This window comes from Lepidothrix coronata, unplaced genomic scaffold, assembly GCF_001604755.1.
Source record: "Lepidothrix coronata isolate B3197 unplaced genomic scaffold, Lepidothrix_coronata-1.0 Scaffold2, whole genome shotgun sequence".
Lineage (NCBI taxonomy): Eukaryota > Metazoa > Chordata > Aves > Passeriformes > Pipridae > Lepidothrix > Lepidothrix coronata.
Window position 1 is genome coordinate 14,722,550 of NW_016690182.1, and position 60,948 is coordinate 14,783,497.

General features: G+C 49.7%; 3 protein-coding genes across 4 annotated transcripts in view; 1 reads left to right on the top strand and 2 right to left on the bottom strand.

The window, feature by feature from the left end:
* The window catches only part of LOC108499412 (wiskott-Aldrich syndrome protein family member 3-like), a 24,117-nt gene extending 16,880 nt beyond the window's left edge, over positions 1 to 7,237 (top strand). The window contains exon 9 of the mRNA XM_017819209.1: positions 1 to 7,237. This exon is cut by the window's left edge and continues 465 nt beyond it. The gene's annotated coding sequence lies outside the window, so the exon portion shown is untranslated.
* An 8,238-nt stretch (positions 7,238 to 15,475) lies between these two features.
* Positions 15,476 to 16,706, bottom strand: LOC108497041 (G-protein coupled receptor 12-like). The gene has a single exon (XM_017814364.1). It carries the CDS (start codon positions 16,704 to 16,706, stop codon positions 15,687 to 15,689), a length of 1,020 nt encoding a protein of 339 aa, XP_017669853.1. The 3' UTR covers positions 15,476 to 15,686.
* Positions 16,707 to 34,158: 17,452 nt separating this feature from the next.
* Positions 34,159 to 60,469, bottom strand: LOC108499227 (ubiquitin carboxyl-terminal hydrolase 12-like). 2 transcript variants are annotated; one of them, XR_001875470.1, is made up of 10 exons: positions 60,362 to 60,469; positions 50,285 to 50,365; positions 46,278 to 46,491; positions 45,169 to 45,395; positions 43,904 to 43,980; positions 43,038 to 43,121; positions 42,201 to 42,398; positions 40,211 to 40,289; positions 35,361 to 36,461; positions 34,159 to 35,239 (listed from the first exon to the last, which is right to left on the bottom strand). XR_001875470.1 is itself a non-coding variant. In XM_017818839.1 (9 exons), exons 1-9 carry the CDS (start codon positions 60,407 to 60,409, stop codon positions 36,360 to 36,362), a joined length of 1,110 nt encoding a protein of 369 aa, XP_017674328.1. In that variant the 5' UTR covers positions 60,410 to 60,469; the 3' UTR covers positions 34,159 to 36,359. The 2 variants fall into 2 exon arrangements, 1 of the variants encoding a protein (XP_017674328.1); XM_017818839.1 differs by having other exon boundaries at positions 34,159 to 36,461.
* Positions 60,470 to 60,948: the final 479 nt, after the last annotated feature.

Below are 60,948 nucleotides of genomic sequence, written 5' to 3' on the forward strand. Positions count from 1 at the left end.
TTGCGCGAGGAGGGAGCCCCAGGGGCAGCAGTGCTTTTCCAGCTGGACGGTAACTGTGGTAACGAGAAGCTCCTGGAGAAGAAGCCTGTTTGCACGGCTGGTGCCACCATGGGAGCTCGGGGATGGCCCTGCATGGGCCTGGGGACCCTCTGCTGTCAGAGTTTTTGGGGTCAGGCAGCTCCAAAGGCTGCCCATGAGCAGGAGCCTCCTTCCCCTGGGCGTGATGCACCATGTTTAGCAGCAGCTCCGTAGGGATGGTTCCCATCGTACTATCACTCCCTGGAGAATCACAGAATGGTTGGGATTGGAAGAGACCTTTAAAGCCTGTTGAGTCCAATCCCTTGCAATGAACTGGGACCCCTTCCACTAGACCAGGCTGCATGAGAAGACCAAGGTGTTGGTGACCTGAGCCCGTTTCTGTCCTTAGAACTGGTTTTCTGGGAGAAAAGGGTGAAGGCAAGGCTTGTGTGGCTGACAGGGGCACGCAGCCTTGTCTTTGCCAGTGAAGGATTAAGGTGTCCAGGGAGCTTCCCCAGACCCAGCTCTCCTTGGTCTTAATGTGACACCATTTCAGTGTTATTTGAAAAAGAAAAAGAAGTTAATTAGACAATCTGCTGCTTTTAGGTAAACTCTCAACTTGCCCTTTGCAGCCCCACATACTGTGCCTGTACAACTGAGACCAACTCAGAGCCAGGCACTGGTTCCCCCGCCCTGATCCTGCCCCATTCCCTATCCCACAGGAGGGTGCTAATGGGGGAGCTGGAGAGCCAGGCCCCTGCCACAGCACTGAAAATACCTGTGCTCACATCAAAATAGAGTGATTCACCCAAGACTTTTCTCCTCCCTTCACGGAGGGAGGAGGCACAGGAAGGCAGAGAGAAGGGGTAGGGAATACTGAAAATATCACAGTCAGGTGCAAAAACCTGCAGAGAGCTGAGAGACATTCCCCACGAGTGGAAAATGGGCCAGGACCAGCCATGGACTTGCCAGAGTGGTGTCCCCAGGCCCTCTCTTGTGTTCCCTTATACCACAAGGCTCTGAATGGGGGAAAACTGAGGCCCCATGTTGCAGCTCTTCTGGGGAAAGCCTGGGCTCTGTGCCTGCCTCTCTGCCTCTCCCAGTAGCCATGTAGGTGATGGCTACAACAGTAGGATTTTGACTCTCCAGAAGCAAACAGGCCAGTAAAGGAGGTGGGAGGGTACGGCTGGGACCCAAAGGCTCATCCTTAAATTCATAGAATCCTAGAGTGCTTTGGGTTGGAAGGGACCTTACATCTCATCTCATTCCAGTCCCATGCCATGGGCAGGGACACTTTCCTCTAGACCGGGTTGCTGGTTCCTCACCCTGAGAAGTGCTGGTGTTGAACAACACCCCAAACATCTGCTCATTTCTCCCCAGTGAGAAACTTTTCATGGCCAGATGTGGTGAATCCTCTGCCCAGCTGCTGAGAAATGCCCCCAGGAGCTCTCCTTTCTCTTGGCTGCCACAAAATGGTCTCTTGTCCCTTGGGAGTGACACCTCCCACATCTCCACTCCTGGACTGTGAGCTGTGGTGCCGAGTGGGCTTGAGCAGAGGGGCAGCATGGATGTGGGAGAGGGCAAGGCAAGAAGCAGAAGTGCAATAGGATGCATGGAATAGCTCATCTACAAAACCCAAGGAAGCAGGGCTGACCAAAGGAGGCAGGGAGACACAGTGCACCAGGAGGTCAGGAAATTCCTGATGCTTGGTGCTCGCCAAGAGCTCTCGTTTCTGATGTAGACCCTCTGAAACACAGGGAACTGGCTGCAAAAGCTTTTGGCCAAAGCCTGGCCAAGACAGAGAGCCCCTGTGATGGGCCTTCCTTGGGAAAGCAGCTGGGATTTGACCTGGAACATGTTCAGAAGGAAGTGTTGTAAAAATTCAGAGCAACATTTCAGCAGATTCCTGGTGGTATTTATTGTGGAGCGTTATTAACGTAGACACAATCGTAATCCTGTTTGTGTGTGAAGAGAAAGTGGATTTATTTGGATAATTTAGAAAAAGTAATAAATTTTATGAGGAGAGAGAATAGCAGGGGCTGGGGGAGCTGCTCTTACCTGTTATAGGGGTCGAAGGGCTGCAGAGACATTGGGGGGAACCAAGTAGGGGCTCAGGGACACATGGAACTGGCTTGTCCCTTGGATCTCTGACTGGCCCAATTCTGCAAAGCCGAGCCAGTCCTGGTGAGAACTGGAGAGTGGTCGAGTGCCCCTGGAAGATCAAGCCCCTTCTTTTCGTGCACCAGTTGCTTTGTGTGTGTCACATTGGAACTGTGGTCATTCTGGCAGGACTCTGGTGTGTGGCAGGTCAGGACTGTCCCTGTAGCCTCTCACTGCCCTGTCACCTCCCCACAGCTGTGCTGCACTTGGGATTGGCAGCTGTCAGTCAACCCATGCCAGTGTCAGGGTTGATGCTGTTCCATGGCAAAACCCTTGACAGTCAGAATGGCTTGGGTTGGAAGGGACCTTGAAGGTCATCTAGTTCCCTCAATCCTTGCCTGCCCTGTGCACAGGCCACATCTGCAGAGTGGGTGTACAGCTGGGAGCCTCGGGAGGGCAGGTAGCAATGCTCCCCTGCCCACTCTTCCTCACTCCTTACACCATCCTCTCCCCTTTGGACATCCCAGCACATCCTCACCATTCATATTCTGCTTACAATCTCCAGCCCTTGATAACACAAACACGTTTCATGTGCTCAAGTCCAAAGCAAGTCAGCAGGACCATAACCTCCCAGCATTGCCCATTGCTTGAAAACATCATGATCCTCCTCTTCCAGGGATCTGAATTGCCATGGCAGCCCTTAAGCTGTCCTGATAGCAGGGATGGGGCTGATCCCCCGCCCCATCCTCATCCCAGCGAGATCTGCAGCAGAGCTCGTTGCTCAGCTTTCTGCTGTAGCTGGTGGAGAGGTGACCTGTGTAGTCAGGGTGGGCTGTAGAACCCATTTCTGGTCTGGTCACAGTGATGCTCTTCCCAACTCTCCCAACAGCACCACAAGGCAGGCAAGCACCCGGAATTGCTGAGGTTGGAAAAGACCTCTAAGATCATCAAATCAGACCATTAATACCACATGGTGGCACTGAGAGCCCCGATCTCATGACACAGCCACTGCATCCTCAGAATCTTCACCCGACAGTTCAGCCACGCTGGAGCGTGACCAGCTTTGTTTTAGGCACATTCATCTGCTTTTTGCCCAGGTGACCTATGAAATCCAACAGAAGCAACACCAGTTCCTGGGCTGGCACTGCTGGAGTTGGTTGTGCCCCACTCGTTAACACTGTCTGTCTGACCCACATGCTGCACACTCCATATTTTGTACATATGTGCCTATTCCCGGATATTCTTCCCAAAGTAGGCCATGCTGTGTTACACAACCTGAAATGCTCAAATCCTCATGTGGGCTGATATAAAAGTGAATATTTAAATATTTTATCTAGCTTGGCAGACATTAAAAAATACAATCCAGGTCACAGATGATTGAATTTCTCCTCTCTCAAGAGTGCCAGAATTGGGTTGAGGAGATTCTCCTGTATATTAAGGTATCATGTTCCATGTTAAAATATAGCAGTGGCATTTCTTTGCCAGTGGATAATCACGGAGTGCCAAACATTTAATGAGCCCAACTGATCTCCTGAGAGCTCCTCTTTCCATTTTATCTGCTTTCCCCTACTTGCCAATTTATGGGCATAGATTAAAAATAATAAATATGACTGCCAGCGGGGGGAAGAACACCCTGAGTGCATACAGATGGATTGGGCTGGAGTCAGTGGAACAGTAAATAAGCCAGTTTTGTTCTGCTTGGAGATATTAATGGAAGGCTGTGGTCCTTGAGCTCCATCAGGAGCCTCTTGGACATCTCTGGTTCATCTAAAAACGGACACTGTAGGGACCAGCATGTCCATGGCACATCTGTGAACCTACACCAAGTGTGAAGTCTAGTCTTGCTCAAGTTTCTGAAGGCTGGTGGAAGTCTAGCAGTGTTCATGCCTGCCCTTGCACTCAGCGTCTCCTTGGGTTAGAGGGACCATTGGAGCTGGCTCTGGATGCTGGTTAGAGGTGTCCTGAAGGAGGAATGGATTGGGTAGTTTCTAACTTTGCACCCTGGGAAGAAACCTAGAGAGGAGCAAGCATCACATCCCATGACAGCTCCTACTTCTGCTGATGTTTTTTCTGGGGAAGGTCTTGCTCTTGGTGCAAACATGAGGCTGAACTTGGCTTCTCCAGAGAACTCCCTCAAATTTCCTCCCAGCAACTTTTTCATCTCTGTTTCCCTTTCAAGACACCCAACAGCCTGAACAGAAGCTTTGCAGACTCCCTTGGGGACAGAGCCTGAATTTACACCTCAGCTTTAATGATAAATGGAAGTTTTGCTTGGAGGGAGGCAGGTTGTAGCACCGGAGGTGGTGTTTTGGAGGGTGCATTCCAGAGGTCCATGGCTGGCAGGAACACAGTGCCATTTCCTCGTGGATGGACCATGTTTGGCCATGGGAAGCACTCCCCATCATGGGATGCTGGCAAGGGGAGCACAGGCAGTTCCTTTCACCAAGATTCCTGTTTTCCTGTAGTAGTAGTTATTTAGGGATAAGGTTTTCTCAGCTGGAATGTTACTTTACAGATTAAAAACCCAAAACAATAAGGGCAAGGAGTCTGTCCGGAGGAGTTTACAGTCTACAGCAAAGACCATATAACCTGCACTGCACTTTAGGAGCCTCAAATGCTCACTCACCCATGAATTTACTCTCCACTGGGTAGCAGCACCTCAAGGACTGTTGTCCCTTCCTTGGGTGACCCCACGAGCAGCCCCATGACCACATCCCCCCGCTGATGTCACAGTGGGGCTCTCCTGCCCCTCCACTACTGCCCTGCAAAAGTGCCTGAGCAAAGTCCAGGAGTGCCAAGCCATGCTGGGTTTGTCCCTGTGCCCTCAGGGTGGGCCTTTCCCAGTCCCCACACAGCTCTGCTCTCTGGGATGGCCATGGATGTGATGGGAAACATGCCTGGATGCACCACTGCCTGCCAAGACTTAGAGCTGCCCATCAATTCACATGGTAGCCTCTGAGCTCATGCAAAATGTCCTCCTTCAGACACTTAGAAGCCAAACCTAGACTTTGACGTATTTTGATCTGTTTGAGAGTCAAAGGATGCGGGGGGGTTGTGAATCTGGTCTTCCTTGAACAAACTCCAGGTTTTCTAGGATTGTTGTCTCAAGCTCTGCTTTCTCACAGTAAAAATTGAGCCTGGATTTTGCTGGGGAAAGGAACGAAAAAAACCCAAACAAAACTCCCAGTCAGGAACTTGAGTGAGGTTTGCCCCAAAGCCTTCAGAACGTGCCCACAGGCAGGGTGGGGGCAGGACACCACCCTGGTGCTGTCACGGCTGAGGCAGAGCCTGCAGCAAGGGATGGGCTCTCGGTGAGGGAAATCCCCAGGCAAGATCTGGATGGAACATGCTTGGCCACAGAGTCCCCAAAGGCAGTGCTGATGTGACTTTATCCATATTAATGTCTGGATTACAGACTGGCAGGACCCTGAGGCCGTGGGCTCCTCCACAGTGCTGCGTGATAGCAGAGCAGGGATGGGCACCCTAATGGGCATCTCCTAATAGGGATCTTTCCAGAGGTGCCTTTGTAGTCTCTTGTTCCTCTCAGGAACAGGTTCAAACCTGTTAAACAATGACCTGCCGGTGTTGTGAGCCCAAGTGTGTGGGAAGTGAGCCTTCCCCTGCACACCTTTCCCGTGGTGGCAATGCCAAGGCCCTGGGCTGGCCCTGGGGGACTTTCAGCCCAATGGCAGCTCCAGCACTTAGTTCTGCATAAAGTATTAAGAGTGCAAAGAGGAGGAAAAAGACAGAAATAAAATAATCCAGCATTTTAGGTTGGTTTTTCTCCCACTGCTCTGTACAGGGAAAACCTCAGATGGGTAAAACCCCCTGAAAAGCCACAAAGGGCATGGAAAAAATAACTCTGTTCTCCATGTCAGTGAGGGACTCAAGTGCACGGCACTGGAGGAGTGAGTTGTGGCAGAAGGGAGCTGAGTCAGATCTTGGGGAAGGCTTTGCCATGGTAAGGGATGGAGAAACTGAAGCAGGCCACAAAGGTTCTGCCTTAGGAGGGCTTTGAGAAGCAGGTGGGCAAATGCCAGAAAGGAGCACTGCCCATGACCTTGTTGTGGGCCAGGGAGTGGTGGAGGTGCCCACAGGGCATCTCTTCAAAATGTGTTTGTAGTTCTGCCTCATCCCCTCCTTTGGGTGTCCCAACCCCAAAGCATCTCCCACCAGCCAGGGCAGCTGCTGGAGCTCTCTCTTGGTTTTGGTGTTGACCCTTAAATGCAATAAAGATAAAACACCTGAGAGGGAAGGATGTGAACTGAGTAGAAAACCAGGGCATGCAGATGTTACTGCTGTATTTCCCTAGTCAGAAGGCAGCAGCTCCAGCAACTTGCTCCTCAGGACCCTTCTTCGCCTGCAGCTGCAGTGGGTAAACCATGCTGGTAAATTAAGGTGGAGATTTTAAAAGTTACCCTTTGATTTGGGCTAGCTCAGATGAGAAATACAAAAATAAAACACAAACCCCTCCCCCACAAAACTAAAAAGCAAACAAACAACTTACATGTGATTTCCAGAAGGACAATTTGTTCTGTTCCCTTCCCCTGGACCTCGAGGGAAGGTCAAACCCAGCAACACTTCCCAGCTATCACCAACAAAATGAAGCAGGTCTCACCACTTCCAAAAAAATCACATCCTGAGAAAACAGTATTTAAGAAAAAGCAGTAAGAACCTCATCACAGTGCAGCAAGGAGAGGGGTCTCTTATCACCCCAGGAGGTGCTTTTGACAGTGAAGGCCCTTCCCCAGCCCAAGTGTTTGAAGTCCTGTTGATTTTCACCTCTCACCAGTGCTGGTCCATGCCTGACACCTCAGCTGGGAACACTTACACCATAGCAAGTCATTTCTTACCATGGAAAAGGTAACCATAAAAGTCTTGTCTTTGAGCCTGGTGATGTTCCTGTGACACCCATGGAGGAGAGGGTGATTTCCTGATGGCAGCAGGAACAGCTTTGACACAGTCCTGCCAGGTCTTCAAAAATCAAACTGTTATGAGCCTCAACACCCCCTCACTGCCCCTCCCCCCCCAATTTAATTTTATACTGAGATGTTTCAGGTCTACCTTTAGTTCTGTCCAGTTTTTATCAAACGGGACCATTCTTGGTGGTGCTTTTCATCTCAGATCAGAGCAGACCAGAAAAAGAAAGAAAATCACAGAATCTCAGAAGGGTTTGCTTTGGAAGAGACCTTAAAGCCCATCCAATCCTACCCCTGCCATGGGTAGGGGCACCTACCACTAGACCAGGTTGCTCCAAGCCCTGTCCAAGCCACTTAAGTCCCCACCCAAAAAAATCCTCAAACAAACCCCTTTTCCTTGAAATGCATTTTTAGGAGATTTTTGGGTGATGGCTCCTTACCTGAATAGACTTCCTTAATTGTGGGGCTGCTTGACCTGGGAGGGATCTGAAGCAGGGTGTCCCCAGCACGAGTTTGGGTTGATGCTGAGCCGTGCTGGCACTTCCCTCCCCTTGCTGTGGGATGTGCCCTGTCACACCAGGGCTCATTCCCACTGGGAATGCAATGGGGTCACAGTGGTGTGGCAGCTCCTTACTGACACAAGTGCCTTTCCTGGAGGTCCCCACAGGCTTCCTGGGGTGAGTGGTCTCACTGTGCTGGGAAAGGGCAGCGCTCACCTGGGGTGGAAACCTGGACCTGCCCAGACTCCAAGGTCTGGGAGTCCTCCTTCCTGCACAGGGGGTAGTTTGGGGAGCTGGTTTTGGCCAACCCAAGAAACCTACTCTGGCAAACGCACATCTGGGTGCACATGCCAGGGACAGGGACAGTCCCCGAGAGAACACGTGAGGAGCGCAGGGAGGGGACAAACCCTGTCCCCACTTTGTTGTGGGATGTGCCCCTGTTGGTGGGTTTGCTCCAGGGTAGATGCATTGCTGCTGCCATGGACAAGGCTTCAGGCTGGAGAGCCTTCCTCCTCCTCCTGCTCCTCCTCCTGTCCCTCCCAGGGCTGTGGGCCAGAGCCAGCTGCTGCAGCAGGACAGGAACCATCTCGCTGCCAGGTTTCCATCCCCTTTGTAGTGAGGCCAGGTGCTGTAGGAGAGTCATTTTGGGGGACACTGAAGACAGGTGAGGATCATTTCCTGTGCCCTGCACCCAGCAGGCTGGGGAGCAAGACACCTCAGGTGCCCCAAACCTCCTCAGCACTACCCAAACTCAGCAGCTCTGAGCCAGGGAGACCTCCTGGAGCTCCCGATCCTGCTGAAATAGAGCATCCACCTCAAGCTGGACATGTTAAAAGCAGTTTTCTCCCCTTTTGGTACTGACTGATCATACAAACAGCCTGGAATCAGAGCTCAGGCCAGTCTTTGTGGAGGTTGGCTCCAGCTCTGCAGGGGTGGCACAGTGGGGTCAGGGAGGTGCCAGCCTGCATTGGCTTCCCAGGTGCATCCTCAGCATCCGTGGGGCTGCCCCGATCCTCCTGCAAAAGGCCCATTTTTTTATAACAGCAGAAGTATTGCCCGTATCTCCTGTGATTTGCCATTGGATAGAAGGAGCAGATGGGAGACAGGCATCTCTCCCAAGGGAGGGTCACCTGTTCCAGGCCATAATTGATTTCCTTAATTCCATAGCTGAGATTAAAGAAGGAGATGTTCACTGTCTGTTGGGGTCTTTAACCATGTGCACTTAGTCAATAGGTGAGTAGATGTTGCTGCCTGTATCTATCTACCCTACCCAGTTGCTACGTGTGAACAAGTGTATATCTCCCCAGTGTTGTGGGTTCTGCCTGTGGTGACACGATGAGGGAAGGTGGGGACTCCTGCAGCTTCCTTCTGTACAGTGTAGAGAGGAAACCTGGAACAACCCCAGGCACCGCTTGTAACTACATTTATTCAAGAAATGTCATCTTAATCCCACACTGTTGACACTTTATGCATGTGCTAATGAAATTTAAAAAGAAAAAAGAAAGAATTAATAAAGATTTTAAGAGGTTACAGTAGATTTGGGTTTGGCTTTTTGTCATCTTGCCCTCGTTGGGTCCTATGGCTGTGAGTTATCAGCCCTGTGATATTCCCTCCTCTTTCAGAGTCTGGGACACAGAAGAAGCAGCAGAAAGCTGTGATCTCTTTATAACCCTTCATTTGGAGAATCAAGCCCTCAAAGATCAACTAATTCCCATGGATGTTTAATTCCCCAGCTCCCTAATCAGAGGGCAGAGAATGGCTTGCTGATGGAAAAACGTCCATCCTCATGCTTGGAGGCTCTGAGCAGCAGGAGCTGCTCCTTCCCAATCCCTCAATGTCTCGAGTGGTTCCTTTTCTCATCCAGCTCATCCTGATCCAAGTCCCAGGTGAGGGAAAGCAGAGCCCTGTTCTAGACTTGCCTGGGCTGAAATAAAAACACTGGCACACACACAGTATGGCACATACCTGGGACAGGAGCCCAGATCTTCAAATGTTTTAATTTTAACCCCCTTCCCCCTATTTTTGGATATCCTCTTGACAAATCACTTTAACAGTTTTATTTACAGTAATAAAAATAAATTACTCTTACAGATGAATGTATAATATTATACACAATAGAGATACAGTGCAATAACAGCATTGATTTGTTTTCACTCGTTCATAAAGTGCATCAACGGGGCTTGATTTAATCATAGGTGAATGACAACTGTACATTTTTCTTTGAGATCAACTTTCCCAGTCAAGTTAAAAGGCTCATGAAAACACTGACAGCAAGACAAGTTGCTGCCCTGATTGCTGAGGAATGACCTGGTTCCTGGGGAATCAGCTGGGACGGGAGGCAGGGGACAGGGTGATGGGTTCCCAGTCTGTCCGTCTGTGCTGTGACAGTGGCTCTGACGGACACGGAAGCCTGGCCAGCCTGACCTGGGGCTCAGAGCCCCGGGGGGTGACTGGAGAGCAGGACTGGGCTCCAGGTGAGTCTCCAGCTGGGCTTTGCCACCAGAAACTCATCCCTCCCTCCAAGCTGGAGGATTCACTTTGCAGGGAGGAAGCTCTGTGTGCTGGGGGCTGATGTATTTTGTCCTGCTCACACGGGACATCAGGAACAAGCCCAGTCCTCTGTGTGTGATGTAGAAAGGCCAGGCAGAGCCTAGAGGCCTGGCTAGAAGGACAAGCAGCCAGCACTGCCTCATCCTCAGCCAGGTACTGCCCAGCTGGAGAAGAGCTTTCCCTGGGACCAGCCTGCTGTTTTCCAGTTCCCAGATCCTGCAATAAGGCCATAAACCTGTGCTTGTGGTTTCAGTGCCCAGTGACACAACATGCTGTCAGACATCCAGCATCCTGCCCATGGCAGCATCCTCCAGCCGGGAGGGGATAACTGGGGGGGGGAGTTGGCATCGAGCAGAATTTGTGAAGGCAACTATTACCCTTTGACTTGGAGACAATTTAATCACATCCCCCAAAGTCAGGGACAGAAGAGCTTTGGCCCACCTCTTCTGATTTGGGTCTTCTCTACTGAAAACCCCATTTTATCTCTATAATGCTCTGTATTGCAGAGATTTCCAGTGGGAATGGGAAAGCTCCATTCCCGGGGTTGCAGGACAGCAGGAAGGGCAGCTTTCAGGGGAGCTTGCAGTAGGAACTGCATTGGGAACAGGAGAGGTACAAATGGTTCAGGTGAAGCTGTCTCACCTCAACAAGAGGAAAGGTTGTGCATGAACAAGAGGAGTTACAAGGAAATACCATGTGCATTCAACAATTATTCCTGACAATTAAAGTGAACTCTAATTCACCAGTAACAATAACGTGAGTCCTCGATGCTGGTCAGAACACACCAACACAAGTGATTACCAGGATCAATGGTTTTTTAAAGACCTCCCCACCCCAAATTTGATGCTTCTACAAGAAAGAGGTACTTCATCACCTACTGAGAACAGTAATGGTTTCTTGGAGTTTCATTCAAAGTTCAATTCAAACTCTTTGACATGAACCAGCTGGGGCTGCCACATCAGGAGTGAGACCCTTGAGATATTTCCTGCTGGTGCTGATACGAAGTTGGCTAAAGAGAGGTTTTCACTGCTCAGAGTCCCAAACTGACCAAAATGGAAAACAAAACCCAAATAAAACTATACAGCTTTGTTGGTAGAGCCTGTACATTCTACCGGGGGAGGTGGGGGAGGTGGGGGGGGGGGTGTTTAGTTTTGTTTTGTTTTGTTTTTATTTCTCGGTCAAAACATGCTGTGACAACAAGGGCTTGTTGTAAATGCACAAGCTCACACCCACCCTTGGCACATCTCCACAAACCTCAGGGTGCTCATGGAGCTGTGGTTTTGTCCCACCCAAGGGTGGCCCTGCCCTTGTCACAGTGTATTCCAGGAATGTTTTCTCTTTCTTTCTCCTCTTCACTCTTTCTTCATCCCCTCAACAGCCAACCACCAATGACAAAAGCACTTCACACCTGCATTCTGCTGGCCACCAAGTCATGGTGGAAAAGCCAAAGGCACACAGAAACCTGTAAATAAATCACCCAAATAAGCAGTAGATTCATTTCCTGGCTACATTGATCTCTGCCATAGGCTTGGGGCTGGTTGGATACCTAAGGTGTCAATTTTCCTCACACCTCAGGACCAGTTTTCTGCATGTTTCTGCTGCTGTGGATCTACACCAGCTCCTGTAGAGTCCAGCAGTGACATGAATCTAAGCAGGGCCTTGAATCTTAGCATGAATCTAATCTGATCCTTCATCTTTTATCAAATGCAATTTGCAAAAGTCAATATTTAAGGGTACAATGGCAAGGTCTGTGCCAGGGTGAGGACACAGAGGTCTCCCCAGTTAAACACCAAGCAGCCCTCTCCAGGCAGGTCCAGTTCCCACCCAGAGTGGCCATGGAGGCTCTGTGAAAATCAAAGGGCATCTGCAAATTTCCAACCAGCAAAGACCTTGTGCTTTGCAGAACTACCATTGTCCCCCTGGATCATCTGAATGGCACAATGGCTTTTATAGATCTCAGCTTTCCTAGTGACAAGGGAATCCAGCCTAACCCTGCCAACACATCTGATACCAGGAAGTGGAGAGCAATGGGACACTCCAGTTGCTCTGTGATCTCATGGAACCCAGCAGGTAGATAGGGGCTGCTTGGCTCTTTTCACCACATTGGAATATGTTTTGGATCCACAGGGAATCCACAGATGATTCACTGGACTGAAAACCAGCCGGAAAACCCATTTTGTTTTCCAGTGCTTCCTTATCATTGTTGCCTCATCCACATGTGATACCATTGCATTCATGGGAGCTGCTCCTTTTTTATGGCAACTCATCCAAAGTCAGGCCCATTATTTCATCCTAAACGTGTCCCAAAGCCAACACTGAAGCATCCCAAACACAGGGCATTTCCACCCTGCTCACAGCACCACTAACTTCCTAAAGATTTTAAGGTTTTAAGTCAGGCCTCCTTATGTTCAATATAAGGAGGATCCAACATCCAGCATCCTCACTGATGTCCAACATTGTCACTTGAAACTTTTCCAGTAGAAGATTTTCTTAATGAAAAACAAAAATGGAACAAAATCAAGCCAAAAACAAAGTGCCAAAGCAAAGATGCAGTAAAAAGGTCAGAGATTTCCACAACACATTGCATGGCAGGTGAACCTAAACTTCTTTACCTTCTGCCTCACTCCTCCTTGTTTTCTCTCCTTTCCATGATTAAAAAGAAAGGAGAGAAAAAACAGCAAAGGAAAATAAAAGACCCAGAAAATACATTTATTTTTACTTAGGGGAAAGACTGCAGAAATGCCAATTTAACAAAACAGTTTTTAGAGGAGAATTCTTGAGACTTTCCCTGAAACCTAGCAAGTGTTTTTAACAACTTCCATGGACATCTCAAAGAGAGAGAAACTAAACCATCACTTGAGAAAGAATTAGGTTGTGATTTTACACCGACTCTGAGCACAGAGAATATACTTGTGCCACGTCTTGGTACTGGCTGTGAGCTGGGTCAGAGCAACAGAATCAGTGTCTCCTTCATGCAAGGATCAGAATTCAGGCAGCAGAGTTTGACAAAGTTGCTGTAGAGGGGTTTGGGTGAGTACCCTGGGTCTCAGTGAAGACATCCCCACCTGCTCTCGACCTCAGCTGTCTGGCAGGAACTGTGTGCTCAGCTTTAGCTCTCACTTCCCAAATCCTTCACCTATTGCTGTGGAGAGACATGGAGGGGGTGTGTGTGTGTGAATTATTTTCCACTGATTCTTATTTGACTTTGGCAAAGTTTGTCAATGGATCCCTCAAACTGAGACAAGTTTCAAGTATACAACGAAAAAAAGTTTGTTAAAATCAAGCTCTTCAGCAATAAGGGGATTACCGGAAAGCCAAGAGAATGCAACTGTTTTTCATGCTAAAGTTTCTCTAGAACTGATTAGTTAAACTACATTTCACCCAGAGACACAAAATGAGTTGCCCAGAGAAACAAATCCCATCTCCTAGATAGGGTGGTTGTATAAAATCATTTCAAAATGTTCACAATGTTTCAAAAATGGTTTAAGCTATTGAATTTTTCGCATTGAGGATCTGCAGGGACCTGGTTGCACTTATGAAACCAGAAGAAATAAAATTAGCAGAGTGTTTGTATAAATACTACTCTTTGTTAAATTAATCTATTTACTTTAAAGCTTACATTGATTCAATATTGTGCCTACTGCCCCTTGCCCAAGGTATTTTAAAGAGAAAGGAAATGAAAAAAAACCAAAACCACAAAAACAAAACACTGAGAGTATGGCCACCTTTCAAAGGCAGACAGTAAGTCCAAGCTCCAGGCACACTTTGGAGATTCACAGCTTTCTCATGTGCACTAAGCTCCAAGGAGCAAGAGAGTCATTACACAGATCCAGGGAGAAAATACACTTGGGTCTGTCTGTACCCAGCCATAAAGTACCTTTGTACCCACTGCAGACACACAAAGAAAGGACATTTCTTCCACTAGCCCAGGTTGCTCCAAGCCCCGTCCAACCTGGCCTTGGACACTTCCAGGGATGGGGCAGTCACAGTTTCTCTGGGCAACCTGTGCCAGGGCCTGCCCACCCTCAGAGGGAGGAATTCCTCCCCAGTCTCCCATCTAACCCCGCCCTCTGGCAGTGGGAAGCCATTCCCTGTGTCCTGTCCCTCCAGGCCCTTGTCCAAAGTCCCTGTCCAACACCATAGCAATTTCTCTAAAGGAAAGCAGAATGTTTGGGATACCAGGCTCAGCTGGTGAGGGTTCTCCAGAGTTGTTCCCACACCAGGCCCTGGAGCAGCACCCCCTGCCTGTGCCCTGAGCCGCCCTGGCTGCTCCACCCCGGGCCCTGCCATCCCGTGAGCGTTGCTTTGTTTCCTGCTCTGTAAGTGAATGCACTTCCACTGCCCGGCCAAAAGAAAGCACAAGGTAAAGGACACTTCATCTGTCTCACTAACACCACAAAGCACATCAGACAGTAGGGGAATGGGAGGGGCCCGTTGCTTCTCTAATGAAGCGAGTTAAATTGGCAGCATCAGGAATAACGTGTGTGATTACAAGGCTTCCCTCTTGGGGACCCCAGCAAGCCTGGACCCCTCTTTGGATCAAAATCCCTCCCCATGTAAACGACTGGTGTGGAAGGGAGTGCAGAGTGGGGAGAGCATCACCCCACAGCCCCAGTCGGACAGGAGAGCCCTTCCTTGGCCTCCCAGACTTTGGGGTGCACCCCAACCGCCCTCCCCACCCACACACCATCAGCCCTCCCCCTGCCCCAGTCACCTTTGGGGGGGGGAAGGACGGAATGGATTCCCTGGGTACCTCCATCCCTGCGACAGCCCAAACAACCCAAACCTAAAGAGCCTTTTGCCCCTCAGGTTCTCGCAGTGCTTCACAAGCGACACAGACACAGAGAGGCCCCGTGCCCCCCGCGGGTTCCCCCAGCCCGCCCCCCGGCCGGAGCTGTCCCCTCCGCGGTGCTGAACGCCCCCCCCCGTTATTGCATAGCATCGCAAGACCTGATTTCAGGGGAGTGGGCGCCCCGCGTAACAACCCCACGGGTGGGGACCAGCCCCGCCGGGGGGTACGTGACACCTGCCCCCGCCCGCTCCTGTGGCCTTCCCGCGGGATGTGCCTCGAGGCGTGGGACCACCCGGACGGGGCCCGCTGCTTGCCTGGCTCCTTACCCCGAGAGCAGATAAACGCCATCGTACGAGGATCCTTTTTCTTTCCTTTTCATTCTTTCTTTCTTTTTTTTTTTTTTTTTTTNTTTTTTTTTTGTTTTTAAAATGCAGGGTTTGATTTTTTACTGAAACCTCTTTTCGATGTATTCATGGGATTTCTTAAAGTCCTCTAGGGGTAAAACAGGTCTGTTAATGGACAAACAGTTTTACAGTTTTCTTTTTTTTTTTTTTTTTTTGGTGTTTTGTGTTTTTAAATAAAAAATAAAATGCGTAAGAAAATAACATTTCTAAAGGAAACCATTATCATTCTACTCTCTCTCTTTCTTTCCCCCTTCTTTTTGCCTTTTTCTCTTTTTGACCATCTTTCCATGGAACGAGATGTGCTGACCGGGGGGGTCCCTCCCGGTAGGAAACAATAACGACAGAGGGGAAAAAGAGAAGGAGGAGGAGAGCAAGGGAGCACCTCTGGCTCCGTGCTCAGTCCTCACACATCGCTGGATGTCCTTGGTCTGGAGGAGAACGTGGAGGGGATGCACCCGCAGCAGGCCAGCCAGAGGGACTTCTGGATATCTGGGTTTCTGAAGGCGTAAATGATAGGGTTGATGAGGGAGTTGCAGGTGGCGGGCAGCGCCAGGGAGTAGGTGTAGACCGCGGGGTAACTGGAATCGGCCACCAGGGAGTAGATGGCGAAGGGGATCCAGCACAGGGCAAAGGTGCCGAGGATGAGCGAGAGCGTGGAGAGCCCTTTGCGGGTGGAGGTGGCCTGCGCCGTGGCGATGAACTGGTGCTGCACGGCGATCTGCTGGGCGTGCCGGAAGGCGATCTTGCAGATCTGCAGGTAGAGCTGCATCATGAGGGCGAAGAGGAGGAGGAAGGTGACGGCCAGCACGGCCGCGTTGTCCTTGGTGACGGGCCGCAGGATGCTGCAGGCGCTCTGGTCCCGCAGACAGTTCCAGCCCAGGAGGGGCAGCAGCCCCACGCCCAGGCACAGCAGCCACATCAGCAGCACCATGGCGCAGGTGAAGCCCAGCGTGCGCTCGCTGTGGTAGGTGAGCGCGTTGTACAGCGACAGGTAGCGGTCCACGGTGATGGCCAGGAGGCTGCAGACGGAGGCGGAGAAGGCGGCGAGCAGCAGCCCCGCGGCCGCCAGCTCCGCCGCCTCGCTGGGCGGCCGCAGCAGGTACCGCACGGCGAAGTTGGCCACCAGCCCCAGCCCGGCCAGCAGGTCGGCCAGCGCCAGGCTGCCGATCAGCAGAAACATGGGCGCCCGCAGGCTCGGCGTGTAGAACAGCACGGCGAGCACCAGCGCGTTCTCGCCCGCCACCGCCGTGCCCGTGGCGCACAGCGCGATGTCCCAGGGGCTCACGGTCCCCGCGGCCCCTCCGCCGCCCGGCGCCGCCGTGCCCGGCCCGCCCGCCGCCGAGGGCCAGGCGGGGGGCTCCGAGGCGTTCCCGGGGCCCGGGAGCCGCTGCTGCTGCGGCTGCGGCGGCCACGGCTCCCCCATGGCGGCGGGGCCGTGCAGCATCGCTGGGGAGAGAGCGAGAGGGGAGGTCAGGGGAGGCACCGGCACCGGGGAGAGCCCCGAGCCCCGCACCGAGCCCGGCGAGCCCCGCACTGAGCCCGGGGAGAGCCGCCGACCCCCGCGCTGAGAGCCACACCGAACCCGGGGAGCCCCTCACCGAGCCCGGGGAGCCCCTCACCGACCCCACCCCGGGCCCCGGAGACCCCCGCACCGTGCCCCGCACCAAGCCCCGGGACACCCCCCCGAGCCCCACACCGGGCTCCGGAGAGCCCGGCCCAGGGACACCCCACCCCGCGTCCCGCACCGGCCGCCCCCGCCCGCCGCATCCCCGCCCGCCTCCCCCCAGCCCCACTGCAGCTTTCCTGGGATCCAACCTCCCGCAAACATCCCCGGCCCAGGCTTCGCCGTCCCCCCCACCCCACACGCACCCCTGGCCGCTCTCTCTCGCTATCACCCGCTCCTCCCGCCGGGCTGAGGCCGAGCACAACTCATCACCCGGCTGCCCGCACCCGCCTCCGTGCGCTCGGCTCCACGCAGGGTCCGCAACCGCTGCGCACCCGCTGAAGAACTGGCCGCCCCCTCCTCCTCCTCCCCTCCCAGGGGCACGGCCACCTTTGCTACCTATTTATAGCGCAGCCCCCCCAGCCCCTCCCGCAGCCCTTTCTTTTTTGCGTGCAGTGAGTAAAAATAAACACTATTAATAGGCCAGCGCCTGTATGCGGAGCCGCCGATGGAAGGAGAAGGCAGTGGCAAGGGACAGCCTGGATTAACTTTCTCCTTCCTCCCTCCCTTCCCCTGCTTTGGAAAAGGCTGGTGCAAGATGCTCCCAGCCGGCTGCAACATCTTGCCCTGCTCGGCAGAGCAAATCCTCCCTCCCAGGGTGGGCAGCCAAGGTGTGAAGGTCGGGGGGGCTCTGCCCCCAGCCGCTGCCGTCCCCCGCCGCCACCATCGCCCCATCCCGCATGCAGCCGCGACGCCGGGGCTTGTTGTTTTACCTGGTTTCAATGCACGAGGATCAGCTTGTTCCCCCCACGTTTTTATTTTTTCCTTCCCAGTCCTTCCAGCCCTTGGTGCGAAGCCTCATTCCTCGGTGAGCATCGCTAATAGCGTTGGCAGAGAGCTGGCATCGACTTGCACTTAATATTCCTGCCCCATTGGATCTGCTGATAAATCTCAACTCTGACGTCAAAGTCTTCACTTATATTCATGATCCAAGTCTGTGAATCAGAGCCGCTGTGATCAGAATAACAACAAGGCTGGCTCCCTGCTCCACATCCACACCCGCAGGCACGAGGGGGGTGCGCGCACCCGCCCCGCCGATCGTTCATTCATGAGCTCTCCTCCCGCCACCCCGACGCACCTCCCCAAGGTCGGGGCCCGCTGCACCCGCGTCCTGCGGATGCAGCTTTGGGCTGGAGCCAGGCCCCGGCGCCTCGCAGGGTTTATTTTTACCGCCTGTGCCGAGGGACGCGGGGATGGAAAGGAGGGGGTGACACGGCGTGGCGCGGCTCCGATGCCCCGATCTTCAAGGACGATGTCCAGGGACGGCACCGCCAGCCCTCCTGTGCCCCCAGGAGACGGCAGCTGGAGGGGTTCGGGGGTCATGTGCAACGAGGCTGGGCAGCTGCATCCCTCCTCTGGGGAGACATCGCACCCCAGAGCCTTCGCCCCACAGAGGTTTCCCTCCAGCCAGCGGAAAGCTGGGATGAGGAGGATCCACACCTAGGAGCTTCCTGTGGGCTGCCCAGCCCTGCCCCTGCCTCCCTGTGAGGGGACACCTGCCCAAGGGCTGGGGGTCTGTCCCTCACTACAGCACCCACCCACTCATTCATTCCCAAAGCTTCCTTCCTGAGAATTTGGGAAAGGATTAGCCCGGAAGAGAACAAATCCCAAAGGCACTATTCTTTTTCCAGCCATAAATGGCTCCATGATTCAGGTCGGGAGAAGAATCATCAAAGCAGGAATGCTCAGCTCCTGGATCCACGGGATTTCAGCTACACCTTCTTCCTTTTCTATTGGTTTCATAACACTCCAGCTCCACTCTTTCATCTCCCTCTCTGTTTCAGGCTGTAGCTGTGCAGTGCAGCGAGCTCAGTGCTGGGAAGGATTTCCAGCTCCCGATGTTTAAAGATATTTAGGTGAATATCAGTGATTTTGGCTGAACCCAACCGCCCCAATCTGGAGCATCTGGGTTCTTAATTAGGCCAAGCCCCATCCCAGGGGACTTGAATCGTCATCTACCTGGGGCTGCCGCGCGTGACCGAGCGGTGCGTGCGAGTGACAGGAGCGGCACCAGAAGGGGCGGAGGGAACCGAGCGAGGAGCTGAATGAATTCGCTCCCGCTCCCGGTAATTACGCACGGCCCGTGAAAGGGGAGGCGGGTGAGGAGTTCTGCCTGACTCCCATCGGCAGAGGCATCTGCCAGGAGGTGGGTGCAGGAGCCGGGCTGGATGGAGCCGCTGCGGCAGAGGGGATGTGCCGCCCGTGGGGTCCGAGCCCCTCCGGGGGCCTCAGGCTGAGATGAGTGCGGGTGGTCTCAGCTGATGGGCCACGAGCAGCCGCCGGGCTGAGCAGGGATGTCCCCGCTGCCCCAGCCAGTGGCTGCCACGTGCCCTACCTGACCGAGGGGAGGCTGCAGCAGCCCCAGGCCCCGCCGGCACCGAGGCTGAGCGGGGCGTGCCCTCGGACGCCCAGTTGCCCCAGTCCGCCCCTTGGATCCTCTCATCTGTCTGTGCCTCTTGCACAGACACACCCCCCGGGGGTCTCAGCTGACCCCAAATCCCACGGGCTCACTGGAATTGCCTTGGAGCTCCTGCTCCCTCCAGCATCCCACCCCTTTCCAGCCTCTCTTGCAGAAATGCTCTCAAACACCCACCTCTTCCATAGTGGCCCTGGTGACCCCACACATCCCTTCTCCACCTTCAGTTGTTCCCCCTGACACCCCACCACAAGTTTGGCACAATCCCAGGATATTTTTCCTGCGTCCCCAGCAGATATTTTCCCGCTGTACTCCAGAAGTGCCCCCTTTCCATGCACTCATCCCAGTGGTGGGGCTGCTTGTCCTCCAGGGAGAGCAGCTCCATGTCTCTGAGGAGGGTTTGGGGGGTTTCCCCACTTGGCTGTGCTCCCCCAGGTGCAAGGGAGCACATAGGAAGCACTGGCAGAAGCTTTTCCTCCTCCCGTGCTGCAGCCCAGGCTCTGCCTGGGTCCTGGAGGGAGCTGACCCCAGCAGGTGAAGTGCTGCTGGTGCCCCAGTGCCCCAGGCAGCCCCACACCCGGGCATCGTGGCCCTGAGGCTCCTGGGCCTTCCAGCCCAGGGCTGGTCTGTGAACTCTGCATCCCCAGGAAGGACCTGGGTGGCAAAACGGGCTGAAAGAGGTCTCAGGGCTGTGCCAACACATCCCCATCCTCCTCCGCCTTTGGCCCCAGAGTGAGGGGGGCACACACCATCCCAAGTGCTGCCTACCCAGCTGTGTTCCAGAGTATTGCCCCATGAGCTGAGAGTTGTTTTAGGATGTCGTTAGACCCTCCCAGCAGTGCTGGTGCCTGTGCTGGACACAGACAGCAAAGGGGCTGCCAGGACATGGCCGCTGCACGGGGCTGGCACATCTGTCCATCTGTCTGAAAGGGGAAATTGTGCCACTGGGGTACCCCAAGAGGGTTGAGGTTTACAAGTGACAAAAATGACATTATCAGGCCCCTTTTAAACCAAGGCACACTGCCCCCAGAGCTGCCCCATTGTGTCTGTGAGAATGAGCCACTGTATACAGTATTTTCAATGTTTGAGACTCTACTTTTTAAGGTTCTGAGCTCCCTGGGTACCTGCAACACCATTCTGACTATATGTTAAATGTGCTTTTTCTATATTCAATAGCAAGGAGCAAAAGTCAAAGCTAATCAAAGACATCAGCCTAGGCCTGACACCATAATTACAGAGCAATTGGGAAGGCCATGCAGCACAGAGAAGGTTTTCCCTTGTTATGTTCCATCTTCATTCCTCATCTCCCTCCTTGGCTTTCGGCCCCTGGGTAAAGCTCAGTGATGAACAAGACACAGGATCTTCCTTTGGCACTGCCCCGCAGGGATGTGGGTGCTGCCAGCCCACGGCAGGGCTTGACCTGGCTCTCCTCCTGCCTTAGGAATTGTGCTTTTTTGGTTAAAACAAGGGGGTGGCAAGTTAAAAACAGGGTGGCAATCAGTAATTTCCCAGGCATTTGGTTCCCGCTGGGAACCAAAGCTTGCACAAGGGCTGCTGTTCAATGGGTGGTGCAGAGCTCACCAATTCTCCATCATTTTTACCTCTAAAAGTACTAAAATTGGCTTTAAATCTTTTCCTTGGGGAAATGTTGTCACATTCCAGCATCACAAGAGCTTTTCCCACCCAAGCTCCCACTCCTATGTGACAGACCTATGAGCTTGTTGCCTTGAGACCCCCAGGAGGGGCTTAAAGTCTCTCTGTTGGAATGTTCACCCCCATATTTATCCCGGCACCATTTCCGCAGCGAGCGGATCCAGCCTTATTCCAGCGCCTCTGTTGTTCCCTGTTACTCCAACGGTGCTTGAAGAGCTCTAAGAAGGAAAAGCAGAGCTATAATTAGCAGTGCTGACTAATCAGGGTGGCAAACAAGCGCACTGCGCCCGCCAGCCTCCCCAAATCGGGGCTGTCGGGGGCCGCGCGCCACCGGGAGCGCGGAGAGTCCTATATTCCAAGGCTTTGCATAATTCTTGGTGGAAATGAGGCCATTTTCTTACTGCTGCCACCGGAAAGAGAGGACTTCTCCTGGTGCTGGGGTCCAGCATCCCAGCCTGGTGGGAAGTACTGGGGCTCCATGGTGGGTTTGGGTGTTTGAGGTGCTCATGGTGGAGCTGGAGGATGGCAGGCAGGAGTCTGGCTGATAAAATCCTCCATGTCTGTTGAAAACCAGCTGATTAGGGTGAAAAAGGTCTCTCCAGGTAGGTGGAATGGGCCCCTTTGAGGACCTGGCTTGCAAGAGTGACCTCTGCCATCCCACCTGCAGCAGCACCACTGCAACCCTGAGTTACCTACGGGTAACTCAGGGTGAGAGCTACGGGTGGATCGTCGGCTTTTCCAGCACCAGGGAACAGCTTCCTGCCCCAAAATGAGCTCTCCTGCCTGGGGACAGTGGGGACAGGGGACACTGTGTCTCACTGCCCTGTTGCCATTAGACATCCAGCTGCTGGGAACTTTGCCCATTTAGGGGGACCTGCATGGGGACAGGACCCGCAGCTGTGCCAGGAGGGAAGGAGAAGCCCTGGGTGATTTGAAGGCTCACTCTGACTTCTCCTCCTGATTCCCACCTAACAAACACTCAGGACAAAGCAGAGGGAGGATTTTTCCTCCTTTCACCAGTGATATCATTCCCACATGGATGATTTTGCTCCAATCCTTAAGCTCTGCTGCTTTCCTGAGCCAGAGGAACACGTTCTGAAGCACCTTTGCTGGCACACACCGTGTCACCATATGTCACCCTGGCTCTGGAGAACAGGGCTTCTGGGAAGAGTGTTTTTTTCCAAAATAAAGGGCTTTTGCACCGTGTTTTGCTCCTTCTCCCAGGCTGTATGTGCTGCTCTGGCTGCTGCCTCATCAGGAGTGACAGCGTTTCCCTACACTGCCATTCATCAAGCCATAGGGAGTGTGCAGGGCAAGAGGCAAAATATTAGGGCAAATGAGTGTGATAATTAATAATTAACAATAACCTAATTTACCTGATGTGGTATGGAGGTAAAAAAGGTTTTCTACAAGACTGGATGGGGGAAAAATAAGAAAGATCCTTCAAAAAATACAAAACCTGGAATCTTTTTTCAGCCGAGTGCTGGGCAGCCATCTCCCCCTGCTGTGTCCCTGACACCTGCTGCCACCAACATGAGATTTCCAAAACCAGGCTTGGAGTAAGCCATTCCAGAGGAGCACTGGGAGCACTGTGACACTGGAGCCACGGCAGAGACGCAGCTTTGAGGACCAGGAGGGTCCCAGGTGTGTCCAGGAAAGCCACTGGCTGCCCTGGAGCTGATGATCCATCAGCACTGACAGAAACCTGCAGCCACCATGTGCTGGTGGGGGTGGATTTTTCACTCCATTTCAAGTGCTAAACCCCCGTGCTGATCCCTCCTGGTGAAGTGGCCCACGGGGAGCAGGAGGCAGCTCTCCCACCCAGCAGGGAAAGCCCCCTGCAGCAACACTGAAAGGCCCTCCAGCCTCCCCAGTTCCTTCCCCGCTGGGCGGGAAGGAAGCTGGTTCCATAAAACCCAGGGAACGAGTCTCAGCTTTGAAGTCAAGCACAAGGCAGCTCGACACCCCCTCGCCCAAGCACAGCCAGTCCTCTCTATTTATTGATTTTAGCTCGGGCTTCTGACATTTAAACAGGATCCTGTGTGGAGTCACAGCCTGGGCTCCTCTCCTGAGCACAGGCACATTCCCTGGAATTATGCTGGGGACTACATTGCCTGGATGCAGAGCCCTGGTCTCACACATGGTGACATCACCAGAAAAGGTCACAGCCGCTTGCTGGTAAATGGAATAATTTGTATAAAGCAAGTGCTTGGCTCAGAAAAAAAATCTGCTTGAGTTAAGGCAAGCAGGTGAAGCCAAGAGCTGGGCCTGCCAGAAACCTGGGTCTCGTCCCAACCTTCAGCCCGAGCCGTACACACCTGAACTTGGGGTGTATGGAAGGTTTTTTTCCTCCTTTGGGCATTTCATTTTCTCCTTCAGCACCACTGCCCAGAGCCGCACCTCAGCAGGGGGAGATTCCCCCAGGATACAAGAGACTTTTCCAGGAGTATGAACACCCAGCCAAAGGAGAGAGCTGTTAAATATATGGGCAATATGCCTTCTTCATCCTCCAGGATGGGGTTTGAACCAGGAAAGTTGTCTGTTCCCAGAGGATTTCCCTCTGCCTGGGGGTTTCACCCCAGGGCTGTGCTGTGCCTCTCCCCACAGTGATGCTGGAGGTCACTGGGCTGAGAAACATCATCCCCCCGAGACCCCCACAGATGAATTTATGGCAGAAAGGCACTGGGCAGAGGGCGTGGGGAAAGTAGCAGTGAGAGAAGACCCTTCAAATACTTTAAAATTGCCAGATTTGAAGGGTTTGGGGTGGACGATGGCAGTGGGATGTGTGGGGAAGGTGAGACACAGGACTGCACCTTCTCATCCAGTTTTGAGCTAATTCCCTGTTGGGTTGTTTTTAAATTTTTTTTCCTCCCAAAAGATCAGCTCTCTTGTCAGAGCTCGAAGTCACAACCATCGCTCCTGCTATCAGTGCAATCGTGTCTGATGAGTCACTTGTTTAACAGGAAGAGGCTCTGGTTGCTATAGGGATGGCAGAGAGGGGAGAGGATCCCTTCATTGCCCTCAGCACCGCCTGTGATGGGGAAAACACAACCCCAGACCATTCCAGGCCAAAGTCCCCTCTGCGCTGACTGTGTGACACAGTTTGGCATCCTGGCTGCAGGGCTGCCCAGGCGGGTCCTGAGCAGGGGACGTTCTGGAACCTGGGGACATCCCAGGGCTGGGAGGTGGCAGGAACAGGGAGGGATCAGGGTGAGTGCAGTGCTCGATGTCGTGTTTGGGTCCCACAGGGGATTGGGAGCTGGAGGGGCTGTGGGGGCTTTGGGGTGATGGGAGGAGACACTGCTGAGCTCCCCGCCACGGGCTCATTCACCCCATCCCTCCTCAAGCCTTTTCTCCATCTCCCAGGAAAACACGGCTCCTGGGGGTGTCAGGGCTGATCCCTTTGCATCTGAGCCAGCACCCCGATTGCAAAGGTGAGATGTGGGCAGTGCTGGGGGAGCTGTGGCTGTTTGGCACCCTGGGAAATGAGGCCACCAGGTCACCAAGGTCAGTCACCAAGGCCACCATGACCCACCTCCTCCCAGCTCAATGATTGCAGGCCTTTATCCCCCCTGGGTTTCATCACCCTGGGTCTCCCCCTGTCGTGGTCCGAAGGGAGGAGGGGACAGGACACGAGGAAGGGTGCAAGCAGAATCCTTTATTCAGGCATGCACACACACTTTTTGTCAGCTCGGGAGCCGAAAGGGCCAGAACATAGGGCGGAGACAAGCAGGGGGACAAACCAGAATCAGACATGGGCAAAAAGGGGAGGAGTGGGGGAAGCAGGCAGCAGGCAAACTCATGACAACCCTGGGCATGTGCAGTTGTGCACTGTGTGTGTGAATACAATGAAACCACATAATAACAGTAAAGTCCATATGAAAGTCCTGCCAATTGCTGTATGCTTTTCTCCATGCCTGGAATTGTTCCCATCCTGAATCTTCCTTCTCTACATCCCCCATCCTGCAGTCAGGCACCTCCCAGGGCTACCTGTGCACTCCCTTTGCCCTTTGCTTCCCCTTCCCCTCTCTTGTGCCAAACTGGGGGATTGACTCCCTGATTCAGACCCAGATGAGGCTCCGGCCACTTCTACAGGGACACGGTGGAGGAATTCTACCAGGCCCACCCTGCAGACCCCCCCAGTCCCTGCATGGTGCTCAGCAGAGATGCTGCTCTCCCCTGGGACACCCCCTGCTTTCCCAGCTCTTTATTGGGGAACCACTAATTACCTCCAGTGTTCATTGATGCCGTTCCACCACAGCGCTCAGGCTTTGTGTGAACGTGCTATATTTAGCTCTGCTGCTCCTGACAGGGATGCAGTTTGCCCACTCACACTTCTTCCTCTGGATCAGGAGAATTTGGTGCCTCTTCATGATGGTGGGGAGAGAGAGGAGAAACCTCCAGCCTTCAGCTGTGCTCTGCAAAAGTGTTTGTATTTGCTCCCTCCCGCATGAGCGGAGCTTGAAGAGCTCCTTCACAGGCTCCCAGAAGCTCTAGGTTTCAGAGAGAAGCATCCCCCACGAAAAATAAAAGGGGGGAAAAATAAGAAGATGTCAGTGGGAGAGGTCCAAACCTCTGTGGCGGGCAGTGCTGGGGGCATTGCAGAAGAGCATGGGTTTGGGTGCTCTGCTGGCATGAGCAGCACTGGGGAAGGCTCTCTCCCACCATCTCTGTGCTGTCCAAGGAGCCCAATCTCACAAACTCCTTAAGCATTTTGGGAGTTCCTTATGCTGGCAATACCATGTCCTTGGAGGTGGAATTAGCAGAATTACCTCTGTTCCCACTCTGTGGGTCCCACGGTTCTCCCCCACGCAAGCAAATCTGTAACACAGCTGGTCCCGGAGCAGCTCCAGGCACAGGGATGTCGGGGGGAGTGGCTGTCACCGGAGGAGATGCAATGGGGGCAAAACTCATCTGGTGAGGTGACAGCCCTGGAGGTGCAGAGATGTGGCTCCATCCTCTGCCTGACTCATCCCGCCCCTGGGTGCACCACAGGGACCAGCACAGGCACCCACGTTTTGCTGTCACCCTCAGCAGGCTGGTCCGTGGTGGGTCCGGCTCCAGACTTGGCGGGGTGCCCCAACACTGCGGGGGGGTTTGCTGGGCCCTCTACCCTCGCTGGATCCCAAGCTCTCAACCTCTCTGCTTGTTCGTACCCAGGCTGGAGGGGCCAGCAAGTGTGTGCTGAGGAGCTGCAGCGTACGCGGAGCTTCATCAGGACTCACACGGGGCTCCGTGGCTCGGCGTCCCGGGGGTGCTGCCGCTGTGATCCGGCTGTGAGAACCCAGGAGCAGGACGGGCACTGCTCCCCTTCTCCTAGCTCCAGATCTCCCTGTCCGTGATGTCCCGTCCCACCTGCACAAACCGATGGGGGATGAGGGGCAAACTCGAGACGGCCCTTCCCTCGGGGGGCGGCCCTTCCCTCCCACAGTCGCTGCCTCTGACCCAGCAGAGCCCCGGGAGGGATCTGGGAGGAGGCTCAACTGGTGCCAGCCTGTGCAGCCGCCCAGAGCCCCCGACTTCTTTGTTTCAGGCGCAATGTCTGCGGGTGGGAGCCGCTGCAGAGGTGAGAGCAGAGAGCAAGGGCTGAGCCACCGGCAGCAGCGCCGGGCACCCCCAGCAGCGGCAGCCTCAGGGGTCTATGTGACTCCCCCCGAGCACTGCAGGGTGAGTGCAGGGCCCGTGTGCTGCCTCACCTGCAGAAACCAGGGCCCTGGGCACTTCTCTGCTCTAAGCACTGTCTAAGCACTGTGTATAAGCCCCTGGAACGCTGGCAGATGGCTCGGGGAGGGGGATGCGGATGAACCCTGTAATGGAGCCCGGGCCAGGGCCGTCCCTGTGTCCGTGCTCCTCCTGCACCGACCGCGCTGTCCCCAGGGATGCCATGGCCAAAACTGCCCCGGAGAGCCCGAACCGCTGTCCTTGGGGAAGGGATGGACAGTTCCTCACCTGCTTCATGGGGTGTCTGTGCCCAAATCTGCCTCGCTAGGTGCCCGAGTCCCCCTGTCCTGCCCTGTTGGGTCCCTGCATTCCAAATTCTGCCTTCTTGAGTCCCTTTCTCTCAAATCCCACCTTGTTGTCTCTCAGCTCCCCAGATCCCGCCTCAGCGAGTCCCTGACCCTCAAATCCTGTCCCGTTGAGTTCCTGCATCCCAAGGTGCACGACCCCAGAGGGGACACCCTCATTTCCCAGGGTGCCACTGTCTGACGGGAAGGGGGAGATGCTACGTGGCCACACAACTCAGTTATTATGGCCTGGTGTTTAATTAAATCCCGTCCAAAATCATCCACCTTGGTTTAATCTGTGGGCAGGTGGCTATTCCAGCAAGGAAAAAAATTCCCTGTTTTCCCCATCAGGTGTTTCTTGAGACAGACAAGAGGCAAAACAGGTTCTTTTAATAGTACAGCACAAGAGGCAGCTCGCTGGGGCGGGAGCTGAAGGTCGGCTCCGCTCTCGGCTCCGCGCCGGGACACCGCGGGCGAGCAGGCACACGGCTATTTATAACTGCCTGGCTTTTTAAGAAAACAAAACCCCATCCAGGAAAAACACCACTGGTACCTCGGGAAAAACAACCTGAGCCCTGATCCTGGTCCTCGGGAGCCCCTTGTGCCCGCCGGGGACCATCCCAGCACCCTCAGGCGGGACGGGGGCTGTGGGTTAATCAGTGGCACCCCGGGGTGGGTGGGGAAGGGGAGGGCAGTGGGTGGCAGAGAGGGCTTGTTTGCAGAGCACCCAAGGTATGTGGGGCCATGGCTGCCCCCTCAGCCCAGGGCACAGGCAGAGTCCCAGCACAGCAGCCTGGCTCAGCCCTTTGGGGCTGTTTTGGGTTTGGAACACCCCCATGGGCTGGACACCCCCTCAGAGCTCAGAGACATCCCCGTGCCCTTCTGGCAGCCCCAGCAGAGGCACCCCAGGGTGTCCCCTCATGGGGCTGCCTGTGGGCACCTTTCTCCCTGCCACTACACTTACATGACCAGACAAAAACAGAGGTGTAATTTTCCCCCTTAGATACAGCATTTTCATCCTTGAAATATTTCCAGGTATCATAACTCCAGCACCCACAGTGTCGGTCCCAGTGCCAAGGCCTCACCTTCCCTGTGCCCTGCAGTGGGGTGGGTGCTGGGCCTTGGCCCTGCTGCCTAGCCACGGGGGGCAGGAGGGAGAAATGACCCCAAAGCAGGGTGTTTGGCTACCACAGGCACCCTGGCAAGGGGAGCAGGGCTGTGTCTGGGCAGTGCAACCCACTCAGCAGGATAAATAAGAGAATTAATACATAAGAGCTGCCAGACACTCCTTGGACAGACCATCCCTCTCAACTCATCAGGGCTCTGGGGCAGCTCCTAGAGAGCCCCAAGTGATGCTGCAGTGAGGGCAAGAGGGGAAAAAGCAAAAGCCCAGCTTCTCCCACCACCTGAGGAAGAGGTGACACCATTGGAGTGGTGGTGGGACAGCAAGAGTTGCTGGTGCCAGTCCAGGGATTGTTGGCTCCTGGTAAGGGGAGCAGGAGTTTGAATCTATCAAAGACACACAGCTGGAAGAAAAACCTGCCTAAACACCTCCTAGCAGGCTTGGAGGAAAATTAGGGTAGAAATGGATGGGATGAAGCCCACAGCAAGGTGACTTCCCATGCCTGAAAGTGTCCAAGGCCAGACTGGACGGGGCTTGGAGCAACCTAGGCTAGTGGAAGGTGTCCCTGCCCATGGCAGGGGGTTTGAAATGAGATGGGCTTAAGGTCCCTTCCAACACAAACCTTTCTGTGATCCTGTGATGATTCCATGACATGAACAGCCAGGACATGGTGATGGGGTCTGTGGGTCCACAGGGTGGCTTTGGGGCATCCCAGCTGCTTCCAGGAGCGCTCAGAGGACCCGGCTCTCTCCCAGCAGGATTCACCAGCCTGGTGTGTTATTTTTTTCAGTGCTAGGATATAATTAGTGCCAGTTCCTCAGACCTGTCACTCACCATCATGCAGCCTTTGCTTTTCCTGGGAACATGACTAACTGGCAAATGGCTGAACACGCCGGGAAGGTACAGGGAAAAATGAGTATTTGCTTTCCTCCCTGGGAAATAAAAAAAACCCCCAACTTCAGGAGCCACTTTGCAGCCTCAGAGAGCAGAACAAATCTTGACAGTGCTCGAGGAGGGATGAGCCACCTGCCAGTCACGTGGGACACCCACGGCTCCTCCCAGCACAGGGAATCTCAGAGCCATGGACAGGCGGTGGGAGCCACCGAGATGTTCAGAACCACGAGTGGGACCACCCAAAAATCAACCCACTCCCCTGCCAACCTTCTGTTTTCCCTTCCTGTTCTCCCCATCTCTTGCACCTCCACACAGAGGATGCTCTTGCTCCCACTCCCTCCCAGCACAGCCCCTTTCCCACGGGGGGTTTCTCCCTCTCTGCTGCTGTTGCTCCAGGAAGGCCGTGTCTCCTGTCGCTCCTGTTCCTGCCCTCCAGCTGTGACCCGCAGCCACAGCCCCAGGGAGCCCAGGCTGGATCCTGCTCCCTCCCAGGGGTTATTTTAGAGAGGTTTGATGCTCTGTTGGAGGTATTTTTAGTGGAAGATAATGCAGTTCCAGCTCTCCCGGGAACCCTCCTGCCTCCAGTCATTGCTCCCGAAGCACTTGGCTCCAGCTGTGTGGGAACAGTGCGGAGAAATTGGTTTTCCCAAACCCAGTCATGTCCTCCCATTGGGGGATAAATGGAAAACTTTGGCTAGAGCAAAAGCTTGGCTCTTCTGTTGGGTCTGAAGCTCAACAAACTGAAAGGGCCCAAAAATGTAACCCTGTGTTTATGGTTGGTTTTGTACCATGAGAAACCAGACAAACAAAGGTAAAATCTCTGTTCAGCTCTTCACTTTACTATACCTTGGGGATAAGTTAATAAAAATATTCCCATTTCTGGTCTGTCTGATGGCTTCAGACATCCCTTAATGCCCTTTCTTGGCCTGAAAACCCACTCTCTGATCCTCACCAACCCACTCTTGTCCCCACGTTCAGGGGACACCCCGAGCACCTGGCAGGAAGCTCTGGAAGGAGATGTGAGCACCTTTGGCACAGGGCCCATCCCTCCATCCCCATCAGCACCAGGTACCAGCCTGGTTTGGTTCTTTTATGCTGAAATGATGGCAAAGAATTCTGAAGGAATAAACTGGATTTTTTCCAAACTCATGGCCTTTCGCTTGGAGAAATATTGTGACTCAAAATCTGAAAATGAACAGTTTAACATTAAAAAAATAAAAAAAGTAAAAAAAAAGAGGCCTTGGGAAGGATGACCAAGAATAACCCTTTTCCCCATCGCCCCCACGTGTAGTCTTGTGCAGCTCCCTGAGCCCTTGCTGGGGAGGAGCTGAGGCTTTGCTGGTGTGAGGGGGGAAGCAAAGGGACCTGGAGCAGTTTCCTAAGGGAGCAATCTTTTGACACTGAGGGGTTTTACCTTGGCTTGGCCAGATGATGGGGAAGGGGCACCTACAGGTGTGGGTCGGACTCATGTGGGTTTCATCACCCCAGGATGCAGAGATGGAAATTCCCACCTGCCACAGCCCCCCATCAACACCCAGAGCCCCCATGACCTGCAAAGATACAGCTGTGGGGCTGAGGCTTCCAAAATACCCAGAGTATTTCAAATGACCCACCACTAAAAGGAGCATCAGACCCAAGTCGTAGGGGATGCAAACGAGTCGGGACCAGGAGGTCCCACAAGGTCTGAAATCCGTGTTGTCATCAGTGTGAGGTTCCTGGCCGTCTTTCCTGTGGCTTTGATGAGGGTCTATCCCACAAAGACCTCTAAGATACCAACCCTCTGCTCGCAACTGCCCCTGGACACAGCTGGTCCTGCACAGCAGCACTGCCAGATGTGATTCCGCTCCCCTGAGCCGTCCTGTCCCTCCACAGCAGCCCCTGTTTTCTCCCGGCAGCCCCGCAGTGATTGGTTGCAGTAAATTCCGGCTGTTTCTCGGGGAAGGAAACAAATGCACTTAATAGAGTGCTAATTAAGGCACTTAATCACTAACAAAGTTACTCAGCTCCTGCTGGAACCCCCCTGCTATTCTCTGCACTGTTTGCACCCGGGGGTGCCCAGAACAAACGGCTTCAGCTGCATTTCCCTCCCACTCACCCTGCCCACGGTCTGTGGGCAGCAGCAGCCCCGGGGTCACTCCAGCTGGAGCTCCTGTTGTCCTGTCCCTTCCAGCTCCGGGCCTTAAAACCCAGAAAATGTCTCTTCCCACCTCTCTATTCCTCACCCAATATGTTCTGCTAAAGCAGCTCCGCTCCAGATACAAACATCTGGAGAATGGGATGAACCCGGGGGGATGTGGGGACATTGCTGACTCCAGCTGCAGCTCTCAACCCCCATCCTTGCCCTTCTGCCCCTCCTTCACACTGCCTGTGCCTTGGGAATCCCCAGAGAAGGCCCAGCTGGGAATACCTGAGTGGTTCTGGTTTATTTGACCCAACCTCCAGTGCAGCCTGTGCCTCTCTGTGTGCCCTGCACTGGGGCAGGTGCAGAGGATGCTTCTCAGGGAAGCACCAAAAGCATTTTGCCCTCAATAAATCTGGGCCAGCATACCTGAAGTGATACTGTGGGGGCTCTGATATTTTAAGGTCTTCACAAACCCTTCTTGAGCTTTGCCCTTCCAGTCCAACTCCTCCTCCTGAGGTTTTATAAGTTCCCCTCTCCAAGGCCCCTGTGTTTCACTCCCCATTTAAGCTGATTCCAGCTCATGGGATCACACCACGTGGGGCTTGGAGAGCATCTGCTCCTACTCCCACTGTCTCCCACATTCCAGATCCACCTTCAGCAGCTCACTCTTATCTCCTTTGGGAAGCAGGCACCACCCCAGCCTCTGAAGGGCACCCAGCAATCCTGCTTCTCCCTCCACGCCCCGTTCCTTCTGGGGACCCCAGCAGGACACACGGCTGGCCACCCTCCCCTCCCCAGGTGTCATGGTCCACCTCTGCAGGCCCGGCTGATCTCATTCCACTTACAAGGAAAAGCTTTGCAGGCGGTAACCAATTCTCCTACAAAAAGGTCCTAAAGTCAGATTTTCATAATCTTACGCAGTTTTTAGTAGTTTTTGGACAAAATTCCCAAAGACTGCTCTGTTTCTGACAAAGATGAAGGGGGAAGAGAGTTGAGTACATTGTTGGAGCGTGGGAAGCACTGCAGTGGTCTGTGTTTGTGTTTGTTATTTGTATTTAGCAGCTTTCAGAACAACTGACAGCCACTAAATGTGCTCATTATTAGCAACTCAAATATTAAACATGCTGCTGTGTAATTAATTCATCCTTCCCTTTCCAGGCTTCCTCTCTCCTGCTGGGGCAGTGCAGGAACATCCCCCACACCCCACCAGGTCCATAAATGCACCAGATGAGGGAGGGAAGGGACTGGAAAGGACCTTAAAGCTCATCTCATTGCACCCCCTGCCAAGGGCAGGGACACCTTCCACTAGCCCAGGTTGCTCCAAGCCCCGTCCAACCTGGCCTTGGGCACTTCCAGGGATCCAGGGGCAGCCACAGCTTCTCTGGACAACCTGTGCCAGGGCCTCCCCACCCTCCCAGGGAAGAATTTCTTCCCAATATCCATCTAAACTGCCCCCTGTCAGTTTTTGAGGCCATTAATTCTGACACAAAGCCCGGGGAGTTCTGACCAACAGCCAGATGTGTGAAGGATCAAACATTTCCCTTTGCAGAGCTTCGTCTCCAGAATACAAGGACAAGATGCCTCCACACCATCCCCCTGCCACTGCTCCATTCCTGCCCTTCCTCACCCTGAGCCATCATCCCAGACATCTCATCCTACCTGGCTGCTTCTCTGGGACCAAACAGAGCAGCAGGATGGGGAGGTGGCCCGAACTCCAGGCCTGGCTTTGCAGGAGGGGAGGGGAGCAGACAGAATCAGCCCCGAGGTTAATTAGTGCCCCAAGAGCAAATGCTGGCAGGACTTTCCATGTTGGGAATTATGTTCCAGGGCATTGTTTCCTTTCGAGGGCCACAGTGGGAAGGTTCGACTTTCTCAGGGGCCTCTGTCAGTCTATTTTACCAATCAAATATGATTTGTTTTAAACAGCTACTAACCCGAGCTGGCACAGTGACTCTAAAAGCTCCTGCTGGGAATCAGAACATGCCAGGCACAAACATCAGCCCAGAAATCACCTCTGCTGCTGCACACGCGAGGGCAGGGCCTCTCCCCAAACACGCTGCAGGATCTGTGGAATTAGCAGGAAGATAGGAACACAGGGTGTGTTCAGAGAGAAATAACAACCATGGGATGGTCTGGAGTTCCGGAGTCACCTGGAGTGAGAATCCCAGCCCAAGTCCCAACACCAGTCCTGTCTTGCTGGCACTCCAAGCTCAAACCACTTCCAGGCCTTCTGACTTTGGTTATTCAAAGTTATTTCTGGGTGCTGCTCCTTCTGCAGTGTCTGAAAGTCAGACTCACGTTCACTGGAGTTAAAATTAGCTCCATTTGTTTATTGCTAATGTGTGACCCAGCAGGGCAAGGACCAGCCAGTATTGTGCATTTAAAGCGAGGTTTTGCAGAGCAGCTGCCATTTGAAAATCTCAACTGCTTCTATTACATCTAATCCCATAAGTTCCTACTGCTGGGAGCAGCCTTTGATCCAGTTTTCCCCCTGTAAAGGTGAACTGCAGTGAACCACACAGACATGAAGACCTGTCCTGCAATGAACCTGCAAAGCTCCAAACACACGGTAATATTTTTGCTTTTCAATGTCTCTGTTCCAGATCAGTCAGATAATATCTGCAACAAAGTCTCATGGAGACCAACACAGGGGGGAAAGAGGGAGAAAACCAGAGCTCCCAGGGAAAGGCAAGGGCAGAGCTGTGGGGGGTGATGGAGGGACGCAGGAACAGCAGGGACGGGACGGTGGAGGCCCTTGTTTCACATCAGTTAGAACCACGGCACTGAATTCTTCACTGTTCTTGCTTTAAACCTCTTCTGCACAGGTTCTGTGGGTGCAGACACAGCAGGGTTAGGATCCCTCTGCCAGGTGGGAAAAGTTAAGGATTGGAATTCTGCCTCAGACTGGAATTCAAGGAAAAGCCTCTGAGCTATGTGCATTTGATCATACATGACCTTTATTGGAGAGAGGTGGGTCATTTATTCTACAGAAGCAACATCACACCATTCTCTTCCCATTTAACTCCTTTTAGTCTCCTTATAAATCTGTAGCAAAAGTGCACTTTTAACAGTTTTTAATCTATAGTATATATCTTTCAATATTATCTCTCAGTCAGGTATTTCATTTGTAAAAATGTATCACCAGATATACAAAATACATGTCTAGTGTACTACATTAATTTTTGTATTTACTGTTTAGATTATTTTTAACTCAGTGCTCTCTCTTTTTTTTTTTTTCATTTTTTGCAAGACTTAGTGATGACAGTCTTCTGGTGGCACCACCAGGAGAGGACTCACAGCTTGTGTATGGAGAAGGGGAGAAGACTCTTAGCCAGGAACAACTGTCACACAATAGGAACAAGATGACAAGGACGTTTGCTGCTATCGAATGTGTCTCTCAAAATGACAGTACTCTGTATAATAAAAAATAATTAAAAACACCAGTGTCCCTATTTTATCTTCTGGAAGAGGAGATGTGCCAGGAGAACGAGAGCGGCAGCCAGCTGGAATACCACGGTGAGGGTTCATTTGCAGTTTGAAGGCAGGAGTTAGTTGGTAATTGCTAAACATTTGTGGTCATGAGAGGAAGGAACAGACACACGAAGCCACCACAAGAAACGTGAAATGCTGCTTTCCTGAGGACAGTGTTTTGGTAGAACATTGAATATCCTGTACAAGCCACAGAATTGCATAAGTTAAATATCCTCAAGAACAACAAGCACTGGAGGACAGAGGAGGGGCTGTGCTGGAACAGCCACACACACAGGACAAGGGACACCCAGCAAGGTGGAGTCAGGAACACACTCATTCCCACTGGTATTTAGAGCCAGCTGTGACAAGCTTTGGCACTGCAACAGGGCTTCTCAACAAGAAACTTGCACCAGATTTTCTGAGAGTTCTTACAAACTTCCTCAGTCTTTTCTTTCTAGTTATCCTTGAGATTATAATATATACACACATGATGGGGAATTGCTTGTTTCAGTCTTCCAAAGACCAGCAATTCCTCCTGTTAAGCAAGGCCTAGAGAGGTAAAACAATCAGAAGCATTTTTTGGGGGTGTTATGATTCCCAGATTACAAACAAATGACAAGGAACATTTACAAGGCAATGTCTGGGTTGGCGGGTTGGTTTTCCTTCTTACCTGTTCATCCCCTTGAAGCCTAAGAACACTTGGATTAGTTCCATAAATGCTGCTTCCCTTGGTTAACCCTTCCCAATTAGTGCTGTTTCTGTGGATTAGTATAGATTCAAAATGCACCAGTTTGCTTGGAATTGACTGAAATGTGGAACAGATTCTGGTTCAGAATGAGGGCACTTTTGGTTTATGCAACAGCTCCAAGAAACGCTGGAACTTCAACTTCCTACAGCAAGAGATGTTCCTCGAAAGGGACCTGCTCTGCTCCCCTGGAGTCAGGGCTTTGAGGCAAAACTGCTGCTTCCAAAGCAACACACAGCAAAGTCTGAGGTGAACACAGCTCTCTCCCTTCTGCAGAAGAGACAGGAGAGTACAAATCAGGATATAAAAGGCGCAGTGCTGTTAGTGTTCTCTGAACCCAACACAGTGCAGAACGGGAGGCTGACAATGCTGCAGAGAGAGGGGTTTGTCTGCTTTGCTTTATAAAAATGACAGACTTGACATTTCCAGTATGTCTTAGCTTTGTACTGCTTCTCAAGTCTGAGTCACCAAAAATATCCAGCAACCAGCTGCTGTTCATATCCTAAAATATGCCTTCAGCTGACACTGAATATTGAAATCGTTCTGCTAAAATACAGAAAAACCATGATGGCAGAAACCAAGGTACAGCCTCAGGCCAACATTAAATGGTCAGAATTCTACAATGCTACTTTTAAATCTCTTCTTCAATTCATGGACAAACAAGCAGCCAGGTTTCAAGTAGAGGTAACATGGATTTTGGAAGATAGCACGTAAAAAAAGCCCAGGAAGGAAACTGGAACAAAGCTCTTCTTGTGATGGCAGTCAGCACTAATCCTCCAAAAAGGGCAGGGAGGGACCTTCCTCCTCCTGCTGGCTCTGTCCTGGTCCTACAGCAACAACGAGGAACTGCTCCTGCCCTCACAAATATGTTCCATTTGGACATATCTTGATCCCTTTGTTTCTTGGACACATGTTCCTTTTGCCTCAGTCTCGTGACTGGTAGAAGAGGATGTATCCAGACTCTGAGTTTTTGGAAATGTCTGATGTTAACCCATAGAATTCTTCAATGGCCTGGGCATCAATTTTCTGAAAATTAATGAGAGTTATAATTAGCTTCAGTCAAACCATCCCCCTAAGGAGCCCTTTCCCAGACAAGGGGTTATTTCCAGTTCTTGGAGGTGATGCTGGAAAGCTGAGCAGTATTGACACAACGACACTGAATCCAACCAAACATGTTCTCCACTTCATAACTCACTCACTGCTGAAAAAATGGAAACCAGGCTGAAATAATAAAGCTCAGGGAATGGGGGCACTCTTAAGCTGGGCTACAAAACAGGGGATCCAGGAAAATGTATCCTTAAAAAACTACATGACATTTTTATATGTTTTCTCATTCAGACTGGTGTCACCTTTCCCGAGTATTTTGCAATGTAAATGAAAAAAAAAAAAGGCAGTTACTGAGCAGCAAAGAAGATTTTTGTACAGTACACATTGAGTAGATTTAACATTCAGCTAAAATAACTCCAGATTTTAAAGCTGTTGTCACCCTCTTTAGTAAAGAAGTCCTGCAAGTGCTACTGGTAATTACACCATGAAATCTGTGGATCTCACCTAATTATGATCTTCTGGTCATAAGAGAGCTTTCCTTCCTTAGGATCTGCTGGCACAGAGCCTACAGGAATATTATCACAAGGCTTGTTCTAAGAAGAATTAATTATCTGCTGTATTGATATAATTAAATGGTCAGCTTATATTTTAAGTTGTGAACTATGAGCAGAAAAGTAGCTTTTCTTTCCAACCATCAAGGCCTGTAGGGCATTTGAAAGGGCTTTCAAAAATGCAAGTTCTACATGTCTTGATCCTGTTCCTGAGAACAACTGGCTTCAGATTACTGAGTTGGATTCTGCAGTCAGGGGAGAGAAAAACACTGAAATAAAACCCTCCCAGGGGCCTGTGCTGTTCAGCACTGCACTGGGGGGGGGAGGATTTTAAAATACCTGTAAAAAAAAAAATCCTAAAATACGTTCAAGACTCTGGATCCACAGAGATGAGAGGGTGACGGAGCCTGAATTTGTTGTGGAGGCCTAAAGGAAGACAAGCCTAAAGTTTCTCCTTATATATTATATTTCCCTAGAAATATTATATTTATATATTATATATTATATTTATATTAAGCTGAGGAAGCAAAGAAATGCTCCAAATACAAGAAGCTGTGGGTTGAACACCTGCTCTGACTGGGAGAGGGAGAAGCAGAGACCAACCTGTGTTTCCATCTTAAAAGAAAGAGACTCTGCTCTGCCTCCCCTCAGCTGCAGAATGTGTTGGGCAGAATGTTAAATCCTTGCTCATTAACCAGATTTTGGCATCCCCAGCAGCCTCAGCAGCACTGGCTGCTCTAAGTGGCACTGCCAAACAACCTGTGAGCTGAGCCCAGCCTTTCCCAGTCTCTCCCAGCCTTTCCCAGCCTTTCCCAGGCTGTCCAAGCACAAGAAGAACAGACGGGAGATTTCAGAAGGTGCAGCAGCTGCAGAAATTCTCTCTTGAATAGTTTTGTTAAACACATTCTGTTTAAAAAAGGGGGGGGGAACCCTCCAAGGTGTTTTGTGTTTTTCTCTTCTCCACTGAGGGAGTGCAGAGAAGCAAACATCCCACTGAGGGTGTGCATTTTCACACCATTTATTAACAGAACGTTGCTACAGACTGTTAGAGCCACACTTAACAGAAATACAACCCAAGAACATCCTTCAGGCCTTGCAATATATTTAGCAGACAACTCAAACATTAGCAACTCCTGTTTTATTTTAAGTGCCAACCAACTTGCCATGCAATCAAGCCTATTTCCACCACTCATTCTGAATGCAAGGCAAACACTTGATCTGGATCAATTCATCCCATAGATATATTTAGTATTATCACAGCAAAACTGGCTTCCTTCTTTAATTTCACTATCCACAGAGAGCACAGTGGAACTGGAAGAGGATTATTCAGACTATTCTTCCCCTCCTTAGCTGACCACAGAGTGTGGACAGCAGAGTTTCACCAGCAGCTTTAGAGTAACAACCAGTGGAGGGTTTCACAACTACTCTGAGGGTTCTGCAGCCTCACCTGGCACTAAAAGTGATGTTGTTTCCTATGAATTTAGCTGCACTACCCTTTGCTCACTTCCAAACATCTATCCTGGCTCTCTAAACCAAAGGCAGTTCTTGAAGATCATTCACAGCATTCAAATGCTTCCTGCAAATCAGCAAGGACATGCAGCCCTTCCTTCCCTTCCCTCCATGTGCAGAGCTCCCTGGATGGAAGCCTTTCCCTCCCTGTGTCAGGTAAATATTGTCCCTGTGATGCATCACTTAATTGCTCTAATAACAACAACATGTCAAATTAGCCAGAGATCAGAGATTAGCCAGAGAAACTCAGGTTTCTCAATTCATTTCGCTTGGCACAGGATCCCACTTGGACTGATTTGCCTCCTGGATTTGATGCTTTTCTACATATGCTGCAGAATGTTTGATTATCATCTATCTCCCATTTAATTGAGAGTTGGCCTTCCAATGAGATCCTAATAGACAAATAAATATGCCTTCCCCACTGCTGACATTTAGTGGGTAAACAGGATAAACTACTTCCCATTGGCAGTTCAGAACTAGTCATTCCTATCACTTGCCAAAAATGCAATAAAGCTTTTGAACTGTATTTAAGGGGGAAAACCTTTCTCCTGTGCTCTCTTTCAGCTGCAATATCTGTACTCAGGAGTCTGGTTTTCTAGGTGGCCACATCTAGAATGTAAAGTCTCCAAAGAGCTTTACTTTTACAGCATTTTAGATAAACTCTATAAAAGATGAGCTTGTAAAAAATAAAGGCACCATTAAAGTTAGAAAAGCAACATAAAGGGGGAAAAAAAAGTAGTTTTTTCCATGAGGGAGGAACTACATTCCAGCTTGTGACAGCTCCTTGGACTTCCTGCCCAGGGACAGCACAGATCTCAGAGCCATGTTTTGGCATATCTATAATAGTGCCAAGTGTTTGCAGATAAATTCTGGTTTGTCCTAAAAGCTGAGCTACAACACAGAAGTGACTCATAAAAAACAGTTACAGAATAATAAGATGGGTGTTTTACATCTGCTTTTAAAATTCAAAGTTTATTTCCTGGATGGAGAAGATTTAAAAATATTGAATACTATTTCCAGAATGAGGTGACACAATTCTGTACTTGGCTCATGACAGAAACAGAGGAAAATAACCCCCAAAATACAAAAATGGGAGACAGGAGACTGTTGATGGTTACACAATCAGCCCAAATCACTGGGAAGTCACCCCTGATGCTCAAAGGTCAGCAAGGATTTAATAAAAATAAACAACTGAGAATTTATCACATTTTTATTTCAACACAAGCAAGGCTTTTCCTTGTTCCACCTATTTAACACTTCCCATCAGGCCTCAACCTTGACCACGTCTCAGAGGCAAACATTTCCATCTTTACAAAAAGCAGCTCTACTGTGCCATTTGTTCTACTGCCTGATATTTGCTTAACAATTATGTGAAATATGTGGATATATAAATCTTGTGGATATCAGCCTTTACAGGTATGTTAGCAGAAAAGTTAAGGAAAAATTTGCTTGAGCCCAAACATTTGTATCATCTCAGGACCTCACCAGAGTCTCCCAAAGCCTTTTTTTTTTTTTACATTTTTTCTACACTTCAATTTGTTGGGGAAAACTGGGAAAAAAAATGTGAGCAGCTCTCAAATGCAGGAATAAAATGCAAATCAGAGACAAAAAGGAGCCCAAAAGATGGGCTGAAATCAGAGCATTTCAGAGCTCTGGCACAGCACCCACCTCTACAATGTCATCATCAAAGAGCAGCCAGAAGCCATGACTCTTCACAATGGTGATGTAATGTCCACGGTTTGGGCCACTGCCAGGAAAAAAGGGTGGAAAACTTATCATTCCTGTGCCTCCAAAGGCAGGAGCACCGTCCTCCCACAGGATCCCAGCCACTGCTGTCACAGCTGCACTTCCCAGCTCCTCACGTTGTCTGATGTTACCCAGAACACTGCTCAGGGTCTGAAGATTTTTGCCAAATTGCTGGAATTTAAATTTCTGACTTGCTACATCATCAAAATACACAATTTCATGTATTTAAAGAAAACCCACAACTCAAACCCATTATTCCAATCCCTGCTTTGTTGCATTTGCCACCCTGAGTCTTGTGACTGCTGCTCAAAAATTTTAACTTTTGAATTAAATCAGGTCTGAGGTATTTTATCTGCACAGGAGGCATTTCTTTAATTCCCAGGGTGGTTTAACCTGTGCCTTTCTGTGACTGCTGTTCCCCCTCTTCTGGTAGCAGTTTCCCAGTCCAATCCCACTGCCCATATCCTGAATTCTTACCTTAAGGGGAAGGGTCAACAGAATGACTTAATTCCAAGAGTGAAGGCAGGCAGACTGCCCTGAGAAGGGAGGGGTCTGAGATAATAAACTACATGGATGGAAAACTACCCTTTACTGACCTCAGATCCTGAGAGAACAGCCCAGGGATACAGTGGAAAACCAAAATATTCCCTCTCTTCGGGTTTACTTTTTCCTTAGGAATTATATAAGGCTTTAAAACAACCAATATACCAGCTTCAGGCAAGAGAAAGTACTTTTCCAGTTCTTGCAGAATTATTGATAAACAAATTTACCAACACAGAATGAAACTTCTTTGTTTAGAGGAACCACATGAAAAGTAAAACTGTAAGGGCATATATATTTATATAAAACAAGTTCTGAGAACTCAGTTATTTAAAAAAATCTCATTTATCCTAAGCTTTGGCAAGTTCCCAGCAAGAACCGAAACCAGATGAGTCACAGGACTCCAGAAAACCCCATGTGGCATAACAGGTTTGAGAAAAGAAAACAAAGTCATTTAATACATCTGAATTATTAATCACCATTATCAAAATATATAAGTGTAGGTACAGGTATAGCAAATTAAGAACTATGGAAGAAAATGCATAGGATGAAATCTTAAAATGATAAAGATTAAATAAAACTACTGTACCAGAACAGAAATCCCTTAGAATTATCTCATCTCTATTATATTTAGTCATTATATTTAGCTCTACTAAATCCATGCAAGATTAGTATTGATTATATTTGCTCCTCACAAAGATACTTCGAAACATTTGTTACTTCAACACTCACCCTTCCAGAAGGCAGTTACCAACAATTCTTTTGCTTTCCATAAGTGCTTTTTTCCTAAAGTGCTTAAAATTTTTTCCTCTTTGCTTTTAAAACCAGAAGTAAAGCCTCTACAACACAAATCTGATGAAGGAAACAAGGCTATTTTAAAAGCTCAGCAGTGCACAGTTTATTCCACATGATGGCACCAGCTTCTAAAGGAACTTCAATGACAAATGCAACTTACTTCTCTTTTAGTAAGTGTTTTTCCAAGATTTGTTTTGATTCCATTTAGCTTTCCTGGAAAGCAGGCTCAAGGTTTTGTGTTGGTTTTGTGTTTTTAAAGACTGAACTGTAGCAAAGTAAGAGCACAGAAACAACAAAGAACACCACTCTGGGAGAGTTTGTTTATCAATAATCCTGGTCGGAATTGCCACCATATTTGAAAGTTGATAAAATGCCAAACCCGAGACTCAGAAATCAAAATTTCAACCGGTAAAAAAGTAGTGAAAAAGACAGAAAACTTTTTAAAAATAAAGCTATTTTCAGACCCTGCTTTGCCTGTTCCTGTACTGCGAACGGCTGTTGTTCAATGATGCTGGGGGGGACGGACTCCTTTTAAACTCCAAGGCCAGGCGTTCCCGGGGCAGGAAGCACAACCCACCTGCCACAGTGCACCACCACGGCCACCAGGTCGTACATCCTGTCGGGGTTGGTGGCATCCCCCGAGGTGTTGAAGAGCCGCAGCTCCAGGGGGAACACCACGCGGTAGGACAGCTTGGTGTAGCGGTGCAGCTGGTCCATGTACTTGAACCTCTTCAGGTGCAGAGCCAGGATCATGGGCAGCTTCTTCACCCTCATCCTGCACCACCACAGCGTGGCCAACAGAGCACAGGGAGTTAGCAGGGACTTGCCACAGAGCTGGGCTCCACAGCAGCTTCACCAGGAGGAAGCTCCTTAAAAAAATATTGCTTGGCTTTTCAAAATGCTGCTTTTCCTCACTCGTGCAACATCTACTCTGAATTATTAACTACACAACTGACACCTGAATGCAGGACAACTGGCTATGTTGAAAACATCAATTTTTCATCACATCAATGGGAAGAAAGAGATGCAATAAATCTGTCTTGCTGCTCTGACTGTGACCAAGTGTGAGGTGAGAAATGAGATTTTTTTCTATCCAGTGCTCACAGACAAAGCAGATGGGATGGTTTGCAGGGGCTCTAAGCTGATTAATCCTAACTGGGGAAAATGTGAATGTCTGGAAGCACCAGATATAAACTCTTCTGGGAGACACACAAAATTAATCTCTTTATTCCTCTGATGAGGTCGCCACAAAGTTACTTGGTCTCTCCTCTTTTCCTTACTCCCTTCCCCACCAAACACAGACCTAAACAACCTTATCTGGTCCTTTTACTGACTTCACAAGGTGCATTTTTCCACCAACTGCCCATTTTAAGAGAACATCTCCACTTAGGCTGCATATTTACCCCTTCCTTACCTCTTCTGTGCCTCCTGTTTGCTGCGGCACTGCTCACAATAGTATTTATATTCACTGCAGAGAGTCTCAGTGTTACTAAATCCCCTGTGGACAGGAGAGAGGAGTGGGATGAGCAGGAATATTCCAGGCCATCCAGGTAAAAGTTACTGCTGATAGTGCTGAAAAAACCCAAACGACACATGGAAGATGAAGCTCCTTTTATTCTCATTGCTCATAAACCCATTTTAGGTGTGTTTGTCCTGGGATGTTCAGCTGGAAAAATCTGGAAATCACCCCCTCGGGTATTAACTGCCTGTTTTCTGAGTAGGAAAGGTAAGAAACTGCAATAAGGGGATTGAGTTTTGTTGCCATCAGCAGCCATTCCATGTTTTCTCTGGTGGCAGAAATGAACTGTCCAGACCTACAGCCATTAACCAACCCGAGTCTGGATTATCTTCCAGCTCCCAGCAGTTCCACAGCCATTATCAGCTATTAAATAGCAGATGCTGGATGCAGTATCCAAGCAGCTGATAAGCCTTGGATGTAACGGACAAACACATGGAGCAAATGTCTATCAGCAAAAACAAACCTCCCCCTAAACATGAGGAGCAGGCAACTGAAAGGCAGGAACAATATTAAAATAATCAAGAATTGATGATGAAACCAAACACAGCATGTTTAGCTTCGATAAAACTTGACTGTGTGATGTAGCAAATTCAAATGCCCACAAAATAAAGTGAAAATCAATCTTACATACCACTAGCGCTCCTTAGCTACTAAAACCCACTAAAACCCCACAATATTTTACCATATAGAGCAACTAAACCAGGCTCTTTCCTCCTGACCAAGGGCAGGAGTTTTTCCCATTCCCAAATAATCCCGTTTACCTTAGACAATGTGTAATTGATGTATTTTGTTCCACATCAACCGAGAGATCCAGAAAGTCCTCATCTTTGCTACTAACCTTAAAAAAAAGGAGAAGAGGTATTTGACAGCAGTTTAGAACTGGCAGGTTTCTTTTAACCATCTCTGGGATGGTGCAATGTCCTCAGTGATAGAAAAGATGTATGCACACACACACACACAGGTCCTTTCCTGAGGTAAACTGAAACTGCAGAAATAACCTGATGTGTTGTTAAAAACCAAAGAGGAATATTAAAAAAAAAAAAAATCAATAACAAGCCAAACCCCAAAACCCATGGAAAAAAGGCATCAAAAAAATCAAACCGCAAAACCTTTCTTAGAAAACATCTCTCCCCCTTGAGGCTTCAAGACACATCTGATTATTTCACTGGCAAAAACAAGTTTTTAACTGCTCAGAGAAGCTTTCCCCACATTCCACTCTGCTCTGCAGACTGGGACAGCTTTTTGCTGCACTTCAGAGTGGAACAGTCAATACTTAGAGGGAAGGCAGAAACAGGCAGATGGCTCCTCAATTAAATGGGTTAGCAGGGAGGAAAACCATCTTTCCATTTGTGGAACAGTCACATTTCATTTCAAAATCCTTGAGACAGAACCCTATTAATGTCATTTTTAGAGCTTCTCTTCACCACAGAGCCAAAACTTTAGATTTAAAATGCCAAGAACAGTCCTTTCTGTTGTAATCACTTCTGCTTTTCTTTCCCTCTCCCCACCTGGGTTTTTCATTTTTTTAGAACTATTAAATGAGAGCAGATGACTAACTACAAATTCCTGATCTGAAGGTGGTGTGGTTCTAATTCTAGATTTCATGGCACTTCTTGTGCTCTCAAACAGAGTGCCCACAGACCAGCACCAAGAATTCCAACAGCAACTCAGTTCATCCCAGAGTCAAATAAAGAGGGAGCAACTCTCATGGAGAAACACATAACATAAACTATCAACCACTGACACAGAAAAGAACAAGGAGACAAAAAGGCAGCTTGGATGAGCCAGGTGGAGACTGCCTGGCTGGGAAAAGGGAAGAGAACAGGGAAAACACTACGCTTTGCTGAGCAACATACCTTCAGGAGTATTGAACACAGAGGTGACACACTCCTAACATAGGCTATGCTCCATATTTTAATAGAGAGAGTGCAATTTCATCTACCCTAATAAATGAAAAAGGGTGCTTAGCGTTAGGGAAAAGGCTCCAGAACCCGGGAAGCTCTAAGAGGTTTGGGGTTGAACGTACAGCCTCACAGTTCAGACATCTGGTTTCATTGGTTAGTGTTCCTTGGAAGATTTCATGGACCCACGTCAGATCAGCCTTGTCCCCCTCCTCGCTCTCAATGCTGCCATTCTGCAGTTTCCCGTTCTGCTTCTCCTGCTTCTTCTCCTCTTGGAGTAAGTCAGCAATAGTGTTGAGTAGGTAGTTTAGGAATTCGTGTGCATCCTGCTGCATATAATTGTCAAATAATTCTGGAACGGAAGAGATCAAGGAGAATGAAAAAATACAGCTCCTTCATAATGCCAAGGCAAAATGCTTTCGGCCATCAGGGCACGCCCTGCCCCTGCTCTCCCCTGTCACACAACTGGGGGGACATTGAGAAGGTTTGGAAGAACTGCACTTTGTTGTTCTCACAAAGGGTTTTTGGTTTATCCTCAGGTTTCAACAAACAAATAGCTGAAAAATAGCATTAAGGAAACTTAGTTTGGACATTTCTCAGAACTGAAGAAAATTATTAGCTTGGAGTTTGGGGGTTTTTGTAGTTTTTTTCCTTTCCTTCGGGGAGGGAGAGAAATGAAGAAATTCAGACGTGTTGCCCTTGGCCAGCAGTTCATTAAGTCCACCATCAAGGGGCAAAAATCCCCCACTATAAGTTTGTTATCTTTGCAAGTTCAAGCAGAGATGATAAATCAACATCCAGAACTTTTCCTCACCAAGCAGCCCTGGGAAACAACCACTAGTTCTCATCCTGAGGGATTTCTCCTGCCACAAATGGAAGAGCAGCCTGCGAGTGCTGCGTCTCCTCAGAGTTCAGCTTGGGCCGGGTCCATGACGCCAGTTTAGCCCAGGCCAGGCTGGAGCAGTGACCTGGGGCGTGCTGACTGCAGCACAGCTCCAGGGAACACCATGCCGGGGGGGGATAACTGGAACGCTGGCACGTGGGCACGGCCTAAGCAAGCCCAGGAACAACGACATGGAGAGAACCCCTGCAGGACAAGCACAGTGCTGGGACAACCCCAGAGGAGGTGAAATTTCCACCACAAAACCTACGAGAAACCTCCTCAACCTCGACTCAAAAAGGGAGTCGTGTTTACATTTTACACACCTTAAAAACCATTTATTTATTCATTTACCATTTTCTTTCCTCAGCCGGGAAATGAATTTCTTGGGTGGGATGACCCCCACCTTCTTCTTTTGGGTGGCAATACTGTTGAAGAGATCAGAGAGGCAGGTCAGGAGGCTTTCCTTCTTCCGAGGCTGCACTTTGTACGCCAACACTTTTTCCCGAAATGGACGACAAAAATAAAGTGCCTGTAAGACTGAGTTGCAGTAGCAGGTGTTGCCAAACTGGTCAAAACAGAACAGAGGAGAATAAATAGATTTGTAGCAGGTCTGTTAAAAAGGAATAACAGAGGTGGCTCATTAAGAACAGCACAGAGTGAGACTGGAGAAGTTGTTTGGCAGAGTTCATTTATTGGGATGGTGAGAAAGACTGAGCCTTCTATCAGCTGGTAAGAGAAGACAACAGTCACAGGGATATTGGGAATACACACAAAAAGTAGCTAAGGGCTCATCCCAAAATCCCAAGTTCTGGAGACACAGCACTGCTCATCCTGACAAGGGAGATCCTGCTGTGGAGGGGTGCCAAGGACACAGAATGAAATAAATAAATAATGTAATATCTTATCAATTAACAATATAATAAATAAGTATTTCCTGCCTATAAGGGACTGTTTTGAGCCAGGAAATGCAGAGCCGCTGGTTCCCACCTGCCCTGTCTGAGGGCAGTGTCACCCCTGAGATAACCACTTCCAGAGGCAGCTGCAGGGCTGGGGAAGGAGGCACAGGGAGATATCACCCTATCACCCATGGGCTTGGAGCTGCTCCTCTGCACGTTATTGTCCAGCTCCTGTCCAACGCTGTGGCTCCAAAGGACCGAACCCAGCCCTGGCTCTGCCAGTCCCCAGGCACTCTGGTAAAGAGACTGTGCATCTCAAGAGCATGAGAGCAAAACCACTTGAAATAAACCAGAAATGATAGCAAAATAGTTTAAATAAACCAAAAAAGCACACAAATGTGACTCCAGAGCACAGACTGTTTTGGTACTCAGAGATCCAGCCAGTGCTCCCAAAACTTTGGTGTGGTTCCTGCAGCAGAATGATATCAATAATCACTTTGCTGAGCAAAGCAGTTGAATTCATACAGCTGGAAAGGTTTACAGGTTAGAGTTACATTAACAGGCATTTATACCACATGAAGCAACAGTTACAACTTATTGACATGAGGAAATAAATATGCAAGCTGAGCAAACACAGGAATTAGGATAGAGCCTCACTCACATGGTTGTCAGCAACCCAGAAAAACAAATAAGTGTCATGCTAATTAAATTTTCTAAATACATTTGCATAAAACATAAAAGAATATCAATGCAGGCAAAACTACTAAAAGTCTGATTACATATTATTTTTTTCAGGTGAGGTATCTGCTATATCTGTCCATAATCACCTCAGGAAATTAAGAGACAGAACAAGAAATGAGCATCTTAAAAAAGATGGTGCATCTTAAGTCAAAAAAGTTTAAAATGCAAGGAGTTAAAACAGATTTCAGGGCTGTATTCAGGGAGAAATCATGTCTAAAAGCATGAATTCAACTGGTTATACATGTCCTGCTTTGGTGCTGCCCACACAGGACAGAAATCGTTAGAACTAAACTAAAGGGAAGAGTTAAAGGAGTTAAAGAACTAAAATTCCATCCAAACAGTTTTAAAAATTCCTGCCAGTAAGAATGTTTTACAGTAGTCCAAGTGATATGGTGAAAAATTCACTTCACAGCATGATTTAGGTTTTAAAATGTCCTTCTAAGGAGTATTTTCTCTTTCCTACCACCTTTACAGAGAGTAATGTGGGAGAACTTTTATTCCTTGAGCATTTCAGATATTTTTCAACTTGCCAAGTACTTTACAACAAGACCAAGTGATGCATTTTATTCCAGCAAATCTGACTTTTTTTCATGTTGGAACAAAATCCTTCCAACTCTGAGCACTTCAGGGCCCTGGGAAACTTCTGAATATCTCAATTATTGATCTCCCCCTCTCTGTATTATAGAGAGTCCTCCAAAAATGACCACTATTACCCAGCAGTGTCACACTTAAACTACAAATAGTTTGTGTTTAGAAGTATAAAGCAATCAGATCTTTCCAACCATGACCTGAATTTTGTTAGAAATTCTGGCTGGGAAAAAAAAGAAAGGGCTGTAACAGTTTGTCTTTAACAGAGCCCCAAAACCCAGGTTTTCAAGGCAGTTCCAAGTGGGCTGATGGATATTTCCAAACCTGGGGTCACATGCACAGATCACACACACCAATGGTGTGTAAAGTCTAATGTGACCTAAAACACAAATGAAAAAAAAAGGAACACAAAGATTTTAAAAGCTTTTGGTCATGGTTTCTCTGGTACAAATAAATATTGTAAATAGATGCCAAAGCAAGGGGGTTTTGCTTAAAACTGCCTGTATTTAGAGTCAGTATTACCTAACCGCCCAAGAACTTGTGCAATGTAAAAATAAAGTTTGAAAGCTTATTTTAAGATAGAGGGTTCTTAAAATGAAACAGAGATGAAATTCTGGAATGACAACATTGTTCCCCCTCTCTTGCACTTCATTACATAGAAATTATTCCAACAGGCTGTCCCTTCTCCCAGATCCCCTGCAGTGGCTTTAGCTACAGTTTAACTGCAGCCAGGCTGGTTCAGCTCACTGACCCAAAAGGAAAATAACTATTAAAACCAAATTTGGAAGCCTCCATTGTCCCCGAGTCCCACACCTGACTCTATCTGCAGTTCAAGAGCACTGATGCTGAAGCCATGAGACTCTTTAAAATGCTCCAACTAGCTCAGAATCATGAAAGAACTGGAAATAGCTCACAAAAAGCTCAGCAGAACAATAGCATGGAAATGCTCCCCCTAAAGAACCCGAGTGCGAGGAGCACAACCGAATTAGTCATATTTTGTCCTTCAAATCAGAGAATAGCCGTGGTTATAGTAATTCTGGGTATTTTTAGGGTGCTATTTTCCCTCCTCACACTATTCAACACCCTGCTATTTATGTTACAATGGGACATGCCTTCCATTTTTCTCCTCCTGGAGCAAACCTCAGCAGCTTTGGAATGGCCATTAACACCATCCTTAAGGAACAGAATTCTGTGTGTTTGGATATCTGGGTGTCTGCAAATGCAAACTGCTCCAAACCCACCCACAAGCCAATTAAATGGGTTTCTAATGAGCTGCAATTAATACCACTTAGGAGCTACACTGCCCTTACTTGGTGTGTGAAGAGATTGAGCATCTTTCAGCTTTCAGCAAAACACACCCACTCCAGCAGCAAGCAGAAATATCCCTGTTTCTAGTGGGTTGTGCCAAATTGGGATTTTCCCATCATAAATAGGATAGCACAGAACCACCGTTTTTATGAACTAACTCCCTTTATTCCCTGGTAAAAGGGGTCACAGGGCCAGCAGGATGTGCTGCTCCGGATCAACACCCACACTCTCCACAGTTAGTTTGGGCAGACAAGTCCTGCTGCCCAGCAGATCCCAGCCCAGGCACATCCACACAAACTGGCAGAGACAAAAGCATGGCTTTTTGGAGGGACTCACAGTTACACAGGGCTGGGAGAAAATCAGAAGGAAATTCCTGCCCGGGTGAATGGCTGTGCTCCTGCACAAAGGAGCTCCCGCTGCTCCAGCAGGGATGAGCTCCGGGCCGACACATCTCCACTGACACCCTGCGCTCACCGCAGCACCAGGGTCACACCACACCTCTGCTCTCTGCAGCAGCACGGCCACAACGCACACGCTTCATTAGTTCACACCTGCCAGCTAAATATTCCAGTCTTATAAGCAGAAATGGACCAGAGGAGGAAGGATTCTCTCCAAGGCTTTATAATAAATATTCTGTACCTCAAATGCAATTTTGTCTTGGTTAATCCCAAGGCACAGCACCATATTGCAGGATGTGGTGCCTGTGCACAGTCCTACCCTAAGTGAGAAGTGCCCATCAATAAAGTTCTCACAGACAAGCCTGTTAAATTCCAAATTAGGATATGAATTAGAAAAGAGCTTTTCAACCATAGGAATTTCACTTACATTGACCAAGCCAAAATAATGCTCATTCACAGGGAACTGCTCAGGACCAATCTCTTTCTCCAAAGCAGAGGCATTGGCGCCCTACAAAAAACCAGGATGTTTGTGTTAGAGAAAAATCAAACTTCCTCTACAATATCCAACAGAATTCACATATAAACACAAAGTTACTTCCTTTGAGAAATAGCACATGTTTGCTGTGTTCTTCAAAATGAAATCAATGTGATGCTTTATTTTCATAAAGGTACCAAGGTATCATTTAAAAACTCAACTCCAAAGCCAGAATTAGCTGCCTGATGTAACAAAGTGTTTTCTACACGTGAATTTATTTGAAAATTAACACAAGAAGTTGTTCTCACTGAAAGCATCAGGTGACCCAGAAACACCAACTTCCATTTAGCCAAGAGTGCACTGTAAGAATAAAGACACTTGTAACACACAGAGAACTTCTAAACCTAAAGGACAGAAACCAGATAGGCTATTTTATGGGATAAAAACACCTGTGTGATGTGAACTGCACAAAAGGGTTGATGTGGCTCTTTATTATTTGCATCTTGTGCAAAGAATTCTTGGAAAAAATCTTGCCTTCATTGACACTTAACATTAGAAATACTGTAATTTTCTCACTTTGTTTCTGGCCAAGAGAAGCATGATTACAGAACCACAAAAGAAATAAGGAAATAAGAATTTTATTATTCAGACACAAACTCAGATCACCTAAAAGTGCTGTGGCTGTGCTTAATTTAAGGCTGTAAATTAAGTTTACGTTGCATTTTGACACATCCTTGAGTTTCCTGCAATACAATGAGGATAGAACTTGTCATTTCAGATACAACTGAAAAATCCCACTGCACATCCATATGGGTTTCCTTGGCACAGAAAACACCACTAAAACACACCAGTATTCTGTTTTGAATTTGAATTTTTTACAGTCAAAGTGGTTTATGCATCTCTTTCCGTTTTCCATCCCCCAGTACATCATGCCAGGCTCCCACTTGGGATTTGGTCCCTTCCCTCATTCTCTCCAGCTTGTTCTTTAATTCTTGCTGATCCTCCAACAGCCCTGAGCTGCATCTGTGCTGTTATTTATGGAGTTACCACCATTCCATGCAGAATCCGAACACTTTGGACTCTTAATTCTGTTTTAAATACCCAAGTCACCCCAACTACAACCTTCTGCAAACAGAAATCCTTCTTAAAACACCTCAGAAAAGCACTAAACCAAAAATTACAGTCCAGCAAAACTCAATTCATCTATTTCCCTGAAGCTACTAATGCCTTTTAATTGCTGAGCAAATATTTCAATCATCTCCCCATTAATATAAACCACAGACAAATGGAGACTGTATAGACAGTTCCATCTGGATTGAGAAATAACTTAAAATTTTCTAAGAGACGGGAAAGAAACCAGGAAATAATCCAGTTCAACAGGAGGAATGGAAACTGTACTTTTACAGTGACTTACACACATCAAACCAGACAGAAAACAAGACAGGCTCAAATTTGGGACTATAAAACCCACACAGCCCTCACCAGGTGCTGACAGATTTACAAGCACAGCTCTGCACAAGCAGCAATTACACCCAATTTTTTGAGGCATCAGTGCCAGTTCAAGCAGTTCCTCTCATTTGTTTCTCTCTATCCACTCCCTGCTTCCCAAGAGCTCTTTTTACCTCCACTGTCTCCCCCCCAAACCCCAACCCAAACCTGGATATAGGGACAACCATCAGCAAGGAAGAGTTCCTGAGATGGGGCTCTCCAAGTGCTCAGCTCCACCCTGGGGTAACAGTAGAGTGGAACCAAAACTCCATTAAATGCACAAGAAGTGACACTGGGTTTGGAGAACTGTCAGCCTTGGAAAGGGAACTGATATTCCTTTACTCTGACATTCTGCACGTTTGAGATCAGAGAAGGGACATGTGTAAAACCTGCAGTGCTGGGAAGTTCAGCTGAAGTTTCTCTGAACAGTTTTCTCCCCTCCTCAGTGGTCTCCAATTTTATGTTAAAGAAACACTGGAGAAGCAGCCAATTAAAGGAGAGACCACACTCCAGAGAACCAGTGAAACCAGACAGCCCAAACACTCCAGCCTAGAAAACAACACATGGAATAAAGATGTGAACAAAGAAATTAAAGCAGAAGAATTGCAATTTTTAATAAATCTGTGCTATAAATAACCTACCACAAACCAGGGTTGCAATTCAACTAAGCCACTGACTTGTACCCCACATGTCCCAACCCACCCAACCCATCAAGCGACAGGTGGGTTTTTACCAAGTGTTTCCTTGTATTTGCTGCCCAAACTTTATAAATTTGGGTGAATCAACTGTAGGGGCAGATTAAAAAATTAAGGTTTCCTTAACAAATTAAATGCTAATTAAGGTATTATTTACCTTGAAGCTGTAGATGCCCTATCCCTGTAAGGGTCCAAGGCCAGGTTGGAGCAGCCTGGAATAGTGGGAGGTGTCCCTGCCCATGGCAGGGGATGGAATGAGATGGGCATTAAGGTCCCTCCCAACCCAAACCATTCCATCCTTTGGTGATTCTGAAGTTCCTTGTCAGAGAATATTTTAAATTAGCCTCCCCAAATCATAAAAAAAAACCCAAAACAGGAGTCACAGCAGCTGTGGGAGGAATCAAAAAAATCACCAACTCGTTGGGACTAGTTCTGAAGATGTAAATTTGCACTTTAAATCCATGACACACTGAAGAAGCTCCAGGAAATGCACATGCCTGGCATTCCATGTCAAACAATGACACTGCAGAACTCTCCATGATTCCTCAGGGGGGGTCAGTGTCCAGGAGAACTGCCCTGAGTGGGGCAACAAGGATGGAGAGGGGGGAACTCCTTTACGGCCATGTTTGATGGAAACACATCAGGTTTGTGAGTCAGGGGCAGAACTGGAGCCAGAGTTCAGCCACTCACCACCAGTGATCTTTGCAAGTTAATCTGCAATTAGCAAATTAACCAACTGGAGATGAAATCTAGTGCAGCATGAACCACATCTTGCCATAATGAAGCCTAAAAAGCAGCTTGTTTTCTGATTGAGGGGTGTTCTATGCCCATTTTCCCACCCCAGCTGAAAGATTTTTCCACCTGCCTCAGGTCACAGGAATATTTGCTCATAAGAAACAACCCACACTTCACAACTGTAGAAACAGAAAAACTGCATTATCATCTAGAAATAAAATCTCAGCAAAGTGGCAAGTGTCCATAGGATGAAAATTTACCTTTTTTATCTGGGGAGTCAAGAGAAATGCATCTCTTCTAGGTGCCACAGGCAAACTTCCGCACCTTCCAGTACTTTGCACATCTACAACCAACATTCTTGTGAAGGTATAGATGAACAGGGAGTGATTAATAACAACTCCACAGCTCAGAACATGAGCTGCTGTCAGCTGAGAAATGCACATTTCCAGCATCCACGTGGTTCTTGCTTCAAGTTACAACTTTTCCCCTTCTTAGCAATATGACTGAATAAGCTTCAGTGAAATCCTGCTGGACCACAAAAGTTGGCTGAGAATTACTGGACTATTATTCCAACCTTATGTCAAAATGTTTTACCCTGAACTAACACTTTTCCCCTTGGAAGGACTTCCCACTTCCAGTCCTAAGTAGCTGCTTTTTGCTGCTGTCCAAGTGCCTCTGCAGCCGTGGGGATGGTTCTAAAAGCAGGGAGAAGTGTGTGAGGTGACCTGGAGCATCAAGCAGCTGCTGCTGCAGCTCCAGTGGAAAAGGGATACAAATTAGCACATTGGGTCCGTCTCCTCGCTGTTGTGCAGAGCTCTTGTCAAAACAATCAGGGCAATGCTGTGCTGCTGCTTGAGCAAACAGGGAGCACAGAGCTCCAAAATGAGGGAAAAACCCACAGAGAAATGATGGGAAAGAGCCACGAGTGGGGACATGCCCCTTTGCAAGAGCCCTGGGATGTGAGGAGGGGCAGCACAGGAGTTCATTCACCATTGCCAAGCTGCAGCTCTGAGGGGCTCTAATTACACAGTGGTTTTGAAATCATGCAGGAAAATCCATGTCACGGCAGGCTGCCAATGGATTTATAACCTTTCCATAACCATTCATGACCAGCTCAACACAGTGAGATAAAATACCAAAGGTTTCTTTGGTTTCATTGAAGGACATGGGAATTTAGAAGCATCTAAACAGTACTTGTCAAGCTACAAGAGTTTTTTAAATGCTAACAGGGATGAAGCAGTTGCTTAAATATAAGAAAAGGAAGCCCTTCTCATCTCTTCAAACAATACAACTACAAAGTTATAGTCTAATCTTTTTCCAATACTAATGGCCCTGATAAAATCTACAGGAAGTCAAAATAAGAGTTTGCTGTGCTTATTTTGGGGCACTCAAGCATTTTAGATGCTCCATTTACAGTTCATTTGTAGACAGTGGGAGACTTGCAGAAGAGAACTCTTAAAATCTGAATGTATCTCCCAAAAATTCTGGGTATCTGTAACCTTTGATTGGGGCTGGAGGTACACTCAGAACCTGTGAAGCATCACTGGTGTTGAAATAAAAATCCCTTGGGATATATTAGCTTGGACTCAGCACCATCCTAACTCAGCTTCTAGGCTGGAACAGTTTCTTCCCACTGAGCACCTGCCTGCAAAAGACATTTTCCTTAAAGAAAGGCAAAAAAGGGAAAAATATCTAAGAGATTTCAGTGTACACAAGTCCTGCTGAGATCTCTAATTAGACATTTGACTCTTTTAACAAATCAGAGCAGGATCAGATTTAGCATTTAAAAAAGCTGGGCAGCAGCTTCCAGGATGTGCAGAAAGGCTGCAGAGACACCCTCCTACAGCCCTGAGGTTAGAAGAGCTGGTTAAACACACTGCATGTCTGAGGAGCGGCTCTGAAAGAGTGAATAAACAAAACAAAAAGGCAAAACAAGAACAAGGAGGCCCAGGCAGAGCTCCTGCAAACCTCTCAGGGCAGAACCCGCACGAGATGGTGCAGTTCAGAGTCTGCCTGCACTGGCTTTGCTGTACTCACCCTGATAACTGCTCAGCTCCAGGACTGTTGAAATCACCCTGTGGAGGAGTGGAAATGGAGCAGATTGGGGTTGTATTGCTCCAAGTTTACAGAACATACTGTCATGGTTCTCCAGACACAGATCAGGTGCTGCTCCCCCATCTTTTAGAACTCCTTGGCTGCATAGCACTGAAGTCAGATAAAGAGCTGTGAGCTCAGGGTCTGCAATGATCCCTTTTCATGTGCCCAGGAAAGCTGTCATCCCAGGCACAACAAATCCCTGTAAAGTGAACCTTGGATTCCAGCACTTTTCCTGCACAAGCAGGTGAACACACTGATAATCCTGAAAGGAGCAGGTGTACCAGTGTCGGACTTGCCAAAACTCCATGCTTCTCAGTGCCACAGAACCTTCCTGACCTGCACAACCACAGGGAAGCTTCCCATTGTCCACAGGGAGGGAAGCTCACAGAGCACACTCTGGCTGCTGCAATGGCATGGAGACCATAGGGAAACTAGAAAGTGCTGTATTTCCCAATCAGTTTACTGCTCTGAAGCCTTAATTGGAGTGGTTTCAAACAAATGAGTGCAGGGTGCTTTGTAACCGGCTCCATGCACACGTTTATTCCATGAGGAGCTGGTCCTGCAAGGTCCACAGGATCCACAGCTCCCAAAGGCACAGCCACTCACGGACACTTGGGAAATCCTCTCATTCCATGCTCTTAAATTAGACAGTAGAGTTGGGCTCCAGTGAAGAGGATGCTGGAGGAAAGGTAGGAAGCACAGGAACTGCTGCTTGTCTCCACTGTGGTACTGTAAGCAACCCATTCCCCCTCCTTGGGCACTGCATCCCAGATTTCCAGAGTTCCCAGGAGTCCATCCACCTGAGAACAGTCCTGCCAGATCCTTCCTGACCTCGGGCTCCTCTCACTGCCCCAGTAACACACATAGTTGGTGTCTTGCTATTGCAGCTCTCAGATGTTTTTCATCTTTTCAGGCCCCTAAAAGAACAAACCCAAACAGATCCCCAGCTGTCCAAAATCCAGCGTTTTCCAGCACTGTTCTTTTGGGAGTTGCCAAGATTTTATCCTGACCCTCACACATCAAACTGTGGAGGAAAAATGATGGAAGAAGTGGGGAAGTGGATGCTCTGGGAAGGCAAAGCCAAACACCCCGGATTTTTGAGCAGGTTGTAACTCCAGACATTCCACAGGTTGTACAGAGAGCAAAGTTCACACCCAGGGCCATCGATGGAGCTGAATGTTCACAACTAGGACATGGTGGAGAAATCCCAGTTTGGGTTGGAAGGCACCTTAAAGCCCGTCCAGTCCCACCCCCTGCCACAGGCAGGGACACCTCCCACTAGCCCAGGTTGCTCCAAGTCCCGTCCAACCTGGCCTTGGACACTTCCAGGGATGGGGCAGCCACAGCTTCTCTGGGAAATCCATTTCAGCACCTCAAGTGCAAAGATGAATTTTGTTCCTTTCAGCTTCCCAAGTGAACCAAGCAGCAGAGCACTGCTGGAAACACACTGAGTCAGCTCTGCCTGTATCCTCCCTGCTTTCCCCTTCCTCAGGGAGGAACGGAAATGCTATAAATGCTGTTTGTCTGATAAAGTCAAACCAAAGTTCTACTGACACAGGTGAAGTGAGGTGACACTATCCAGCAGTGGCACCCTCCTGGACGGAGCAGTGCCCATTATCCAGGTGGCAATGCAAATGGATCACTCACAAGGGATGCAGCTCCTCTCCAGCACTGAGTTCATCAGTATGTCCCCACTGCTGTAATTCAGAGGAGAATATAAGACTACACCAATTTGTACCCTGGCTTGGAGCTCTTCAGGCATGACTCACTGCTTTAACAAACAATTAGCCATGAACCCAAGGGAAGTGGCTCTAATTGCCTCCCAAGAAACAATATTTCTGTACCAGCTCACTGCTGACCTTTCCCAAGCTGGCAGAGAGGACAAAATCTCTCTCCCCCCCTTGCTCCATCCTCATATTCTGGTTTGCTTCTCCAACAAAAAAACAGAAGTTTTGTCAATGCAACAAACAACCCCAAGTTCTGACTACAAAACTACTTTCTCCAACTGCCTCAGCGCGCAGAAGACACACTCTGGGTTAGGTGGTGCAGTCAGGCCATGGGAATTCAGCCGTCCTGGCTCTCTGTCCTCAGCCAGGAGAGGATTCCCACCTGCTCATGACCACGGGACAGCACAGCCCTGCACAGACACCACCTTGAAACAGTTCTGAAACAAGAACCACGCAATTTTCCTGCCTCAACAGTGTTTCTCTCTCCCACTTGATTTTGCAGTTGCTTACAAACAGAAGGAAGAACTCCCAGAGCCCCTGGTAAAGATAAGGGTGGGACCCAAAGGGAGGGAAGAGGCAGAGCAGAAGGCAGAGCCCTGTCGGTAGCTCCTGTTGGATGTGTTTTCCATGTGGTGCCACAGCCTCCCCAGCAGTGAATCAGAGCCACATGGACAAGGGTTCCCTCCCAGCTGCCCATCTTCACAAGGCTGAGGCTGCCACAGGGATGTTGTGAAATCACTGGAAAGGAAATGCACCAATCCCGAGGCACTGAGAGCTGATCCCACTGAAACCTGGGGGTTCTTGTAGGGGGGATATGGTTAAAGTTAAACCTCAAACTGTCTGCTAATGACTTCAGGCACTGATTTAATTTGGAAAGAGATGCTGTAGAGGACTTGAGTGTCTGAGGTGCAAGGGCAGGAACAGCAGTTCCTGGGATGCTGAGGGCTCTGACACTGTCACAGCCTGGGTGGCACTTTTCCAGCCTGAAGCACAGATGGTGACTGGAATTGCTAGTAAAAACTGCACATTTTACTAAAAAAATCATGTGAAGTACTGTCCCATCACTATAAATTGGCACAATCCTGAAGAAAGCAGCCTCCCAAAGGGACTTTGTCCATGGATTTGAATGCTTTTATGAAGAAGACTCAGGTTTTTCATATTCACTTTATGGCAAAGAAAACAGTATTTTTACTTGCTGACATTAACAGAAATAGATGCAAATAAACTGATTCGGGTTTAAAATACAGCACCCAGGCCTTCATTTTCCTGGGCCAGCTGAACTAAAAATGGGAATATGGACAGTGAGTTTAGCCAAGCTACACATCCACCTAAAACTGGTGCTGAAAATTCCACAGCCTTTGATTAAACAGATCCAGAAGAAATGTGGAAGCCAGTTTTATACAATTATTTAGTGCTGGCAGCACTGCCCAGCATTTTCTCCAGAGAAACTGTAACTTCTCCACTTGAAATAAAGTGAGCAGAACCTGCCTCCCCAAAGCTGCAACACTGGAAAGTTTCCTGGAAAAACCTCCCCAGGGCATTCCAGGAGGACCCTTGGGGGGTACAAGCTTCCATCCCTCATCCCAATCAAAATCAGAGCAAGCATAGCAGCAAAAACGACTCCAAAGTTGGCCGTGTGTAGCCAGAGCCTCTGCAAACAAATCCCACTGGAATGTGCTCAGGTTTGGCTGCACAACCCCAGGGAAAGGCACTGCCTCACATGTGCCCTCTTAATCTGAGGCTCAGTCACCTGATCTCAGGAATGCATCCCAAATATTCCATGGATTGAGCCAATCACCCTGGGGTGCAGAACTGCCCAGCACAGTCACGGTTCAGGCACCCCTGGTGGCCTCAGTCTCACCCATGTCTGTGATGGGCAATTAAAAATACAAATTATGTTCAAAAACCCATCGAGTGAGATCAGGGAAGTTCTGGGAAGTCTTGTCCCAAAACCTTCCAGTCAGGTATCCATTGCCAGAACTCTGAGAAGGAAAGATTCACCTCTCTTGGTCAGAGCGTTACCAGGAAACTGCAAACACCCAGTTTGTGCTGGGGCTCGGTTCAGCTGGGTCTGGACTTCAACTGGGAATCAGTGGGAAAGGAACAGGAGGACCCTGCACCCTTTACAGGGGTGAAATCAGTGAGCTGGAGTGCAGGAGTCCCTCCCAGGATTGCAGTTTGCTGCTGACCCAAAGGAGATCTAAACCTGCACTTGGAGCAATTATAATGTGGGATTATGAAAATCCTACTAAACCTGACTCCCCTAGGCTGATCCCCCGCTGGATTCCAGGGATTCAGCCCCTGTCCCAGCTCAGCCCGGCCCCCTCCCCGGGGTAGGATCTCTGGGACACCTTTAGCTGCACCATTTCAGTGTGACTCAGCCGTGCCCCGGTGCACACCCGGCACTGCTGCTCCATTCACACAGCAACGGACTCCACCAGGAATTCTGCACAACCCCCAGGAGCCACCTCCCCCGGCACTGGGGTACACCCGGCCCGGGCACCCCGGGGAGTGACTGCAGAGCCCGCACCAACCAGTAAAACCACCTTTACCCCGAACTCAGAGTCACACCGAGCTCCGCTCACACGAGGGGAATCAGCGCTCCAGAATTCCTCTTCCCTCACAAAGAAAGCTCCACCTGCCCCAAACCCTTTGTGGCACCGGGCGGCTGCTCACAGCCCCCCGGGAGGGATGACTCCTGATCCCTGGGTGCCCCGTGCCCACCCCGCACCTTTCCAACCGGGATTCGGGGCAGATTATCCCAAATCCCTGCGAACCCAGAGCGGCTCAGCCCGGCCCTTTCCCGGCACAGCCGCCCCGCTCCAGCCGCCGGGACCCCTCACACAGTCCCCAGACCCCAAACACCTCCCTCACATCTCACACACACCCCTCACACCCCATACACCCCCTCACACCCCATACACCCCCTCACACCCCATACACCCCCTCACACCTCACACACCCACCTCAGATCACATACACCCCCCCCACACCTCCCCCCCCCCCCTCAGACCCCATACACCCCCCTCACACAGCCCCCAGACCCCATATACAGTCCTCACACCCCCCACACCCCTCACCTGGCCCTCACCCCCCTCACACTCCGTCACACCTCCCAGACACCATACACCTTCCTCACCCCCCTCAGCCCGCGGGCCCAGCGGGGCCTGCCCTAACAATATCTCTTAGCCGCTTTCGCTGATCGCCCAGCAGCCGCGCGCGGCGGGCGGGCTGGGCGCCCCTCGGGGGCTGCTCTGGGCCCCCCCCGGGGTCGTGCGGGCGCTCACCATGGTACAGACGGCGGCGAGTCTCCGCACGGTCACCAGCGCCTCCATCCGCGCCCGGCCGCCGCCATCTTGGGCCGCGACTGACAGGGCCAGCTGCGCCACCCGGTAACGGCGCCGGTCGTGCGCCGGAACAGCGTCCCCCGCGCCCGACAGCAGCGTTCCGCCGCCTTCCCGGTCCCACTGCAGAGACCCACGGTGTGGGAGAGAGCCGGGATCCCAGAATCCCGGAATGTGCCGAGTTGGAAGGGACCCACTGGGATCATCGAGTCCAACCCTCAGCCCTGCACAGGCCCAGCCCTAAGAGTCACACCCTGTGCCCTCTGGGGGAAGAACCTTTCCCTGAGATCCAACTTGACCCTGCCCTGACACAGCTCCAGCCATTCCCTGGCTGCTGTCCCTGGTCCCCCCAGAGCAGAGCTCAGTCCCTGCCCCTGCTCTGCCCCTGCCCAGGCAGTTGGAACTGCACTGAGGTCAACCCTCAGTTTCCTCCAGCTGAACGCACCAAGTGTCCTCAGTGTCCTCACACGGCTTCGAATCCAGGCCCTGCACCATCACTGCAGGACCACCTGGCTCCAGGGCTCTGGAGG

Coding starts and splice junctions, on each gene's coding strand:
- LOC108497041 (XM_017814364.1), bottom strand. CDS start 16,706: ATGGGGGAGCCGTGGCCGCCGCAGCCGCAGCAGCAGCGGCTCCCGGGC.
- LOC108499227 (XM_017818839.1), bottom strand. CDS start 60,409: ATGGAGGCGCTGGTGACCGTGCGGAGACTCGCCGCCGTCTGTACCATG. Junction 43,122..43,903: donor TCAATTACACATTGTCTAAG/GTAAACGGGATT, acceptor TCCTGTCCACAG/GGGATTTAGTAACACTGAGA. Junction 36,462..40,210: donor TTGATGATGACATTGTAGAG/GTGGGTGCTGTG, acceptor ATTAATTTTCAG/AAAATTGATGCCCAGGCCAT.